A 72089-nucleotide genomic window follows, 5' to 3' on the forward strand; every position below is an offset into this window, starting at 1 on the left:
ATATCTTTGACTTTGAGCACATTTAACATTTCCACATGCTACACGTATTTGATATTACATGTTAAAGAATGCATAAAGTAATGGGGAGTTTGTTTTACCCTCATCTTTGCTTCTCATTTGTCATCATCAAAAAAGGGGAGATTGTTGGTCTAACTAGGCTTTTCAATCTTGTTTTAATGATAACAAATGAAGATGTTTTAATATGTGCTGTTGAGTGGCTCTATTTCAGGAATACATAACTCAACAATCACATTTGTCATGGATGCAAGCCAGAAATCAAAGCCAAATCAAAGTGAAAGCTTCTCCAAGTAGTTAAGCATCAAAAGACTAAATCTCCGAGTAGTTAAGTATCAAAATACTAAAGTTTGAAGATCATGAGAGCATGGATATTAAAAAGAACTTGACGAAAAGCACAAAGTGTCTTAAAGCTTGAAGACGAGAAGAAGACCAAAGCATGAAGACTTAAGTGTTTAAGAATGACAAATGGCTTAGAAGTCTTTATGTAAGTGCTTTAATATTTAAATATCTTTTGAAATATTATTGAAGCTCTTTAGGAGAAATACATGGACTTAGAGACCTATTTTAAAACCCCGAAAAATGTTTTATGAAAGACCAAAACAAGAGAGCAAAATTAAATTTAAAATCCAAAAATGAAAAATCATAAAAAGGACTGGTCAGCCGACTGACTAGAAATACTATGGGTTTAGTCAACTGACTGAGAAAGAAACAATAGCAAAATTAACTGTCCAACCGACTGACTCAATGAACTGAAAACACCCAGCCGACTAATAGTACCCAGCCGACTGACCCATTTTGAACTGTGTCACGCCAGTCGACTGACTATTTCCTGATTTTAATTTTTGCAAGACAGAAGGGTGTCAGCTGCCTATCCAGCCAACTGACCCTATGGAAATACACTACCCAGTCGCCTGGTCAACCAATTGACTCCACAGGTTTTGATTTTTTAAACTCCAACTGGAAAATTTCAAATTTTGGTTTTTCAAATATAAACGTTATAAAAACTTGGTGGACACTCCAAGTCACTTGGGGAACAAGGAAACTAATCCTAAAATGTCTATAAATACTCTTTTAATCTTAAGAATTCAAACACACAAGTAATCTTACAGCATACTTGCATCAAATCTTTCAATCTCTCTCAAAGTTTTATATTGCTCGTACTCTTACTGGAGGGAAATCGTCTAAATTGCTGAAACACCAACCTAAGGTTCTCATATTGAGTTTTCTCAAATCACAAAGGAACCGTTGGTGAATTCTACACTTGAGCTTCAATTCTATTTCTTATTGGTATTTAAATTGTTAAAGCACGTAGAGCTGAAATTGTACTAATCTACTATGTTTTAAGAGTGCTATTGTACACAGAGATTACTTCATATCTTTTGTAGTTCATGTATGATTCGAGGTGTTTAGATCGTTGGCTAAGCAAGGGGATATTACTTAGAGAGGTTCTACTCTAGCCTAATTGAAGGAGTGAGCGAACGAGGGTATATCGTTTGGAGAGGCGGGCGCTCTAGCCTACTAAAGGAGTGTGTAAACGGTGTTGTTCCACTAGCAAAGGAACTAGTTTTAGTGAATCCTTTGGTGGTTTGCCAAAGGCAAGGACGTAGGCTGGGTATAAGTCGAATCTCGTAAAAATCCAGATCTCACTCTCTCTTTCCCTTACTCGTTATTTTCAGCACATATAAATTGCGTGGATGATTTAATTTTTAATCATATATACTATGCATATTTATAAATCAAGTAAACTTAAAGTCTAATTTTAATTTGGGTTGTGGAAACTGAAAAGGAGTACATTGGTTAAACCACGCTTTGCAGAAACCATAAGGGAGTACGTTACGTGGTTAACACCCAAAGATAAATTCACTTAGAGTTTATTTGAATTCTAAATTTTGGGAAGAGTTTTAATGTGTTGAAAATCACTTTGAGAAAGCTAAATCATTATCAAAGGGATTGCATTAACAATATGGCTCCAAACAAACAAAAGCTGAAATCTTGTACCTTATATCTTGGTTTGGATATTGTGTTTGATTGGATAATTGGTTTGGTTGATTGATTGGTTACTTGATTGCTTAAGGAATAGTGTTGTGGATTGTATAAAAAGAACTAAGTTCTTGTGTGATTGATAAATTAAACAAACAAGTCAAGAATTGGTTAAAAGAAATAAAAGAGGTTAAGAAGTCTTAAAAGGAATTAAGAAAAAAAAAATTTTAAAACCACTTCACCCCCCCCCCCCTCTTGGGAGTGTATCTTAGTTTTCAAAAAGGATATGACCGAGATAGACTACAAAATGCTTCAAATAAATTCAAATGCCATAAATGCCTTGTATTGTGCTCTAGACGCTAATGAATTCAATAAAGTCATGGCCTGCAAAACAACCAAAGAAATTTGGGACAAGTTAGAAGTAACATATGAAGGAATGGTAGATGTTAGAGACAATAGGATTGACATGCTAACCAATGAGTATGAAGCGTTCAAAATGAATTCAGATGAAACAGTCACTAGTATGTATACTAGATTTACTCACATAATAAATTCTCTAAGTGCCTTAGGAAAGACCTACACTACCTATGAAATGATTCGGAAAATACTAAGAGGCCTTCCCTCCATATGGGAACTAATGGCCATTGCAATAACAGAAAGTGGGAATCTTAAGACCACCTCACAAGATGAACTTATAGGTTCACTACTCACTTATCAAATCGCATTAAAAGAAAGAAACCCTGAACCTAAGCATAAGAAGTCTATTACTTGAAAAGCAGCTAGTCAAAACTCAAGTAAAGATGAAAGTGAATCAAGTGACCTAGATCAAAATGAATTAGCATTCATCACTAAAAAACTTGGCAAGTTCTATAAAAGAAATAAAAGGTTCTCTAGAAAGTTTAGTAAAAAGAAATCTGAAAAAGGGGAAACAAGTAGGAAAGAAAACAAAAGTAAAAATGACCCTCCTACATGTTATCATTGCAAGAAACCAGGACACATCACGCCGGACTGCCCTTTACTCAAGAAGGATAAAAAGAAGAAGAAGGTGATGTAGGATGGGAATGGTCAACCTATGTCCTACGATTCAACCCTCACACAAGCACATACACTTAAACACTTTAATTTAAGAATTTAATTATTCCAACATAAACACAATAAATCATGTTTTATTTCACATGTTCAAGGATTTTCAAAAGGTGTATGACTTGTCCAGCAATTAAGTCCCAATTGGTTCTTTCACAAAGGAATCAAGTTATATGTTGAAAAGTTGTTATTTCAAAGATTCAAGAATAAAAGTTCTATGTTAGCAAACTAATATTCATACAATTGATTTTAACTAGCAAGTACCAATATTGCAATCTATGGATCAAATGGGCTATTCAAAGATATGATTTTAATCTACAAGCAAGGGTCCACAAGATATAGCAAAAGATTCAAGCACAAGTACTGAAATTACCAAGGAATTGGTTTGGATGACTTGACATTGTTCCACACGTAGTTAGGTCACACCGTAGGTCCTTCGTACAAGCTTTGAATCACAAGATGAACACAACAATGAAGTGTAGATGATGATCGTCGTGTGGGTGTTTGAAGATGCTGACCATGTGGTGTTGATGGGGGTCGTGAGAGTATTAGATGGAGGAAGGGTTGATGGAGTCGTTGGATAGTTTAGTGGTCTCTCACCACTTGATCTCCGGAGAGAACGTTGTAGCCTCACACTACTCACTCACAAGGAGAGGAACAAGCTTTACAAGCTCAAGCAAAGAGATGCTTCTTCAATATTCAACTTCAACTTCATATCTCTTGTTCTTACAATAAGAAGGCTATTTATAGGCATAGCCTGAGAGACAAAACACTCAACAACTCTCAACAACTTTCAACAACAACTCTCAACAGCTTTCAACAACTATTAGCCTAACACAATTAATACTTACTAAAAAAACAAGGAACTCCAACTTATAAGCACACAAGTCAAACTTAGTTGTCTTGCATTATTACAATTCAAATTTGAAATTTAAACATATTCCAAAAGGAAGGCCAAAACCGTGTGGGACCCATTGGAGCCATGTGGAGCTCACATGGGTTTTGAGTTGGACTTTGCTTCAATACTTCACTTGGGTCTTCAAGCACCTAATAATCTTGAAATAACATGTCCATGAAAAATATAAATTAACACGATAGCAAAGTCCTCACATAAAAATAGTCTTCCATCAAAGAAGTAGAAGATCTTCAATTAATCTCATGTGTTCCTGCAAAATAGATATAAACAATAGTGGACATCTGGAGGTCGTCCATGGGTCACCATGTCAGCAAAGGAGTGGACATCGGGAGGTCGTCCATGTGTCATCGTATCAGTAAAAGGAATACATAAGGCATGTTGATCCCCATCAGAAGGAAGCCATGAAAGCTAGATGGGATGATTCAAGCTCAAGCAAAATGGAGAACGAGTCAAGTGAACAAGAGATAGCGAATATGTGTTTCATGGCAAATGATGAAGAGGTAAATTCTTACTACTCATCATCAACGGAATCTAGTAATGAATCTTGTGATGAATCTTGCGATAGCATGCCCTCCTATAAAGAACTACAAGTTGAGTTATTTGCCTTACATAAAAGGTTTATCAAAGTCTCCAAAAGAAACATAATTTTAAAAGAACAAAATGAAAAATTAATGAAACAACTTGAATTTTCTAAATCCATTGAAAAGGAAAAAGAATTTCATATTGAAAAGTTAGAAGAGAAAATAAAAGATATGACTTAAGAAATAGTCAAAATACAAGTAGATAATCAAAATAAGAAGAATTTAGAAATAATTGATCTTAAGAAGTCAATAGAGAATAAAGAAAAAATCATTTATAACTTTACCAAAGGTAAAGAAAATTTTGAAAAAATGATTGGACAACAAAGATTACATGGAAATAGAGAAGGAATCAGATATAATGGAAAAACAAATAAAAGAAGTATGAAGTTATTCATGGGGTATTTTTTTAAAGAAGCAAAGTACTATGCTAGTACTTCCTCAACCAATATACATGAACATACTACTTGCTACATGTGCAAGAATAAAAAACATGCGATGTTTAACTGCCCACTCAAAAGAAAATATGTTAAAGTTCAAGGTGAATGGAAAGTAAACAATGGAACTAGAAATAATTCAAATAAAGTTAAGCAAATTTGGGTTCCAAAAACTAATACCATGAATCCTTCATTGTAGGTGTGCTTTAGGACAACACCATCAAGGGAAAAGTGGTACTTGGACAGTGAGTGTTCAAGACACATAACCGGAGATAGGACCAAGTTCACCACACTAAAACAAAAATATGGTGGATACGTGACCTTCACAATGCCAAAGGTAAAATTATTGGCATTGGTAAAATAGGTAAAGAACCCTCTCTTACAATTGATGATATGTTGTTGTTAGATGGTTTAAAACATAATCTTTTGTGTATTAGTCAATTAAGTGACAAAGGTTTTGAAATAATTTTTAAGAAAGACAAATGCATTATTCAAAATTGTAAGAATGATGAAACCTTATTCACAGCTCATAGGGTAAATAACGCATATTAATTGTATAAATCTTGATAACCTAGTTAATCAAAATGTGACTTGTTTGGCTGCCATGAGTGAAACTAGTTGGCGTTGGCATAGGAAACTAGGACATGCAAGCATGGACCTATTATCTAAACTATCCAAGAAAATTTTAGTAAAAGGATTACCAAATACAAAATTTATAAAAGAAAAGATTTGTGATGCTTGCCAAAAAGGAAAACAAGTCAAAAGAAGTTTCAAAAAGAAGAAGTACATATCAACTAGTAGACCCTTAGAACTCTTACACCTAAACTTATTTGGTCCTACTAGAACCCAAAACTTAGGAGGCAAACAATATGCCTTTGTGATTGTAGATGATTATTCAAGATATACTTGCGTATTGTTCTTAGCAAATAAAGATGAAGCTTGTAACATGTTAATAACTCTATGCAAGAAACTACAAATGAAAAAAGCTATAACGTAACTAACTTTAGAAGTGATCAAGATAGAGAGTTCAAAAACAAAGATGTTGATAAATTTTGTGATGATCATGGTATAAACCATAACTTTTCAGCACCTAGGACTCCAACACAAAATGGAGTTGTTGAAAAAAAAAATAGAACCCTTCAAGAAATGGCAAGAACCATGTTAAATGAAAGTAATTTACCCTAGTACTTTTAGGCTGAAGCCGTAAATACAGCTCGTAATGTTATAAATAGGGTATCTATTAGATCAAGTCTAAATAAAACACCTTATGAACTATGTAAAGGTAGAAGACCCAACATAGCTTACTTCCATGGATTTCGATGTAAATGCTTTGCTCTCAATAATAAGGATGATTTAGGTAAATTTGATGCATAATCAAATGAATGCATTTTCTTAGGATATTCTACAAATAGTAAAGCCTATAGGGTTTATAATAAAAGAACACTTACTATCGTTGAATCTATGCATATAACTTTTGATGAATCAAATAAAGAAATTAAGAATGATGAAAGAAAAGATATCTCACAAAAAGAAGAAAATCTTGAAATAAAAGAGGAAAACAATGATGAAACTTCAAATGAAAACACCATAAGAAACCAAGAACTACCAAACGAGTGGAAATATGTTAAAAGTCATCCAAAAGATCAAATTCTTGGAGAACCATCAAAAGGAGTAACCACTAGAGCATCATTGAAAAATATATGCAACCATTATGCATTTTTATCCCAAGATGAACCCAAAAATATTGAAGAAGCCTTAAATGACGATTCTTGGATTATGGCTATGCAAGAAGAACTAAATCGGTTTGAAAGAAGTCAAGTATGGCAACTAGTACCTAAACCCAAAGAACATTTAATCATAGGAACTAAATGGGTCTTTAGAAATAAGAAGGATGAAAATGGGGTAGTTGTTAGAAATAAAGTTAGGCTAGTAGCACAAGGTTATAATCAAAAAGAAGGTATTGACTACAATCAAACCTTTGCCCTCATAGCAAGAATGGAATCAATTAGAATGCTCCTAGCCTATGCAGCCCATAAGGAATTGAAGCTATATCAAATGGATGTAAAAAGTGCATTCTTAAATGGGTATATAAATGAAGAGGTTTATGTCAAACAGCCACCACGTTTTGAAGATCTAAAACATCTTGATCACACATTTAGATTAACCAAAGCCTCATATGGATTAAAACAAGTTTTTAGAGCTTGGTATAAGAGACTAAGTAAATTCTTACTCAAAAATGACTTTTCAAGAGGAATGGTAGACAGCACTCTATTCATTAAGACCAAAAACAAAGAAATGCTAATTGTTCAAATATATGTGGATGATATCATATTCGATGCTACAAATGAAGAACTATGTAAAAACTTTGCCACATGTATGCAAAAAAGAGTTTGAAATGAGTATGATAGGGGAGTTAAATTATTTCCTAGTGTTACAAATCAAACAAGCCAAAAATGGAACATTCATAAATCAAACTAAATATATTAAATATATGCTTAAAAATTTTGATATGGAACAAAGTAAACCCATAGGAACCCCTATGAGTACCTCAACAAGCCTTGATAGAGATGAAAAGGGAAAACCAGTAAACACAAAACATTATCGAGGAATGATAGGCAGTTTACTATATTTAACTGCAAGTAGACTCGATATCATGTTTAGTGTATGCATGTGTGCTAGATTTCAATCAGCACCTAAGGAATCTCATCAAGTTGCGGTCAAAAGAATTCTAAGATACTTGATAGGAACCCTTGATCTAGGCTTGTGGTATCCAAAGGACACTGATTTTGAAATGATAAGCTATTCAAATGCTGATTATGCTAGATGTAAAAGTGATAGAAAGAGTACTAGTGGCATGTGTCACTTCTTAGGTCGATCCTTAGTATCTTGGTTCTTAAAGAAACAAAACTTTGTGGCCTTATCAACCACCGAGGCTGAATATGTAGCGACCAGGAGTTGTTGTGTGCAAATACTATACATGAAACAACAATTAAAAGACTTCAACCTAGATTATCGAACAATACCAATTAAGTGTGACAACACAAGTGCAATAAACATATCTAAAAATCCCATTTCACACTCAAGAACCAAGCATATTGACATAAGACATCATTTTTTAAGAGATCATGTTCAAAAAGAAGACATAACTCTCGAATTTATTAATAAAAATGATCAATGGGCTGATATCTTCACTAAACCTCTCTCAGAAGATCGATTTATAAACATTAGAAGAGAGCTTGGCCTATTGCACAGCAAAGAAATTAAGTAAAAGGTCAAATTAAGAAAGAAGAAACATTGCAGTCAACCGCCTAACTCAAGACCCAATCGACTGACTGAGCTATGGTTTCTGAAATAGAGAGCAATCAGTCAACTGACGTTGCAGTCAGCTAACTGACTGACGAAAAAACCCTAACTTCGTTTATAAACACACAATTCATTTGATTTGTCAGCCAACTAACCTAGTGTTTCTACTCTTCCTTGCTCTCATCCTCTTCCTTTCCTTAGCTCCTTCTCCTCCAAATATCACCAAACCCTATCTTCCATTTCCGAAATCCATCACTACCACCTTTATTTTTCCATAGAAAAACTTCACAATGTCGAGGATCAAATCTATTGGAAGTAAAAAACCTTCCACTTCTTCTCTAACCATTGAAGACCCATCCATTGAGTAATGGCTTGTAGGCCCACATGCCAAAAGTTTCTATCACAATCATCTAAGTATGAAGGAACCGATCCTAAATAAGGTCCTTGATACTTCCTTTTTTACATCTGATTTCTTTGCATATTATTTCTTTATTTGAAGCCCTAGGATGGAAAAATTTTGTTCTTTATCAAGCTAAGGGACACTTCCCAAACCTTGTCAAAATTTTCTACGCCAATCTTGTTAAAGAGGAACATGGGCTTTCAACCAAAGTAATGGGAAAATCTATCTCTCTCACTCTCGAATCCCTTGCCAGAATTTTTTAAATTACCAATGAAGATTTTGAATGTCCTACTTTTGGAATGTCTTGGATTCTCGAACAGGACTTCTGTTGACCCCATGGGTCATACCCTATTTTGATTATGACAAATACTCAGGTATTTAATGTCTCTTGAGTTTATGTGCAGGTATATCTTGGTAATATCATATGATGGCACTAGGAGACCTAGAGGAAAATGAAGACCCTAGTTGAATATTCATTGTTGTAATTTATATTTGACTTAATTTAGGTATGTAATATTTAAGTAGGAATGGTCTGTAATAATTGGTGCATATCATGCATGTAAAACTTATAAGCTCAATGACCATAGCTGGACCTTAGGGATCACCCTTCGATAGACCGACGGCGGATTTTTCTGGTATCCTAAAGAAGGCCTAGAATGACCCTAGGACACTATATATATATATATATATATATATATGCTCATATGAATAGGGTGATCACATATTTAAAAATAACCAAAATGTATGAAAAATACATATTCGGTCGACCGTACTTGAAAGTACAAAAACCTCTCGGTTGACCGAACCGGGATCGGGTCAACAGTTTGACCACTACCCGATCAGCCGAGCCATGCTCAGTATACTCCACCCGATCAACTGAACTCGTTCTGAGTCAACTATTTGACCACCTGGTCGACTGAGCCCAGATTGCATGCCAATGCCCTGGTCGACCGAGTTCCCACGTGTGAGAACTCCACAGTCTGGTCGACCGAACTACGTAGTTTAAATTCTCTCAATTGACCGAATCGTGCTAAATATAAAAATCGCCCTAGATACTGGTTGTCTGGTCTAACAAACTTCTAGTTCATTTCTTACTCAGACCGAACTCTGCACAACTCGGTCAACCAAACCTGCTTCGGTCGACCAGTGCTCTCAGGTTGTCTCAATATTTTTACCGCGGTTAAATTTTTTAAACAGGGTTAGTTATGCTTAAATTTTTTTAAACAATCCTAATAATACCCTACATGTCATAAACGGTCATAATTTTCCCAACTTCTATATATAGGGGCTTATTTGTGCAAATTAGCTAGAGATTAGCAAGATCATTAACAAAAAATTCTCTCAAATTTAAAAAGCCTATTTTGCCAAATACTATTCCAAATACTCCTCTACTTCATTTGCTTTGATCATCCAAGCCTAGAGAGAGTGTTTAGATTATTAGTGTTTCCTTCTAAATAGCCATATACTCTTATTGATATTTGTATTATTTGATTTTTGTTGAGAGTTTAGCTAGGGTTCCTCCCATGGATTTAACTTGATAAATCTAGTGTTGGGAAAACTCTTAGCTTGAGGATCTTTGCATTGTCATTGCAAGATTCCTTAAGTAATTTTTTTTTTTTTTTTTTTTGTGCAAAATATTTTACAAATCTTGTTTTTCAAACAACTCTTGTGCTTGATACAATTTGAGAAAATATTTTTGAGTTTGTTTGAATAATATTGCTAGCATCTTTGAAACACTAATCTAATATTGAGATTTCATATACTTTGTTTTCAAAGATTAGCTTGCTTGAGCACTCTTGTGCTTGACTGAGTTTAATCATTATAATGAGTGTAGACTGCACATATACACCGCTGAGCTTACAGTTCTTACATGTTTGGTGTGGATTGATTAGTTCTCACGCATATTGTAGTACATATCTACTTAGCGTAAGAAGCATTTCAGTGCATGCAAAATTTTATACAAATTTTTTGTATTCCAGGCGTGGGCCTGAAGAGGGAGACTATACCTTTTGAATAGTCCCAAACTGGCTTAGACCTTGTTAGAAAAGCTAGGTGCGTCATCCTGGTAAGACGTGTTGGTTGAGATCGGTCCCTTGAATTGACTTGGTTATAACCAGCGCTACTCCACCTGTTAAGTGAGCCCTTAGTGGAATTCTTGAGCTTACCAGGTAGAGGCGGGAACGTAGGCACAGTCGGTTGAACCCCGATAACATATCATGTGTTTGTTTATATTTCCACACTTTATATTTACCGCACATGTATGTTATGGTTTGAATGATGCGCATGATTTAAATTTTAGTATATTATATTTATTGGCGCATTTGGGACTGCATAGAAAAACTCTTGGTTGTAATATTCTAATAACATCTAGTTTAACCTAGGAATAAGTTTTAAAAATTCCAATTTACACCCCTCTTGAGAATACACCAATTCTAACAATTGGTATCAAAGCCTCGTGGCATTGACTTAAACATTTTTGCTAAAATATCGAGATGGCTCTCATTGGTGTATCCCCATTCAGAGAGGGGCAATCACCTACTAGTCCATTATTTTGTGGTGTCGATTACACCACCTAGAAAATTAGAATGACCATATTTTTAAAAACTATGGAATGGAGGGTCTGGCTTGTGACTGCTAAAGGAAGATGTGCACAAATAAATGAAATTGATTTTAACAAGATTAATTCTAATGTCATGGATATATTGTACTGTTCTTTAGATTATAATATCTTTGTTGAGTTTGTGGCATGTCATAGTACACAGGAAATCTAAGATGAACTAGAAAAGAAATATGGAGAATTCCAAGAGAAGGAGATCGTAACTCCTCTGAATGCTCCAAGCTCAAATGATCAGAATGAGGTAAATCATGAGCTAGAAATCAACGAGGAGGTATATGATTCTCACTCTAGCTCATTTGATGATTATTGTGATGAATGATGTGATGTATCATATACTGAATCATCTGTTGATAATACTATTAATAATGCATGCAATGATTCTTATGGAAAATATTGCAATATATTGTTTGTTGAATCATCTGCTAAACCTTGTGATAATTTTGTCAATGATTCATGCGATGTTTATTGTGAAAAATCTTGTGATGAATCATCTAATAGATCATGTGATGTTTTGGCTGAAAATTCATGCACTGATTTATATGATAATGCTTGTGTTGAATTGTGTGATGAATCATGTGCTAATTTGATAAATAAAAGCATGTCATTCTACAAAGAACTAGAAAAGGATTTACTTAAAATGTATAAGCTTCTAGTTCGGATGTCTAAGCAGAAAATAGTCATGAAGAAAGAAAATAAAAGTGTGGCAACACAATTAGATGATCTAAAAGATTATCATGCCACATTAGAAAATAAAAAATTGAGAAAATATTCAAAATTTTCTTCTTAGATGAAGAAATAGATGATTATTCTAAATGTGCTCTCAAAATTAAAAAATGAAAAGAATAATCATAATAAACCCTTTAGAGTTAAGAAGAAATGTTTTCAAAAAGGGTTCACTTTGTAAATTCCATCGTCATAAATTTTTCCATGCCACATCTAGTAAAAATTGGGTATGCAAGCACAATCTTTCACAATTATTCAAAACTTGCTTGCACCATAGAATGAAAGGGCACGTCAGTTTTAATTGTCTATTTAGAAGTGCCTGAGGCCTAGACAAAGAAATGATATGGATGATCATGAAAGCAAACCCCGTAGGTCCTAAGGAAAAATGGATTTAAATTAATAATACTTAATTATTAAATATTTCCTTAGATCCTAGGAGTAGGTTTAGGGGGTAGTAATGACTATAGGCTCGGGAAGTGGTGCATACTTAAAATTCTTTGAAAATTTTGGTAGTAATGACTATAGGCTCAGGAAGTGGTGCATACTTAAAATTCTTTGAAAATTTAGCCAATACAAAAAGTCATGAAAAATATCCAATCTAATCACTTAATGAAGAAATATCATGATGATTGGATAAAATATGAAAACAATGGATGTAGCATAATTGAATGAAATCCACTTCCAAATCGACGAAGCATTATTTTCCTAGTAAATAATTCAAATTGCTTAACACACGCTTAAATATGAATATCTAAAGTTAAGCATACTCTGTCCATTGCACAAGTTTGAGTTTTAGGAAATAAATTCTTTTATTTAAACATCTTATCCTAAACTCATCTTGAATGTCTTAAATGCCTAATAAAATGGTTAGTCATCACTCTAGGCTTAAAGCATTATTCATCATAAATGACTAATATATATTGAGTGCTTCTCATAACTTTAACCAAATTAGAGGCGTCCACTAAGGGAATCAAACTCATAAATCAAAATATTCCCCTTGAGCTTAAAATATAAAAATCCTCTAATCTTGGTTCACTACCTCTTCCATTGGAATTCTTTGCCCTTTCAAGACTATTTTCGACAAAGACTCTTCCTATCACTTGATGCGTATCCTTGCTCTTGATTATGATCATATCTAAAGGATACTTTCTATTCTCCAAAGAGCATCGTTCTTCAAAAATCTATATACTCCTAAATGCTCTTTATCTAAATAGCTAGGACTTACCTTCTAGCCTGCTTATACTATACAATGTCCTGCTTCACCTAAATACTCTTCTAAGCTTAATGATAATCTTGTTATCCAAGAGTATTTATCCTCTATAGCTCAAACAAAGCTCTCAAATTTTAAAATTAAATCATTTAGAGCTTCATATCTTTAGTGAAGTTAAATGACTAATATAATAGCTATAGATTTCAACATATACAAAATTGCAAATGTCTAAGAAATCTATGCACGAACATTAAAAATGAAAAGCCATTTGGACTTGGGCCTCTCAAACATTTGAAGATTGTAAGAAAAGAGGCAGTTATAGGCTTTATTCATTGAAGGAATATTGATTGTGACTCCTTGGGTCCTTTGAAGCCTATGCATCTACTGCCAAGATAAAATCACTAAAAATTCTTGGCTAAGGAATTTGAAAGATAAAAAGGGCATGATTTGGTTGTGTGCATAACTCACAGGGAGCATTACTCTTTCATGACTACAAAAATTAAATGCTCTCATTATCTTATAATACCCATTCCCATACGCCTTTATGAATTACAGCATTGCACTGAACTCATATCTATCCTCTACTCTCTACCATTTATATTCTATGATGGATAGATTATATTTTATAAATTGTTATTTGCTACCTAATTGCATGCTTAGTCTAAAATGTCTCCTGCATGGCCGATGCAGTTGATGAGAATTGTATGCTGGTAATGGATATAGGTTCTTGTGTGCCTTGAACTTAATTATAAATTACTTAATTAAACTTATTAGGTACGGGTTTCATGGGAAAATGTTCGATTTACAAACGGCATGCTGTTGAAATTTCGACAAGAATTTTCCCAAAATAAAACCTTGTGCTAAAGATGATTATGATAAAATTGATGTTAAAACATTTTTGAAAGGATGAGTGAAACCAAATAGATAATTAAATTTCATCCTAGCATAATCATCAATCGTTTAGAAACGCTTAGATTCATCCCTATAGGAAGCGCATAAATGATCCATATGCATCACTTTCGTTTACTGAATATCGAGGCTCTTAAGAATACCCTAAACATTATATCCAATGCTTAAAGGCTTATGATTTGATATGGAATGTTCTTGGGTCATGGACAATATAGCATGCCTTAATATACATTCTCTGATGCATCTACGGTCTATAGGGACAACTATACTAATCAAATGACCAATGTAATTGACAAATACTCGGTATAGTTGATTTTAAAGACTTGAATTGATGGCTTATACTACTAGGCATAATGAAATTAATCTTTGGTTGGTATAAGTAGTTAAAGAATCTAAGCATGTACTCAAATTGATAGGGGAAGCATCTAAACATAAATTCCTATTTGATTTTGCTCACAAATATGTTTAGCTTAGATCTATCACAAACTCAATTTGGCATATGATTGAATGAAATGTTTTTATTGAAAATCATAATCTAAAGCATGTTTATATTGCCACAACTGTTTGTGTTTGCCATATAATAGTGCATGCGATTGTTGAATTTTTAAGATCATTATGGTTTTGGTTTTCTAGTTATGTTATGAATGTACTTAAATGTTAAAACCAGAAAAATGTTGCTTGCTCAAAGTTTCTTTTTCAGCAGACACCACCAGTACTTTAAGCAAACATCATAAAGGGGATACATATTTATATATATATATATATATTTACATGTACTTTTGGCAAGATCAAATTTCAAAACTAAACTCTTTATCACTTTCCTTATTATTATTATATACTATATGTTTTAAATTGCATAACTGGTTTGGTACTTCACATGAAAATGTATGCAAACTAGTTAGACTGTTTTTATGCTCAAATATTTCACGGGTCTTATGATATGATTTAAATTTCCAGGGTTTGTGGATAATTTTTATCTAATTATGTTTGTTATGTCCTTTGAGCTTTTTAAATGACTAGTTATAAAGTTTGTGTGCTTAATTGTTATAATTCATACTTTATGAGGTTATCTCAGTCATTCATTTCATATAGTATGGCTATTCATATCTCTTGGATGATTGTGTGGTATACCTTTGCTTATTATATTGATCATACTGGACTATTTGAGTTGAGTCAATTGTTCTAAATTAATATACTACTCAATCAGGTCACTTGTATACAGGTATTTTTAGGAAAAATGTTCTGTTTTCAAGCGGCATGCTGCCAAATTTTTCACAAACCTTTTCCCAAACATATCTTGTATTCAGATGATTATTCGCCTAAATAGTTAAATATTTATCTAGACGCTTTTTGTTGTTGCCAAAAGGGGGAGAAGTAGGTAAGAATTTGTCATCATCAAAAAGGGGGAGATTGTTGACCCCATGGGTCATACCCTGTTTTGATTATGACAAATACTCAGGAATTTAATGTCTTCCGAGTTGATGTGCAGGTTTATCTTGGTAATATCATATGATGGCACTTGGAGACCTAGAGGAAAATGAAGACCCTAGTTGAATATTCTTTGTTGTAATTTATATTTGATTTAATTTGGGTCTGTAATATTTAAGTAGAAATGGTCTGTAATAATTGGTGCATACCATGCATGTAGAACTTATAAGCTCAATGACCATAACTGGACCTTAAGGATCACCCTTCAGTCGATCGACGTCGGATTTTTCGGTATCCTAAAGAAGGCCTAGAATGACCTTAGGACACACACACACACACACACACACACACACATATATATATATATGGTCATATGAATAGGGTGATCACATATTTAAAAAGAATCGAAATGTATGAAAAATACATGTTCGGTCGACCGTACTTAAAAGTACAAAAACCTCCCGATCGACCGAACCGGGACCGGGTCAACAGTTTGACCACTGCCCGATCAGTCGAGCCATGCTCAGTATACTCCACCCGATCGATTGAACTTGTTCTGAGTCAACTATTTGACCACCTGGTAGACTAAACCCAGATTGCATGCCAATGCCCTAGTCGACCGAGTTCCCACGTGTGAGAATTCAACAATCTGGTCAACCGAAGTACGTAGTTCAAATCCTCTTGGTCGACCAAACCGTGCTAAATAGAAAAATCGTCCTGGAGACTAGTTGTCCAGTCGACTGAACTTCTAGTTCATTTCTTACCCGGTCGACTGAACTCTGCACAACTCAGTCAACTGAACCTGCTTCAGTCGACCGGTGCTCTCGAGTTGCCCCAATATTTTCACCGCGGTTAAATTTTTTAAACAGGGTTAATTATGCTTAAATGTTTTTAAACAATCCTAATAATACCCTACATGTCCTAAATGGTCATAATTTGCCCAACTTCTATATATAGGGGCTCATTTCTGCAAATTAGCTAGAGATTAGTAAGATCATTAATGAAAAATTCTCTCAAATTTGAAAAGCCTATTTTGCCAAATACTATCCCAAATACTCCTCTACTTCATTTTCTCTGATCATCCAAGACTAGAGAGAGTGTTTAGATTATTAGTGCTTCATTCTAAATAGCCCTATACTCTCATTGATATTTGTATTATTTGATTTTTGTTGAGAGTTTGGCTAGGGTTCTTCCCACATATTCAACTTGATAAATCTTGTGCTCGGAAAACTCTTTAGCTTGAAGATCTTTGCATTGTCATTGCAAGATTCCTTAAGTAATTATTTTTGTGTGCAAAATATTTTACAAAGCTTGTTTTTCAAACAACTCTTGTGTTTGATACAATTTGAGAAAATATTTTTGAGTTCGTTTGAATAATATTGCTAGCATCTTTGAAACACTAATCTAATATTGAGATTTCATATACTTTGTTTTCAAAGATTAGCTTGCTTGAACACTCTTGTGCTTGACTTATTATAATCATTATATTGAGTGTAGATTGCACATATACACCGTTGAGCTTACAGTTCTTACATGTTTGGTGTGGATTGATTAGTACTTGTGCATATTGTAGTACATATCTGCTTAGTGTAAGAAGCATTTTTATGTACGCAAAAATACATTTTGAAAAATACCATCTTTTTACTTTTCTGTTACACAAGGCTCTAATGAATTAATTTGGAAATGGCTTGATAACTGCACTTTAAGTTCCTTAGGATCGACACTCGACCTCCCCGCTTTCTACTAATCTTGGGATTATTAGGTAGTATAAATATTATTTTTGGTAGTTAAGGACCCCAAACCTTGGCGAGCCTACCAGTTTCTAAAAGGAGATATTACATTCAAGGGGGGTAATGCATGATAGTTTGCTACATGTTATTCTAAAATTCTAACATAAGCTTTGAAATTGTTAATATTTATGTAATGACTTGTTAAGGGCAATCTTAATGTAAGGGCCTTATTAAGGCTTTCTCGTTTTGCTCCTTATTTGTCATAATCAAAAAGGGAGAGATTGTTGGCCTAACAAGGCTTAATTTCATTTTGATGATAACAAATCAAAGTTACTTAATGTGTTTTTAAGTTAAGTTTCAGAATTCAAGTGTTTTATGAAGTCAAGTGATTCTACTTGAGGAGATATGTTGAAGTTTAGACTTAAAGCTACAAGTCATGAAGGACATGAAGAATATTGAAGTATTGATCAAAGCTCAAATGGATATTGAAAGCTTTACAATATGAAGACATAGGAACTTAGATAGTTTTATCTTGTTAAGTCTCATGTAAGTACTTCTATACTCAATATTGAAGTTGAAACTCTTAGGATTCATTCTGGACTTAGAGACCTGATTTAGGATATGGAAAATATTTTCATAAAGTCTAAAATATGTTTTCCAAATTAACAAAACAAGTTTTGGAATCAAAAGCTTGAAACACACTAAGTGGTTAGTGGTCAGGCAACTAATGACTTTGCATCAGGCGACTGATATGCTACTGACTTTGTTAATGAAAAACAGAAGGGGATCAGGAGACTAAACCATAGGGTCAGGCGACTGACCTGTTACTGACTGTTCTTATGCTTTATTTTTAAAGAAGATCAGGCGACAAACCCTATGGCTTAGTTGACTATGTCGATGTTTGGAACTTATAACAGCGTAGATTTTGTTTCTAAATTTGAACGTTTAGGTTTCCAAACTTGAAGCAAACTTGGGGAAAATAGTAACTAATGTTTTTACTCTATATAAAGTTAATCTTTTCACAAATTAGGTTAACCATTACTCACATATAACTCTAAATTCATGTTATACTCTTGAAAATCTTTTTGAACAGTTGCTATGAGTTCTTGTTGATAACCTAGCGAAATTCTAATATGATTTTTTAAAATTCATACTCTACAATCAGATTACTTGTGATATATTCATGAGCTTCACTTTTATATTGATTTATTGAAGTATGTTGTGCTCTAAGGTGTACAAATTGTGCTCTGTTGAAGAGTATTTTTATTGTACATACAAACTCGTATTGCTAGTTTTGTTATTGACGGTTCAGGTTGTTGAATTGTTGTCTAGTGAGAGGGTTGTTCTCGTTAGAAAGGGATCTCCACATTGAATGGAGGGAGGGGTGCTTCACCTAGTTAACGAAGTGGGAAAGGAAATCCTTAGAGCGTGTTGCTTGAGGCAAGGACATAGGCTGCTAGCCGAACATTGTAAAAAATCTTTTGTTCAATCTTCTTCTTCCCTATCTCTTTAATTCTTGCAAGTTATAATTTGTGTGTATGATTTTTATATTCATTGGAAAGTTGTTGAATATTGGGATTTGATAGTGATTGAATCAAGTTATCATAGTGTATGTTGGTTTGTGTTGTTGGATTAAAAAAACCATATAAGAATCAATATTTGAATTCAGGTGTGAAATTGCTGAGGCAAATTTATTATAATTGAATGCTTGATTGAAGCATAGCTATCAAAGTTGCTCAATATATACTACTGAATTTGTGGCTTGAGGAAATTATTGACTATTGATGAAAATCATATTCTGCTATTTGATCAACTAAATTAATTAAAATTTAAGTTTAGTTTGTAATTTCAGCTTTCATATTCATATCTAGGACTATTGATTGATATAGTATAGTCGCTTATTAGCTTATTGTGATTGCGTGATTGTGGCAATTTAAATTAAAAAGGGTTAAAATAAACTGAAATTCTGCTAATAAATTTTTAAATACCCAACTCATCCCCCCCATTCTGCTAATAAATTTTTAAATACCCAACTCATCCCCCCCCCCCCCCCCCCCTTTTTTTTCTTGGAATTACATCTTTAATTTCAGAAATGATACAAGATATCTAAAACAATTTGTCTTGTGCTTGGATTCAAAGGAAAGGAAACTAACTACAATGCCACATGACACTTTAAGGGAAACGGAACATACTAACTCCTCTAAAACCCTTTTAAGAAATAAAAAATACAATCGATGACCCAAACTCCCAACCCAATACGGATATTTGTGTATAAAAATGAAAAAAAAAATCAAATATCGGACGAAAACCACATTTCTATTTAGTATTTATGGTTTAAAATTTTAATTTTCAAAATTTTATGAAAAAAATCGATTTCAATTTCTATTTTAGAAAACAACCTAGCCAACCAAACAAAAGTATATGCTGATAAAGATTAAATATGGGATAACTTGAATTTTTTAATTTTCATTTGAACTTAATAAATAAAATTAGTTGTTTTGATTTTTATTCAATGTTACTATATTTTATTTAATTAAAAATTATTCCAGCTATAAAGTTATTTGGACTTTTTTCTCATTTACAGTCAATTGCAATAGTCAACTTTACCGGAGGTTCAGACTTTTGATTCTACTATTTTATGATACTCCGCATTGATCATATCATATTTTCTCTCATAATAATTAATTAGAATAAGAATATTTTGTATTTGGGTCCATCATTTATGTTCATTGAGGCTAGAAAAACTTACAACCAATAGTCAAAAATAATTGAAATTTAATGTTTACTGACTTGTTTATTCTACTATCCCAGTCTTCTGGTGCTTCAAATATTGCCTTCCCTGCTTTTAGTTTATTCTAGATGATTCTTCCTAACACCATAAAAAAATGTGTTCTTGGCATTCTTCACAAACCTTCCTACAAATGTACAAAAAAATAGCAACAAGGATGAATTCTATGCTGTAGTCATCTTGAATGAATCCCTTGAGGATGTGACATTGATTTGTTTCACATAGCCTGCGCACCTATTTAATTGCCTAATCTACAATTCTTTAATATATTTTTATAATACAATCTTATCCAAAGTAGATATAACTCCAAATTCAAAGTCTCTCCAAACAGTTCAAGCCTATGTTTACTTTCACTCATTTCCCAAACTTCTAGCTTTTTCATATTTGCTTACCAATGATTTTTCCAGGCAAATGCCCATACACATAGGGGAGATATTTATTTGTGAACAATCAAACTGCAAAGCAAGTGATCCCCTTCACCACAACGCAGGTTTTTATTTTCCCCATTTTTTTTCCCGACTACAAGTGGTAGATTCATACAACAACAACAACAAACTCACAAAGACTGAATACAAGATAATTCAATCTAGTACACGACTTTGACTGGCTTGCAACCTTTATCAATCGATTCCTTCACTGCATCAAGCACCAGCTGGGTCTTCCTACTGATGGTTGGCCACTTCTCTTCGGGCTTTGAACCACTTCCTTTAACACTTTTAACCAACCCAGCAAACTCTGTCACCATGCGAGCTTCCTGTGGAATGTCTGTCGCAATTGTGTGTTCACTTGGCACTGAGTTCCATCCGGTCACTAGCTCAGTAAACCCAGACTTTGTAGCAGCTGAAAATGATGCTTGGTTCTCATTAAATGGAATGACAAAATCACGAAGATGCAAAGTCCCCTTTGTTCCAACTGCAGTTACATCCATGGTCAAATGGGATATGAAGGAACAATGAAAAGTTGCCACTTTCCCGTCTTCCCATTGCAAGGACGACCCACAAGATATGATCACCCCTGCTTCATTAAAAACAGCCCCATGCAGAGCGATGACTGTTTTAGGCAGTTCATAGTTTGCAATCCACAGAATTGCCCTGATGCAGTACCACCCCATATCACCAAGACAACCCAGAGCATCAAGGTCTGGTTTAACACGAATATTATTCTTGAGAAAATCAGGACCAGCACCAAACGTTAAGCAGGCATTTATCTGCAAAAGAGGCTCAACCGAAATATATGATAAATAAAACATTAAAAGTGAAAAATATTACGTCTAATGCAAGTGTAAAAGTACGAAAGAAGTGTAAAAGTAAGAAAACAAATTACACAAAATGTTAGGTTTTTGGAAAAAGAAGTGTAAATACAAACTTACATTATGTCTAATGCAAGTGTATTTACAATGTGTTTACAAACTTGCACAAGTAGTGCCATTACATTTACAAAGCAAGTGTGCATTTACAATGTGTCATTACATGTCAAATAAGTGTTCGAGAGATATCAAACAATGTGGGCCCAAAAAGTGTTTGAGAAATATAAACTAAGTGTCTAACCTTAAAAATACACTTAAAAATTACTGACATGTTTTTGAAGTGTCCAAACATGTTCAAGGAGTGTCCAAGGATTTTCAGTGTCTAACATTGAGACAACACAGATATGGCACCCCTATAAAAGTATTGTGCTATATAGCCACTCAAAGAAAGTGACTGGCTCTTGAGGTTACTGATGACAGAAATGAATATGTTTTATTTGGGCTTGCAAACCTCACACAACCCCCCACCCCCCCCCCCCTCCCCCCCCAAAAAAAAAAAATATGTGTGTTTGCAGAGAAAAAATATATATATCTCAGAAATAGCCCCAAAATGGGATATTACTATAATGCTCTATAGCAACAAATTCCTTAGTCCCAGCAGATAGGGTTGGTTATTTGAATATGAATCCTTTCCCAATTTCCCATCATTCTACTCAATATAGATCAGACCAGAAATTACCAAATGCACTGCAACAGACCTACTCTAATAATTTATGTTAATGAACAGTATTAGAGTTTAGAAGGCATTTTTGTGCTACATAAAAATCTCAATGATCAAAAGAACATCAATCAATAAGCAAAGAAAGATTCTAAAGAAATTACAGCAACTCACAAAAATTGGAAAATTAATCCACAAATACCATTAGAGAAGCATGTAACTAAATTCAATTCAAAGGCAAGTCAATTTTTAATAACATAAATAATCAAGTAGGAAGGTAACTTCTTTCCCTTTTCCACACCAAAGAAATCAAATGCACATCCTAATTAGACAATCCTAGCTACCATCAATTACATATACTTAGAACTGCTTTATCACTACCACACTCCATATGTACATTAGAAAGCATGATTATGGAAATTAAATATGTCATGGTTTCGTTTTGCTGGTCTTCAACCGTACACCATTGTTCTCTAAAGCAAAGAGAAATTGAACATACTCAATTGGACTATAACATGTTTTCTTTGTTAGATTACTACTCTACCTAAAAGCTTAAGCAGTTAGGTGGTAGGCCGACAATGCATATCAAGCCTTATCACTCTCCCCCACACGTGCAGCCCAATTACATGTGGTGCAATAAAAACATGACGAACAACACCCATTACAAGGAATAAGATAATTCTCAACAAGAAAACAATAAATGCAAGCAACAAGACTAGAACCCAAGATCTCTTGGCAACCATGGCTCTGATACACCATGTCAGAATATAACTTTACCTTAAACTGTAAGGTTTTGGGCCAACAATATATACCAAACCTTAAGATGCTTCATTGTGTTAAGTTAGCATGGACATAATCAGTACCACCTGGTTGTTTACCACAGTAGGGCTGCAAATTCATCATCTGATCGGCATTGTTTTGTTTGGGGGAGGGAGTAAATGTACTAAGTAAATGTACTAAAAGAAAAAGGAAAAAGAAATCAGAAAATACAATCTCCAACAACACTTTGTTCACTAACAATGAAAACGACCAATGTCTCCCAGTTAGTTATGCAACTATAATTAGTTTGGTATAATTTCAAAAATGTCTAGAAAACCAAAACAGCAGAGCAAGTGACCTGGGAGAAAAATTGTTCAGGAATTATTTTGAATTAAATTTTTTTCTGAAAATTGTTCAGGTATAATTATGTCATTTCATGAAAACTAGACACTGAATTTGTATTGTGCCTCTCTTCTGCATTCAATGTTCTGTAAAATGTTTTAACAGCACCCCCTGTCATGCTTAGCATTAATTCTTTCTCACTCTCTCAAAATCCCCCTCACTTTTGGATTCCCCCTGGCTTAGAGAATCCCTTCAGCCGTCAGAACCCCCTATTGCCACCACTGAAGCATTGGATTCCTGGGAAACTCAAGCTCAATCATACAGCAAACTCTCCTTTCGCAGAAGCCCCTTCTACACCGTACAATTTTATTCAGAATCAAACCTGTTCAAGATTTCTTGCACCGACTCACTTCTATGCTATGCATTTGCACATTCAAATACTATGAAATTTTTAAATAAAACGTTAATAAAAATAACTGAATAATAATCCTACATATTTATTGGGGAAAAAAGAAACGAGGGTTATCAACCACCGAACAATCTTTACCCAAAAACGGCAAACAGATAATAAATAAATAAATTCTCAAAACGAGTAAATAAATAAGCAGCATTAACTCAAAAGATGCTGACCACTTTGAGCTCCCCAAAAAGCAGCGCATCGGAGAGGAAGTCTCGCATCTTGGCCGTGCGCGGGTGGTGCATCCACATGGTACCGTCCATGAACTGAACACCGTTGGATTCGCAAGCCTGCAGAATCTCGTCGAGCTCGGCGACGTTGAGAGCCACAGGCTTCTCGAGGAGCACGTGCTTCCTCTTACGGGCAGCGGCGATGGCCCATGACACGTGGAGGCTGGTGGGGAGGGGAACGTAGACGGCGTCGACGTCGGGGTCGTCAAGGACAGCATCGTAGCTGCCGTAGACCTTGGCCGACGGCGGGAAGCCATTGTCGGCGGCGAATCGCGAGGCCTTGTCGATGGAGCGACTACCGACGGCGTAGAGAGAGGCGTTAGGGGCGAGCGTAATGGCTCTAGACACTTTACGAGCGGTCTTCGCACATCCCAAAATGCCAAATCGGATTCGATCGTCGGCCATTTCTCAGGGGTACGCCGTAAGCGCAAAGCGAGAGAGAGAGAGAGAGAGAGAAGGGGAGAGAGACGACGAAGACCAATCAGTCCAATCAGTCTGAGTGTGGAGCGGAGGGAATGCTGCACGCTGTTGCTTTCGCCGGAAAGTGGAAACGGAATTTGGTTGGAGTTTTTTCCCCCCCATTTGGTTTAATTTATTTAAAAATATTTAAGAAAAGTGTTGTGTTTTGTGGCTCATATAATTGAAGTTTTTTCCCAATTTATATTTTTTTTTCAATATATTAAATAATATCTTTCTTGAGAAAATAATTTACAGAATAATCCTAACGTAATCTCGCTATTTGGAATAACGAGATTTAAAAGCAAATCTTGTCACTTCAAACAACGAGATTTGTTACGAGTTATTTCAAAATTTTTTTTTTTTAAAAAGATATTATTTAATATATATTTTTAAAAAATGATGAATCAAAAAATAAATTCTTCTACGTAATAAATCGGAAATAAATTTTTTTAATAAATTTTTTTTTAAATGATAAATCAGGAAATAAATTCTTCTGCGTAATAAATCAGGAAATAAATTATTTTATATGATAGCGAGATTTGCCACGTGTCATTTTGAGAATCTTATTTGCTCTTTCATAATATATAATGATTATAAGATAATTCAAATATTAAGATAATGATTATAAGATAATTCAAATATTAAGATCAATTATAAAGATACAAAATTAAAATAATATATTATTTTAATATGACACTGAATATAAATACAACCTTATTATTAATTAAAAAAAGTGCGTAGGAAAATCATATTTGAAATTTAATATTTCATTAAATATTACCATTAAAATATATAATATAAATAATATTTTGGTGTAACTTTTTTATGTGTTTTTACTAAAATTAATTGTCATCTATATGTAGTTCAATGATTAGTTTTAACAATAATATTATAATTTAACACATTATCTTATATTATTTGTTCAGTATAATTGATAACTATTGATAAATTCATATGAATAATATAATATTTATAAAAATTGCATGTTGTATGAAAAACTTCAATAATATTATGAACATGTACATATGATATAAATTTATTTGCGGCTGAAAAATAATAATTTACTTATAATATATGTAAACAAAAATGTAACACAGTATATATATTTCTATAATTTTGATAAATATTAATTAAATTAATTTTATGATTCTCGTGGAGAAAAATTATATTGTATAGTATTTATTTATTAAATTTTAAAAATAATTCTAACCATTTTTACCCATGACTGATTGTTGGAGTAATCACTTAGGAAACCCCCATTATTATCTATGCAATCTGGGGTAAAAATAAGACTTAAGTAATAAAATTTAAAGGGCTTCGGGCCACCAAACTTGTGCATTGAAAATGCCTCAGTCGATCGATTGGTTGACAAGTCAAAAAGTTGACTTGGGTAGGGCGACCGAACCTAAATGAACTAAATGTTCCCGAACGATCGAACTCCTAAAGTCATTTTTCACATCTTCCTCGGGTGCCCAAACTTGTATTTCATTTTTATTCCGGGTGACCGAATTGAAAAGTTTGGCAGACTAAACTTTGAGTCAGGCGACTGAACCTCGAATAATTTGGAAATCGCCTTGGTTCAACCAACCGACTGTGTCACAAGGCACCCGAATGCATAAAATGCACATTTCTAGTTGTGAGTGTTTGGGCGTCGAAATAAGACCGCAGGCTTTGTAGTCCAGCTTTTGCCGAAGGATGCACAATACCACCAGATCGGCCGATTTTTATTGAAGGGTGTGAGAATACTAGACCTGCATCGGTTCAATGCTATGGAGGCTTATGCTATGCCAGGTTACCGGGGGCACCAGCTTTTGCCAAAGGGTGTGAAATACCACCAGAAATCATCAATGATTTGTTCGAACATTCAAAGAAGGTTGCTCTTACTATCTTTCCATCAACGATATGACTGAAAATCGTTGACGATTTCACTCGAGGACCAGGGCAGATTTTGAATTTTGAATAAGGGGACATGAGTTTAGTTGAAATTTTGTGTTCAATCTTCTTCCTCCCTATCTCTTTAATTCCTACAAGTTATAATTTGTGTGTATGATTTTATATTCATTGAAACTTACTGAATATTGAGATTTGATAGTGATTGAATCAAGTTATCATACTGTATGCTGGTTTGTGTTGTTGGATTAAAAAAATCATATAAGAATTAGTATCTAAATTCAAGTGTGAAATTGGTGAGGTAAATTTATCGTAATTGAATGCTTAAATAAAGCACAACTATCAAAGTTGCTCAATATATACTACTGAATTTGTGGTTTTAGGAAATTATTGACTATTGTTGAAAATCATATTCTGATATTTGATCAGCTAAATTAATTGAAATTTAAGTTTTGTTTGTAATTTCAGCTTTCATATTCATATCTAGGATTGTTGATTGGTATACTACAGTCGTTGATTAGCTTATTGTGATTGTGTGGTTGTGGTGATTTTAATTAAAAAGGGTTAAAATAAACTGAAATTTTGCTATTAAATTTTTAAATACCTAATTCACCCCTTCTCTTGAAATTACATCTTTAATTTTAGAAATGATACAAGATATCTAAAACAATTTGTTTAGTGCTTGGATTCAAAGGAAAGGAAACTAACTACAACGCCACATGACACTTTAAGGAAAATAGAACATACTAACTCCTCTAAAACCCTTTCAAGATTTAAAAAATACAATCGATGACCCAAACTCCCAACCCACTATGGATATTTGTGTATAAAAATTACGAAAAAGAAAAATCAAATATTTGACGAAAACCACTTTTCTATTTAGTATTTATGGTTTAAAATTTTAATTTTCAAAATTTTCAATTTCTATTTTAGAAAACAACCTGGCCAACAAAACAAAAGTATATGTTGATAAAGATTAAATATGGTATAACTTGATTTTTTTTTAATTTTCATTTAAACTTAATAAATAAAATTAGTTGTTTCAATTTTTATTCAATGTTATTATATTTTATTTAATTAAAAAATTATTCCAGCTATGAAGTTATTTGGACTTTTTTCTCGTTTAACAGTCGGTTGCAATAGTCCACTTTACAGGAGGTTCAGACTTTTGATTCTACTATTTTATGATACTGCATTGATCATATCACATTTTCTCTCATAATAATTAATTAGAATAAGAATATTTTGTATTTGGGTCCATCATTTATGTTCATTGAGGCTTGAAAAACTTACTACCAATAGTCAAAAATAATTTAAAGTTAATGTTTACTGACTTGTTTATTCTACCATCCCAGTCTTCTGGTGCTTCAAATATTGCCTTCCCTGCTTTTAGTTTATTTTAGATGATTCTTCCTAACACCATAAAATAAATGGGTTCTTGGCATTCTTCACAGACCTTCTTCCTACAAATGTACAAAAAATAGCAACAAGGATGAATTCTATGCTGTAGTCATCTTGATTGAATCCCTTGAGGATGTGACATTGATTTGTTTCACATAGCCTATGCACCTATTTAATTGCCTAATCTACAATTCTTTAATATAATTTTATAATACAATCTTATTCAAATTAGATATAACTCCAAATTCAAAGTCTCTCCAAACAGTTCAAGAACCCTCCTATGTTTACTTTCACTCATTTCCCAAACTTCTAGCTTTTTCATATTTGCTTACTAATGATTTTTCCAGGCAAATGCCCATACAGTCATGGGAGATACATTTATTTGTGAACAATCAAACTGCAAAGCAAGTGATCCCCTTCACCACAGCGCAGGTTTTTATTTTCCCCATTTTTTTGGCTGGCTACAAGTGGTAGATTCATACAACAACAACAAAACACTCACAAACCTCGACGGCAGCTGCCTTTGATGTCCAAGCACACGCGACAACCAAGTTGAACTTAACAACATACAGAATATTCCAATTCCAAACAAAGACTGAATACAAGATAATTCAATCTAGTACACGACTTTGACTGGCTTGCAACCTTTATCAATCGATTCCTTCACTGCATCAAGCACCAGCTGGGTCTTCCTACTGATGGTTGGCCACTTCTCTTCGGGCTTTGAACCACTTCCTTTAACACTTTTAACCAACCCAGCAAACTCTGTCACCATGCGTGCTTCCTGTGGAATGTCCATGGCAATTGTGTGTTCACTTGGCACTGAGTTCCATCCGGTCACTAGTTCAGTAAACCCAGATTTTGTAGCAGCTGAAAATGATGCTTGGTTCTCATTAAATGGAACGACAAAATCACGAAGATGCAAAGTCCCCTTTGTTCCAATTGCAGTTACATCCATGGTCAAATTGGATATGAATGAACAATGGAAAGTTGCCACTTTCCCGTCTTCCCATTGTAAGGACGACCCACAGGATATGATCACCCCTGCTTCATTAAAAACAGCCCCATGCAGAGCGATGACTGTTTTAGGCAGTTCATAGTTTGCAATCCACAGAATTGCCCTGATGCAGTACCACCCCATATCACCAAGACAACCCAGAGAATCGAGGTCTGGTTTAACACGAATATCATTCTTGAGAAAATCAGGATCAGCACCAATCGTGAAGCAGGCATTTATCTGCAAAAGAGGCTCAACCGAAATACATGATAAATAAATCATTAAAAGTAAAAAATATTATGTCTAATGCAAGTGTAAAAGTACGAAAGAAGTGTAAAAGTAAGAAAACAAATTACACAAAATGTTAGGTTTTTGGAAAAAGAAGTGTAAATACACACTTGCATTATATGTTTAATGCAAGTGTATTTACAACGTGTTTACAAACTTGCACAAATAGTGTCATTACATTTACAATGCAAGTGTGTATTTACAATGTGTCATTATATGTCAAATAAGTGTTCGAGAAATATCAAACAATGTGTGCCCAAAAGTGTTTGAGAAATATAAACCAAGTGTCTAACCTTAAAAATACACTTAAAAGTTATTGACATGTTTTTGATGTGTCCAATACATGTTCGAGGAGTGTCCAAGGATTTTCAGTGTCTAACATTGAGACAACACAGATATGGCACCCCTATAAAAGTATTGCGCTATATAGCCACTCAAAGAGACTGGCTCTTGAAGTTACTGATGACAGAAATGAAAATGTTTTATTTGGGCTGCAAACCTCGCACAACCCCCCCACCCCCAAAAACAAAAAAAAATGTGAGTTTGCAGAGAAAAAATATATATATCTCAGAAATAGCCCCAAAATGGAATATTACTATAATGCTCTATAGCAACAAATTCCTTAGTCTCACTAGGTAGGGTTGGTTATTTGAATCTAAATCTTTTCCCAATTTCTCATCATTCTACTCAATATAGATCAGACCAGAAATTATCAAATGCACTGCAACAGACCTACTCTAATAATTTATGTCAATGAACAGTATTAGAGTTTAGAAGGCATTTTTGTGCTACATAAAATCTCAATGACCAAAAGAACCTCAATCAATAAGCAAAGAAAGATTCTAAAGAAATTATGCAACTCACAAAAATTGGAAAATTAATCCACAAAACCATTAGAGAAGCATGCAACTAAATTCAATTCAAAGGCAAGTCAATTTTTAATAACATAAATAATCAAGTAGGAAGATAACTTCTTTCGCTTTTCCACACTAAAGAAAACAAATGCACATCCTAATTAAACAATCCTAGCTACTATCAATTACATATACTTAGAACTGCTTTATCACTACCACACTCCATATGTACATTAGAAAGCATGATTATGGAAATTAAATATGCCATGGTTTCGTTTTGCCGGTCTTCAACCGTACACCATTGTTCTCTAAAGCAAAGAGAAATAGAAGATACTCAATTGGACTATAACAGTTTTTCTTTGTTAGATTACTACTCTACCTAAAAGCTTGAGCAGTTAGGTGGTAGGCCAACAATGCATATCAAGCCTTATCACTCTCCCCCACACCTGCAGCCCAATTACACGTTGAGCCATAAACACATGATGAACAACACCCATTACAACAAATAAGATAATTCTTTACAAGAAAACAATAAATGCAAGCAACAAGACTAGAACCCAAGATCTCTTGGCAAGCATGGCTCTCATACCATGTCAAATTATAACTTTACCTTAAACTGTAAGGCTGTGGGCCAACAATATATACCAAACCTTAAGATGCTTCATTGTGTTAAGTTAGCAAGAAGATAATCAGTACCACCTGGCTGTTTACCACAGTAGGGCTGCAAATTCTTCATCTGCTCAGCATTGTTTTGTTTGGGGGAGGGAGTAAATGTACTAAAAGAAAAAGGAAAAAGAAATCAGAAAATACAATCTACAACAACACTTTGTTCACTAACAATGAAAACAACGACCAATGTCTCCCAGTTAGTTATGCAACTATAATTAGTTTTAATTAGTTTGGTATAATTTCAAAAATGTCTAGAAAACCAAAACAGCAGAGCAAGTGACCTGGGTGAAAAACACCAATTCTTCATTTATTCCAAAAATTCTTCAGGAATTATTTTGAATTAAATTTTTTTCTGAAAATTGTTCAGGTATAATTATGTCATTTTACGAAAACTAGACACTGAATTTGATCATGTGCCACTCTCTTCTGCATTCAATGTTCTGTAAAATGTTTTAACAGTACCCCCTGTCATGCTTAGCATTAATTCTTTCTCACTCTCTCAAAATCCCCTTTACTTTTGGATTCCCACTGGCTTAGAGAATCCCTTCAGCCATCAGAACCCCCTATTGCCACCACTGAAGCATTGGATTCCTGAGAAAACTCAAGCTCAATCATACAGCAAACTCTCCTATCGCAGAAGCCCCTTCTACACTGTACAATTTTATTCAGAATCATACCAGTTCAAGATTTCTAGCACCGACTCTACGCTATGCATTTACACACATTCAAATACTACGAAATTTTTAAATAAAACGTCAATCAAAATAACTGAATAATAATCCTAAATTTTTATTGGGGAAAAAAGAAACGAGGGTTATCAACCACCGAACAATCTTTACCCAAAATCGGCAAACAGATAACAAATAAATAAATTCTCAAAACGAGTAAATAAATAAGCAGCATTGACTCAAAAGATGCTGACCACTTTGAGCTCCCCAAAAAGCAGCGCGTCGGAGAGGAAGTCTCGCATCTTGGCCGTGCGCAGGTTATGCATCCACATGGTACCGTCCATGAACTGAACACCGTTGGATTCGCAAGCCTGCAGGATCTCGTCGAGCTCGGCGACGTTAAGAGCCACAGGCTTCTCGAGGAGCACGTGCTTCTTCTTGCGGGCAGCGGCGATGGCCCATGACACGTGGAGGCTCGTGGGGAGGGGAACGTAGACAGCGTCGACGTCGGGGTCGTCAAGGACAGCATCGTAGCTGCCGTAGACCTTGGCCGACGGCGGGAAGCCATTGTCGGCGGCGAATCTCGAGGCCTTGTCGATGGAGCGACTACCGACGGCGTAGAGAGAGGCGTTAGGGGCGAGCGTAATGGCTCTAGACACTTTACGAGCGATCTCCGCACATCCCAAAATGCCAAATCGGATTCGATCCTCGGCCATTTCTCAGGGGTACGCCGTAAGCGCAAAGCGAGAGAGAGAAAGAGAGAGAGAGAGAGGGGGGGGGGGGGGGGAGAGACGACGAAGACCAATCAGTACAATCAGTATTAGTGTGGAGCGGAGAGAATGCTGCTCGCTGTTGCTTTTTCCCCATTTGGTTTAATTTATTTAAAAATATTTAAGAAAAGTGTTGTGTTTTTATGGTCATATAATTGAGTGGATGACATGCACAATGACATGCACGAGGATAAAATATGGTGTGATGAGTGTTCTAGGGTCTTATTGGAAGGTTGCCATCAACGGTTTGTCTGAACATTCAGAGAAGGTTGCTTTCAGTATTTTTTGACAAATATAGTGGGGGAGACTCGGGAAACAGTGATGGTGATATGTTATGCGTTTCATCGGGTTCAAAGTACCTGACAGATGATTCTTGGATCCTAAATACTGGATGATCTTATCACACAACAGCAAATAGAAAATGATTCAACACCCACAAGTCAGTTAATATTGGTTGAGTTTTGATGGGAAATGATATTTCATACAAAATACTTTGTATTTGAAATGTCAGAATCAAAATGTATGATGGTGTTGACTTTTTGAGTCTGATGCCTATTTTAATGCTGACAAAACACAAGTTACTTATGTGTGTATTTAGTGATTGAATAAATTATAATTAAATACACATATAAGGTGACTGACAATGGAAGTCTTGAAGGATGTAAAGACTATACTCTCAGGCGTATTCCATGATGTCAGAAGAGCAAAGAAGAAGACTTAACTTATTTAATTTGTAATGCATTTAAGTTTTTATTATTTTGGTATGTAATAATGTATGCATTTGCATGATATGACTTAATGCTCAGATAGGCCATAAACAAACCTTAGGATAGACTTCGGTCAACTGAAGATCGACTGACGTTGGATTTTTGGGCTTAATTTAAAAGCTCGGTCGACCGAATCCTTGGCAGTATAAATGTCTCGGTTGATCGAACAGGTCAAAAATCAACATGTTGACTTCGCATGGTCGACCATTCTGTTTTGAACACACCGTCCTTGGACCAAACCAACATGTGTCTGACACCCCAACTACTTGGTTGACTGAACTTATAGTTCATTTTGGCCATGGTTGACCGAACCATATGAGTGGTCAATTGAACCTAAGCCACGGTCGATCGAACCTACGAAGGGTTCAAAATCACCCTAAGACGGTCGACAAAATCCATAGTTCAAAATTGACATGGTCGACTGAACATATTAATATGGTTGACCAAACCTTGAATATGGTTGGCTGAACCTCTCTAGTTGGGAATTTTTTAAAGGGCTAAAACGTCATTAACTTTAAATTAAACTTTTCCAAAATACCGAGCGTGTCCCCAACGGTTATAATTTTTGGAACATCTATAAATATCCCCTCATTCCAAAATACCGAGCGTGTCTCCAAAGGTTATAATTTTCGTAAAATCTATAAATATCCCCTCATAACTCTAGATTAGTAACTTTGATTAACTAATTTTTCTCTCAAAATTATTTTCTTAATCAAAGTTCCCCCACTCATATTTTTATCGTAAAATCATTTTTGGGGTAAATGTTTACACTTTCCAAACTCTCTTTGATTCTTTCCTTGAAACATTTTTAAGAGAGTATTTTGTTTGGGCATTCATTTTGATTATGTTTATTGCAAAAACAACTTTTGAGCATAAATCATAATTTCTCCAAATAATTTTTATTACTAATATTTGTTGGAGAAATATTTATTTTATTTTGATCTTTGAAGCATGTATTGTATATTTCCCTTGTAACGCCCCAACTTAGGTCTGTTAGGGAGCATTGCGTCTCTCTTCCTCCACCTGGACCAAACAACAGGGGGCAGACTTTATCGGACTAATGACTAGCCCCATAGACCAACATATGTCTTTTTTAGTGTGTTTTGTCCTCACTCGCACACTTCTTCAGAAAACTTTGAGAAGGTCACCCATCGCAAGATTACTTCAAGCCAAACATGCTTAACCATGAAGTTCTTATGGGAAGGCTCTCGAAAAGAAAGGTGCACCTTATTGATATGGGTAGTAACATCTAATTCTTTTTAAGTCTTTCTTCCACGGGGTATCACATCCCTCAACATCAAAAATCACACATTTTAGTTTTTGCAAAAATATCATTAAGACCGAAAACGCTAGGTTCTCCGATTTGTATTTGAAAAATATTTTTAGGAGAATATTTTATTAAGGGTTTAAATCTTTGAAGCATTTTATCATATATATCTTTCTTCAAAGAATGGAATATATTTTTTTTGAAAAACACCCTTATCTATTGAGCATAACTCATATCATATTAGAGTGTATGTATTGAACTATATTGTTGTACATCATCAGCTTAGTATAGAAACATTGTCTTTGTAAACAAATTTTATTGAATATCTATTGTATTCTCGACGTGTGGTCGGAAGAGGGAGACTAGCCCTATGAATAGTCCTGAATTTGCTCAGACCTGGTTATGAGAGCACTGAATTAGTTCATACTCGGTTAGGAGAACTAGGAGATGCTGTAACGACCCGGAAAATACTGATATTTAAATATTAAAGAGAGAGGAAAAATGGAAATAGGAACAGAAGGAGGCAGTAGACTTCGTCAACGAATGCTCCGTGTTCATCGACGACATTGCATTTTGGAGATAATAATATTAATAATAAATTTCAAGGAATTGCCAAGGCTTCGTTGACGAGTACATAAGGAATTTCATCGACGAATACAGGGCTTCGTCGACGAGCACATAAGGAAATTCGTCGATGAATACAGGGCTTCGTCGATGAGAAAATACCGAGAGGGGGTATAGAGCAGCCTGAATTTCATCGACGAATACAGGGACTCGTCGACAAATTTAATGAAAGACTCGTCGACGAGGTGACGTGTCTTGTCAACGAATCTGGAGTATAAATATCTAAAAACCGGGATTTTTAATTACTCTCCACGCTCCACTCTCTCTCTCTCTCTCTCTCTCTCTCTCTCTCTACGAACCCTCTCCCTTCTCTCTTCGATTCCGGCTCCACCAGTCGCCAGTTTGACGATCCGAAGCTACCACGACGCTCCTGGCGGAGTTCTCTACAAGTCTGACGGAGCGGATCGTTGGGCAAACAAAGTTGAATTTCATCCCAAATTCAGGGTAAGGTCTTTTATCCAAATTTTGGCCTTATGACAGTTATAGGAAATGATGTAGGCAGAAAAATACTAATATTTTGTTCTGGGATATTGTGTTTTCAGGATGTTGAATTAGGAATCGTGCGGGTATAAAGCCAGAATTATATAGGGGCTTTTCAAAGTTAAGGTAAGGGAAATATGCTATGCTGGGAATTTTTATAAAGTTTTCAGAAATTTTATAGACATATATTCATATCAGTTTATTAATTAATTTATACAAAATATGAGTTAAATGCTTGTGTGGCCTGAGTAGATTTTCATGAGATAAAGAATTTATATAGTTTTGTGATGCATCATACTATATTGAGTACATAGTTGATGACAGTATATGCAGTTTATATAGCTTTTCCAGTATGTGGGTTTACACAAAATATACAAATATAGATTTATATTCACAGAGAAATGTACATGCATATACAGTTTTTATATGAATAGTTTCATGAAACAGATATATACATATATATACATTTACATGTATACAGATACTCAGATCAGTATTTATATTACATCTTTATACAGAACAGTACACACAAAGTTTTAGCATGCCATGTTCCTATTACCATAACAGCCAGAGTATATAGATAGAATATACAGACAGAGATACAAAGGTAGCATCAAGATGCTACGGACGCAGTATACAGTTTTACAGTATATATATATATACAGTACATAAAGATAGCATTATGGTAATTTTGGAACATGGTGAAAACAATAAAGGAATATATATATATATATATATATATATATGTATATATGTATATTGTATCAAATCCATGTGGAAAGATTATAGACGAACACTGTACAGATACAATTTACAGAGCACGGTACCATTGTTATATACAGATAGAGTGCGACCATATATCTCAGATAGTATGTGGGTACCATCTAACCGTGCTCGGAGAGGATGTAGCTCCCTAGTACACTAGGTAAAGGGGGCCGGTTAGACGAGGTAGCAGCCAGTCCCGCGCCTAGGAGAGGATGTAGTTTGGTCGGGCTGAGGTAGTGTAGAGTATATTGACTTATTTGGAGGCCCGACCAGATAGAGTCCCGCCTATAGGCCTCACAACCCTATCATGAGGGGTCAAATCATGATGTACAGAGTCCCAGGGAATAAGTACAGTTAAATATATGTATACCGTTTACAGTATATGATGAGTATAGTATGATATTATTAGTATGAAAGTAGAAAATACAGACAATACAATATATTTTATATTGAGAAAGATAGACATGCTTGAAAGATGTATTTTTACAGATTGTTGCATTACAATTCAGTTGCTATATTTTAAAGTACTTTTAACTTAGTTGCCACACACTAGTAATAGCATATTTCCACTTACTGAGCGTCAACTCACCCCATTACTTTAACATTTTTCAGGTGAGCCAGTTAGGCGAGCAGATCAGGCTCGCGGATAGAGTGTAGCTCAGATCACCTTGGTTATAGGGTGAGTTTTTGATAGAGTTGTGTATGTTTTGGGATAGATGATACTGGAGGGGCATTTTTGTATGGTCTGTATATTATGGATTCTGGTATTGTATAGTTTATGTATAATGATTATATGATTTATGTTTCCGCTGCGTAGGAATGTTTATTGTAAAAAAAAAAAAATGATGAGAATTTTGAGGTCATTATAGATGCACCCTCTTGGGAAAGTGTGAAAGGCGTTGGCTCCACCCGATAAGTGAGCTGGGGAATGTCCACCCCGAAAGGACATTGTAAACGGTTTCTGCTCCACTCATAAGTGAGCAAGGTTAGTGGAATCCTTAGGGGGGTATGCCCAAGGCGAGGACGTAGGCTGGTTTGGCCAAACCTTGATAACAAATATGTGTGTCACTCACTCACTCTCTCTCTCTCTCTCTCTCTCTCTCTCATTTACATTTCCGCACTTAAATTTTTATATGTGTATGTTTGTTTATTCACGGTTACGATTATTTGCATGCACACATTTAAATTAAATGAGATTTATTGCACTCGTGTATGCCTGAACTCATAGTTTAATTATTTTATATACACGCGTGTATATTGAATGGGATATGATTTGTGGTGAATTGGCGAAATATTTAAATTAGTCAAAAAATTTTAAAACTCAATTCACCCCCTCCCCCCTCTTGGGATCACACCAATTCCAAAAGATGGTGTTGTGATAACCATATATGATGTAAGGCATGTACTGAGTCTAAGGAAAAATCTTATTTTATTGGACACTTTAGATTGTAACGAGTATAGTTACAAGTCTGAAAGTGGGGAAATGAAAGTGTATGAAGGTGACTCGATAGTGATGAAAGGAGAAAAGGTAGCAGGAAAATATCTATGCACTGCAGGATAATACAGTTGTAGGTGGAGCTGCAACTATAGAATTTGAGTTAGACTTTCTGTGGCATATGTGGTTAAGACATATAGGTGACTATATGTATTTAGATGTTTGGGGACCGGTGAGGATAGCATCATAGGCCAGACATATGTTTTTCGTGGGTTTAGCATGAAATGTTATGGTTTATCTCATGTGGCACAAGCCTAATGTGTTTTCCAAGTTTACTTTGTGGTTGAGGTGGAGAACCAGACTGGGAGAGAAATCCTCATGTCAGACATTGGGACTAAGTACGCTCATTTTGTTCAAAAAGTTTTAGGTGATCGCCAAAGGTATTGCTAGATAGGAGAGTTGTAGGTGAATTATGGGCTAGTTTTGCGGTAGACTACTTGGTTGTGAGTGGATGTCCACTTGTGCACTATTCTAGTGATGGAGGATCTAGGTTTGGTGTTATGTTCAGACAGTACATCTTTCTAGGGTATAAGAAAGGTGGGTGCAGGCTGGGTGGTCCTGTGGCAAACAAAGGGGTGATCGAGGAAATGAATTTTGGTGATAAAGCCATGGGGCAACGTACTCAGGTAAAAGAAGAGAAACAAATGTCAGAAAACTACGGCAGCGGCAAACATGTAATTCAAGTGGAGAAAGACACTCATGGCAGAAATGCGGGAAGTTCTATTGCGAGCCAACGGTATCACGGCATGAATGGGAATGTGATGCAGGTGGAGCAACAGACTCAAATAAAAGATGACATTGGTCATATTCCAGTGAGTTTCAGCTCAACAGACTAGTAGGAGCACGGTGGGCCCATGTGCACTATCAAACTACCACTTAGGTACAAAGTTGGTGTTTACCTTAGAAGGCTTAAAATCTTGTTTTGATGCTAACAAACAAGTGGAACTTAACATTTTTGGTTGAGTGGTGATATTTCAGAACTCACAAGGAATATATATTTGAAAGCAAGGTCAAAGTGCTTACAAGGATCAAATGAAGCTTAAAAGAGTCAAAGCATGGATTTAAAGATGATTTAAATAAAACTTGAAGATTATGAGAGCATGCATATTAAAGTGAACTTGCTAAAAGCCTAAAGAACATTGAAAGCTTGAAGAAAAGATGGACTCAAAGCAAGGACATACATGAAGACTTGAAGAGTTGAAGGAATCTTAAGGAAGTTTTATGTAAGTACTTCAAATAATTTCAATATGGATACATGAAGCTCTTAGGTTAACTTTTTGGACCTAGATACCTTTTAAAATACTTGAAAAATATTTTTATAAGGTCAAGAGATATTTTAAAAAGGTTAAAATTATTTTTGGAATGAAAAGCACCAAAAAGAGGTTCTTTCAAATGCTGTCATTTTTTTCTACATCCACATTGAGGAGCATTTTTAGCTATCCAAAACTCCTTATTTTGACAAGTATTCAACATGAAAGTTGTATAATTTTCACTTACCTTTATTTTGACACCAAGAACACATAATTTTGAGTTGTATAGAAAAAGTTATGATCATAATACTGAAATAAGGTTGAAGTTGTCAGCAGACTGAACACTGTTCACGGAAGAACTTCGGGCGCCTAAATAGCAGACACAAAAACCTCAGGCGACTGACCCTGTGAGTTTAGGTGCCTGAACCTTACTGATTTTTATGGAGTTTTTTGAAACTTCAGGTGATTGACCTCGAGACTTTAGGCGCCTGAACACTGTTAACGGTCATATTTTTTAAAAGTTTTTAAATTCAAACTTATATTTCTTGTGCTCCAAAATTTCTATAAACTTGGGAAACACTCTAAGCCACTTGGGGAACACGAAATAGAGTTGATTTATTATCTATAAATAACCCCCCAAGGCTAAGAATTAATTACATCAAGAAAATACAGCAAACAAGCTTTCTTGCTCTCAAATCTCCCAATTCTCTCAAAGCTCTCTTGTGCAATCAATTTCTGAGTTTCACTATTGAGATTTGCTATGAATTTATCAAGAAAATTCTGAGTCTACTCTTAATTCTTTCAACCTATAAAGAAGACTTACGGTGATATCTTCTTGAGCTTCATATTTCCATATTGTGAATTTGATTGAAGTATATAGATTTAGCTTGTACTAATTAGCTATTTGTGTGAGCATTCTTTGTACACATCTATTTGATTTGTATATTTTAGATTGATGATTCCAAGGATTTTTTGGATCGTTGGCTAAGTAAGGGGATATTGCTTAGAGAGGCGGGCTCTAGCCCAATTGAAGGAGTGACCGAATGAGGGTACATCGTTTGGAGAGGCAGGCTCTAGCCTACAGAAGGAGTGTGTAAATGGTGTTGTTCCGCTCGGCAAAGGAACTAGTTTTAGTGAATCCTTTGGTGGTTTACCAAAAGTAAGGACGTAGGCTGGGTATAAGATAAACCTCGTAAAAATCCCGATCTCACTCTCTCTTTCCCTTACTCTTTATTTTCAGCATATTTAAATTGCATGGATGGTTTAATTGGTAATCATATATACTACGTATATTTTGAAATCAAGTAAACTTAAAGTCTAATTTTGATTTGGGTTGCAGAAACCGAAAGGGAGTACGTTGGTTAAACCATACTTCGCGGAAACCATACGGGAGTACGTTACTTGGTTAACACCCAAAGATAAATTAACTAAGAGTTTATTTGAATTCTAAATTTTGGGAAGAGTGTGAATGTTTTGTTGAAAATCATATTGAAGAAGCAAATCTATATCAGCAAGCATAAATTATCATTCACTACAGGGCTTGGTTCAAATTTGTATTCATAGGGCTTATATAAACAAACTACCATTTTAAGTTCTTACATTACCTAAAGTGCTGTATATTTTAATCTTGGTTTGGTTGTTTGCTTTCAAATTGTGGTTGATTGGTTTGGTTACTTGGTTGTTTAAATAGTTGTGTTGTTGATTGTATAAAAGAAACTAAGTTCTTGTGTGATTGACAAATTAAACAAACAAGTCAAGAATTGGTTAAAAGAAATAAAAGAAGTTTAAGGATTCTTAAAAGGAATTAAAAGAAACTTTTTAAAATCCAATTCACCCCCCTCTTGGGACTACACCTTGCTTTTCAATTGGTATTAGAGACAGGTTGTAGCAAATCTTAATTAGTAGCTATAAAAAGATCCTAATGGTTCACGTAGGCGTAGCTCCCTTTGGAGAGGGATAATATTCAACTAGGCCTCCTATCTTTTGTGGACATAACTACACTTTTTGGAAAAAACGAATGCAAATATATCTTCAAACTATGAATTGGAAAGCTTGGAAGGTTGTCATTGATGGTGACCTAATTCCCCTTAAACTAGTAGATGGAAAACAAGTTCCCAAGGAGAAAAATGATATGACAGACTTAGATCATAAGATGTTGCAAGTTAATTCTAGTGCTATGAATGCTTTATATTGTGCTTTAGATGCTAATGAATTTAATAGAGTAATGGCTTGCAAATCAGTTAAGGAAATATGGGACAAGCTAGAAGTCACTTACGTAGGCACTATAGATGTTAGGGATAATAGGATTGATATGCTTACAAGTGAATATGAAGCTTTTAAGATGAACCCAGATGAATCTATAACTAGCATGTACACTAAGTTCACTCACATAATAAATTCCTTAAATGCCTTAGGAAAAACCTATACTACTTATGAGATGATAAGGAAAATTTTTAGAGGGTTGCTACCTATATGGGAACCAAAAACCACTGCCATAACGGAAGGTAGAAATTTGAAAAACACTTCCTTAGATGAACTTATAGGTTCTCTAATCACATACGAAATGGCAATGAATGAAAGGAGTGGAAAAACCAAAGCCGAAGAATTAAATGCCTTTAAAACCTCAAAAGAAAACTCTAGTAGTGAAGATGAAATGGATGAAGATGAACTAGCCTTCATATATAAGAAACTTGCAAAAATCCTTAGAAGGAAAAATAAATTCACAAGAAGAAACCAAGACTCCGAATCAGAAGAAGAAGAAATTAGCAAAAAGAAATCCAAAAATAAAACTCCTACATGCTATAATTGCAACAAAGTTGGACATATAAAATTGGAATGTCCATTACTAAAGAAAGAGACTAAGAAGAAAAACAAAATGGCTATGAAAGCCACTACTTGGGATAGTACAAGTAGTTCGAAATATGAATCAAGTGACCAAGAGGTTGCTTATACTTGTTTTATGGCATGAGACGATGAGGAAGGCTCTTCATCCAAATCCTTAAATAATTCTTGCTGTGATTCATCAAATGAATCCAATGATGAGTGTATGCCATCTTATGATGAATTATAAAATGATTTATTCAAAGTACATAAGATGCTTATCAAAGTAAATAAACAAAACACATCATTGAAAAACAAGAACGATGGAGTAATGAAAGAGCTAGAATCAATTAAAATTGCTGAAAATGATAAAGATTCAAAACTCAAGAAAATAGAAAACAAGTATAAAGCTACAATAAAAGAATTAGAAGCTAAAACTCTTGTTGAAAAATAAAAAACTTGAAAATCAAGAAATTAAAAAGCAAGAATGAAAGGATGATAGAAGACCTTTGATCCCCATCCTCCATGGAATATGAGAAAGATGTGTATATTTCTGAATTAGAGGATAAAATCAGAAAATTATCTCAAGAATTAGAGAAATCACAGAAGAAGGTTGATGACAAGAAAGATATGGAAAGAAATGATCTCATAAATAAAATTGAAGATAAAGAAAAAATCATTTACAACTTTATAAAAGGAAAATAAAATTTTGACAAAATGATTGGCTTACAAAGAATGTCTCTAAATAAAGAAGGCATTGGTTTTAATGGAATTGAAAATAAAAGGAAAAAGAATCTTTACATGGGATATTTTTCAAAAGCATCCAAAGATTATGCTAGCACATCTTCTAATGCCTACACTAACACCATATGTTATCAATGTAAGAAAAAGGGACATGTAAAGTTTGAATGTCCATTTAAAAGAAAGGGAGTGAAGACTAAACAAATATGGAGGGTAAAAGAAACATCCCTTGTGAAACCAATTGGACCCAAGAAAGTATAGGTATCAAGATGAAAGACTAGTTCGTAAACGAAAAATTTAATGGATTAAGTCATTCCCCTTTAAAAATTGAGAAAGTAACTTAATTCATGATCAACAAATGAACTAGTTGAAATAGAAAAACTTAAAGATGAGTTTAGGAGCTTATTATAACAAATTCAAAATGGCATTATTGGCCAAAATCATAGGATGATTTTCATAAGGCTTAACTTACGAAAATATTAAGAAAATATCAAATTGAGCTTATTACATAAGTTCCTTGATTAAGAAAAGATATTTGAGAATGAAAGCTTATATGCTACATGCTTACATGCCTATATGACATGCTATATGCTACATGTGTATGACTTGACTTGACTTGACTTATATTGAAAATTTATGGCTCACTATGTTGAAAATTTGAGCAAGAGATTATTGAGCATAAGCATGAATTTTGATATAAGATTAATTCTTGACCATGCATACTATTGATGAATCACATGGATAAACTTATTGCTCTTTATATTGATATCTATGAGCTATGAAAGATATAATAGTTATATTGGTATCCATGAGCTATGCATGATGTGATAATTACTTTGGTATCTATAAAGTACTTTGGTATCCATGAATATTTTAATTGATATCAAAATTTAAAAGCTCACTTGGTATCACAATCTAAAAGCTCAATTTGTTTTTTAGCATGACAAGTATGATTATATCTATGAGCATGATATGACATTGATGATATTGGCATGATATTGATATTTGATACATGATGTGAATCAATGTTTTGAAACATGAGATGATAAAAGTATAATTGGTAACAAAACTAAATGTATTGAATTAAGGGGAGTATTATAACTTATTGCTTATATTATGATCATTTCCCTATTAATCAATTGGTATCATAAATTAATAAAATTTTAAATTGATATCATGAATTAAAATTGGTATCATAAAATCAACAATTGGTATCTTAAATAATGTCAAAAGGGGAAAAAGCTGTTAGTAAAGATGTTACAACTCATATACATGACTAATAAAACACACTACATATGCTATATTGAAAAATAATAAATTGAGTGTGTACATATGTTTGATATGCATGTTTGATGATATGCTCAAAATGTGATCTTATTTAAACTTAATAATTTTTTTTCTTTTTTTGATTGATGTCAAAAGGGGGAAAAGTTTTAAGCAAAAATTGAGCATGGTATTGCAAAAATTGAGCATGAACATAATATATATTCAAAAGGAGGAGAAGTACTTGATATTGATTAATAAACTTGAACTTGAATGAAGTGATGAGCATGATTGTAAAAGAGTTTTGAAATTAATATTGATCTTGCAAATATTGTTAAGATGATGCTTATTGAGAGGGGGAACCTTTTTAAGGCTTACTCAAATTTTTGTCCATTGTTTGTCTTCATCAAAAAAGGGAGATTGTTGGCCTTATAAGGTTTAAAATCTTATTTTGATGCTAAAAAACAAGTGGAACTTAACATTTTTGGTTTAGTGATGATATTTTAGAACTCACAAGGATCACATATTTGAAAGCAAGGTCAAAGTGCTCACAATGATCAAATGAAACTTAAAAGAGTCAAAGCATGGATTTAAAGATGATTTAAATAAAACTTGAAGATTATGAGAGCATGCATATTAAAGTGAACTTGCTAAAAGCCTAAAGAACATTGAAAGCTTGAAGAAAAGATGGACTCAAAGCAAGCACAAACATGAAGACTTCAAGAGTTGAGGGAATCTTAAGGAAGTTTTATGTAAGTACTTCAAATAATTTCAATATGGATACATGAAACTCTTAGGTTAACTTATTAGACCTAGATACCATTTAAAATACTTGGAAAATATTTTTATAAGGTCAAGAGATATTTCAAAAAGGTTAAAATTATTTTTGGAATGAAAAGCACCAAAAAGAGGTTTTTCCAAATGCTGTCATTTTTTTCTACATCCATATTGAGGAGCATTTTTATCTATAAAAAAATCCTTATTTTGACAAGTGTTCAACATGAAAGTTGTGGTATTTTCACTTACCTTCTATTTGACACCAAAAACACATAATATGGAGTTGTATAGAAAAAATTATGGCCATAATACTGAAACATGGTCGAAGTTGTCAGCAGACTTAACACTGTTCACGAAAGAACTTCAGGTGCCTAAATAGCAAATAGAAAAACCTCAGGCGACTGACCTTGTGAGTTTAGGCACCTAAAACCTTACTAACTTCAAATTATACGAAACTTCAGGTGACGGACCTCGAGACTTTAGGCGCCTGAACACTGTTAACAGTCATATTTTTTAAAAGTTCTTAAATTCAAACTCATATTTCTTATGCTCCAAACTTTCTATAAACTTGGGAAACACTACAAGCCACTTGGGGAACATGAAATAGACTTGATTTATCATATATAAATAACCCCCTAAGGCTAAGGATTAATTACACCAAGAAAATATAGCAAACAAGCTTTCTTGCTCTCAAATCTCCCAATTCTCTCAAAGCTCTCTTGTGCAATCAATTTTTGAGTTTCACTACTGAGATTTGCTACAAATTTATCAAGAAAATTCTGATTCTACTTGTAGCAACTTAGAGAAATTATAATATTTAAATAATAAGAGAGGGAGAAGAGGAAATTAAAAGGGGGGCACAACGCGTTCGTCGATGATGCGACACATTGGGCTCGTTGATGAGGTTGCTCTTCATCGATGAGAAAATACCGAGAGGGGGTTTTGGGTGATTCTGAATTTCGTCGATGAGACAAGAGTTCGTCGATGAGTTGTCTTCATGACCTCGTCGATGAGGTGACGTGGCTCATCGACGAAGGCTAGTATATAAATAGGTTTAACTTCATTTTATGGCTGAAAAACTTGCGGGAATGTCTCTCTCTCTCTCCTCATTTCATTTTCCCTTACTTCTCTCTAAGATTTCGGGCCAATCTTCTGCTGGTTTGATGATCTGAAGCCACCACGACACTCCTGGGGAAGTTCTCTGCCTATCTACTGGAGTAGATCGTTGGTGGGACATGTTCGAAATTCATCCCAAATTTAGGGTAAGACTTTTACTTGATATTTGGCTTTCCCTATAGTTGTAGAAAACGTAGTACGCGTAGAAATACTAAAGTTTAGTTATGGGAAATATCATTTTCAGGGGGTTGAACGGGGAACCTTACGGGTGTAGGACTGTTTTCTTAGGAGCTTTTCATGAATCAGGTAAGGGGAAAAACTAAGCTAGTTGATTATGAAAATTATAAGTATGATTTTATAGCATTTAATTTCAAGAAAATATATGTATCTATATATATTTAGGCATTATGTTGGAAAATATTAATAAAAATGACGATATGTTCGAAATATATGAAATATCCATTTTGTGTGGCATGAGTAGAATTTGTTATGAATAACTGTTTTTTGGGAATATGATAATGATATGGATTTTTATAATGAAAAACCGGCGTACGGGCCGAGAATTTTATATGATTTGCTGGCATACGGGCTGAGCTATGGATATGTTTTGCCGATGTACGGGCCAAGCTATGGATATGTTTGCCGACGTATGGGCCGAGCTATGGATATGATTTGCCGGCGTACGGGCTGAGCTATGATAAAATATGAAATGCCGGCATACGGGTCGATGATTTTCATGATGTATATATATATATGCAAAATGATGTGATGATATTGATTTGGCAATTAATAATATGAAATATCCATTATATGCTATATGTTATCAGAACCTAGTTGGCTTGATTTAACCTAGCACTTGCACGGTACAGCTGCTATGTGTTCGTGATCATCACGATATTGTGTTAACACTGCTATACGAAGTAGCATGAGGATGGATAGTCAATGTGGTTTTAAGAAGTGTGAGTGCCCCTGGTGTACGAACCAGGTTTGGCAGACCCATCGGACTTACAGATTGTACTTTTGACTTGGCAGTGGTCGGCCAACCATTCTCAGGTTTCGCCTTCGGGCCACACAACCCAGTCATGTGGGGGTAATACATGAAAATAGCCAACTAACCTACTAGAGTTGTTTTTATTATTATTATATGAGATGAATTATGTTTATGAAAATGCAGTATGTTTTGTCATGCCATGATAGTATATGTTTTCCCATATATGATACAAACAGTTTACTATTTATGTTTATGTATGGTTTATGTACAACACAGAAAAACTCATGTTGCCACACACTAGTATTAGTTTATTTCCTTTACTAAGAGGTGTCTCACCCCTAATTATATGAACATTTCAAGAGCCCCTAATAGAAGAGCGGATAAAGCTCCGCTGAGATAGAAACAACTGACCTGCCCTTTTTGAAAGGTAAGTATTTTGTTAGGGCCAGCTGGATTTGGTGAGAAGTGGCTATAAGGCACTTTTCAGGATGTGTATATAAATGTAATGGATGTAGTAACTCTGGTACTAAGGTGGGTGGTATTATGTTTATAGTGATTATGATTTTATGTTTCCTGCTGCTTAGGCTTCCGTATTATATCTCTGATGTATCTCTAGTACCCATGGGTTTAGGTTGATCATGATCTGCATAATGTGTTATGTTGGATTTATTATATTGGTTTTGTATTATTAAAAAATAAAAATAAAAATATATGGAAATTAAGCAGGTCGTTACAATACTCTTAATTCTTTCAACCTAGAAAGAAGGCTTATGGTGATATCTTCTTGAGCTTCATATTTCCATATTGTGAATTTGATTGAAGTATATAGATTTAACTTGTACTAATCAGCTCTTTGTGTGAGCATTCTTCGTACACATCTATTTGATTTGTATCTTATAGATTGACGATTCCAAAGATTCTTTGGATCGTTGGCTAAGCAAGGGGATATTGCTTAGAGAGGCAGGCTCTAGCCTAATTGAAGGAGTGACCAAAAAGTGCTTTCTTAAATGGATATATAAATGAAGAAGTATATGTAAAACAACCTCCAGGTTTTGAAAATTCAAAAAATCCAGATCATGTATTTAAGTTAACAAAATCTTTGTATGGATTGAAACAAGCTCCTAGAGCTTGGTATGAAAGGCTAAGCAAGTTCCTAATTTAAAACAATTTTTCAAGAGGAAAGATAGATAGTACTTTATTTATAAAAACCAAAAACAAAGACATGCTTACAGTACAAATTTATGTTGATGATATTATTTTTGGAGCAACTCATGAGGATTTGTGTAATGAATTTGCTAAGTCTATGCAAAAAGAGTTTGAGATGAGCATGATGGGAGAGTTAAATTACTTTCTAGGATTACAAATCAGACAAGCAAAAAATGGAACTTTCATAAATCAAACTAAATATATTAAAGACATGTTAAAGAAGTTTGATATGGAAGAAAGTAAACCTATAGGAACTCCCATGAGCACTTCAACTAGTCTTGACAAAGACGAAAAAGGGAAACAAGTAGATACCAAGCATTACCGAGGCATGATAGGAAGCTTACTTTACTTAACAGCAAGTAGATTGAATATTAGGTTTAGCGTATGTATGTGTGCTAGGTTCCAATCAGCTCCTAAGGAATCACACCAATCAGTAGTTAAAAGAATCCTTAGATATCTACTAGGGACACTTGAACTAGGTTTATGGTATCCAAAGGGAACTAAATTTGAAATGATAAGCTATTCCGATGCAGAATTTGCTGGATGCAAGATAGATAGAAAAAGCACAAGTGGAACGTGTCATTTTCTAGGACACTCTTTAGTCTCCTGGTCTTCAAAGAAACAAAACTCTGTAGCATTATCCACAGCAGAAGCAGAATATATAGCAACAGGGAGTTGCTGTGCCCAAACATTGTATATGAAACAACAACTAAAAGATTTCAAAATTCAATATCAAACTATTCCAATAAAATGTGACAACACAAGTGCCATAAATATTTCAAAAAATCAAGTATCTCACTCAAGAACAAAACATATTGACATAAGACATCACTTCTTGAGAGATCATGTGCAAAATGAAGACATAATGCTAGAATTTATAAATACAAATGACCAATTAGCAGATATATTCACAAAACCACTCTCTGAAGAGCGATTCATATTCATTAGAAGAGAATTGGGAATGATGCATATTCGAGAAGCAAACTAAAAATTCTCTGCTTGGCAAGAGACTGCCACCTAGGTGCCAGGCGACTGCCAGGCTACTGACTTTCAAGTTTTTTTAATGACAGGCGCCTGCCTTATCCTAGCAGGCGACTGCCTTGCGGCGGGTAGGGTTTAAAACCCTGCTTTATGTCTTTTTAACTTCCATCAGGCGCCTATCACTTCTCCTCTCTCTTCAAAAATTCTCTTTCCTACTCTTTTCCACACAAATTCTTCTTCCAAATCAGCCTGAAACTGTGCATCAAACCTACCCTCCACATCAAATCGCGAATAAAACCTAGGGTTTATCAGCCTTCCTCTTCAAAACAATCATGCCACGGATAAAATCAGTTGGTAACAAGGGTTCTTCCTTTTCCACAAGGATCAACAATGATGAAGTAGAGAAGTGGTTAGTAACTCCACATGCTAAGCAACTCTATAGGAATCAAATCGCTTCAACCGAACCCATTCTAGGTAAAATCCTTGATGTTACATTCTTCAATTTTGATTTTCCTGAAATCATGGAACTTTTTAAGGAAATTGGGTGGGAACGGTTTATTACGTATCAAGCAAAAGGATACTATCCAAACGTGGTTCGAATTTTCTATACAAATATGGAAAGATTTGAAAATGGGATCAAAACAAATCTTCTAGGGCAAAATATTTATCTTACTCCCATATCTTTGGGAAAAATTCTTCGAGTCAAGCCATGAGATTTTGAGGTTCACATTGTTGAGAAACAATGGATAATGTCCCAAGGATTTACTCTAGAGGACTTTTTACCCCTAGTCATAACTGATACACCTATCTTCTTTGGGCATCCACCTCTTTACAAACAGCTCAATGTCCAAGCTTTAATCCTACACAAACTTATTACATATAATATCCTACCACGTTCCGGTTCTCATGATCATATTTCCTTCTTAGATTGTTTTGTTTTATGGTGTATTCTTAAAGGGAAAAAGTTGGATCTTCCAAGTTTACTTATCAAATGGATAATTATGAAAGTTGATGCCCCTCGTGTCATTCTACCATATGCTGGAATGTTAAATGTGGTCTTTACTCATTTCAATGTTCTTACACCATCATTTAATTTCACTAGCAAAACCCATTAGGATGTCTTTTCTGATACTATTCTTAAGCGTATCGGATATAAGCACTCTCCTCAAGGGTGGTTTCACAAGGGACATCGTCACATCTCATCTGCACCACCTCCTCAGCCTTCCATGCCGGCTCCTTCAATACAACTTAACCCAGAAACTCCTTCTTGGTTCATTCCATTTTTTAATCACTATATGACCTTCAGTGATGGAATGCAATCTGGACTTGGTACACTTAGGGAGAAGGTTTCTACTATGGAAACTCATTGTTCCAGCCTTGTTCAGCGTGTTGACAAGATTGAGAAACATTTGGCTAGCTCTTCTAAAGGCAAATCTCAGATGGATATCAGCTCTGCTCCATTGAGTGATGATGAATCAGCTGAAAAATCTGGTGAACAAGAAGAAGAGGAAGATGAAAGTGGGTCTATGGAAGCCTCCGGCATGTGTTTCATCTATGTGCTATTTAATACTTTTGTCTATGTATTAGTGCCTCATCGGATAGTATATTCTTTATGTTTGTAAGATCTACAAGTACTATGTATTTAACACTTCACTATGTTTTTTTTTTTTTTTGTATCACTCTCTTCTCCTTTTTTATTGATGTCCAAAGGGGAGATGTTTGAGAGAAGAAAGTGCAAAAATTAAATATGCTAATATGCTATGGTTTGTAAAACTATGAATATGTATGGACTATCTTGCATGGATTCATTACTTTGTAAGACTATGAATATCTATGGGTATGATCATTTTGCAAGTGGCATGGTTTGTATAAATATTTTTAGTATATCATGCTTGTTGAAAGGGGGAGCCATAAGTATTATTTCTTATTATTTTTGCTCTTGATTTATCATCATCAAAAAGGGGGATATTGTTGGCCTAACAAGGCTTACAATTCTTATTTTGATGATAACAAATCATGTTATGTTTAATATGGTTTATTTCAAGTGAAAGTTTTTCAGGAAAAAGGAAAAGCTTAAAGGTAGTGACAAAGCTCAAAAGAATGATAAAGTTTATGGATCCAAAAAGATCAAGAGAGAAAGATGATTAAAAGCTCAAAGATGATAAAAGAACAAGGATTTACTTGAAGATCAAAAGAATATGCTTTTAAGGATGTTTGTATGTAAGTACTTCAAGTAAATTTCAAATATAAACTGAATTGAAGCTCTCATAAAATCAAAAGAAACTTAGAAATATATTTTTATAAAAACCCTAAAGTATGTTTTTCAAATCAAAGAAAAGAAGGGTTTTAAAAAGAAAAAGTTTTTTTAAAACAGAAGGGCCAGGCGACTGCCTTTATGTGGCAGGCGACTGCCCAAATTAAATGAAGAATTTTGAAAGAGGCAATAGGGTGTCAGATGACTGCCTAAACATAGTCAGGCGCCTGGGTGGTCATGTCAGGCGACTGCCAGTGTTCTGTATTTTAAAATTCTTTTATGACAGGCAACTGCTAGGTCGTGACAGGCGACTGCCACCCGAACGTTTGTTTAAAAATTTCTAATGGGAATATTTTTTTTAAATAGATTTCTTAGACACTACTCGTTTAAAAACTTGGGGATTACTCCGGGTAAACTTGGGGAGCAAGGAATTATTTTTAAACTTCTATAAATTGCCCCAAACTTCAAAGATTTAAACACCAAGAAATTTTCCAGCAATCAAAGTTCTTAAAAAGCTCACAAACTCTCTTGTGTTTATCTTACTTCAACTATTGAGTTACTGCTGATACAAATTCCAAAGTAGAGCCTTCAAAGTCTGAATCTTTCAATACTTGGAAGATATTTGGTGATCTAAATTCAGTATTGGGCTTCAATCCTTTTATATTTGAATTACTTTGAAGTATACTTGTGCTGAATGTTGTACTAACCTACTCTGTTGTAAGAGTGTCTTTTGTACACAAACTTTTCTATATCTTGATTCTTGTTTATAGAAGATTCAAGGTTGTAGAATTGTTGGATCGAATGAGGGAATATCGTTTGGAGAGGCAGACTCTAGCCTAAAGGAAGGAGTGATTGTAATCGGTATTGTTCCACCCGTCAACGAAATTGAACTAGTGAATCCTTTGGTGGTTTTCCAAAGGCGAGGACGTAGGCTGGGTATAAGCTGAACCTCGTAAAACCTTGTGTTTCTCTCTTCTTCCTTACTCTTTATTTTTCTGCAATACTTACAACCTGCGTGTATACTTTAAATTGTTAAATTCTGAGTGTATGGTTGTTAAATAGACCAGAGGATAATACGTTTTGGCTTGATCAGCATTGATTGCGAAAACCGAAAGGGACTACGTTGGTTGATCATTCTAAAATTATTAGTCTGAAATTTTGTTTAAAAACTAAACACAAAGAAGAAGTGTGAGTTTGGAATAACACAGGGCTTACATAAATTCAGCGTGCTTTGCAATTTATTACAGGGCTATTGATACAAAGAACAAGATTTTGATTATCTTGTTGATTGGTTGTAGTTGAGTTGAATTGTTTTTGTATTTACTTGTTGTGATTGTTGATATAAAACAAAGAATTAAACTTGAAATAATTTTAAAAATCTAATTCACCCCCCTCTTGGGAAGCTATCCTAATTTCAGTGGGAGACCATGTATTTTTAAAAATAGCTTCGTTAAAAGGGGTTATGAGGTTTGGGAAGAAGGGTAAGTTGAGCCCTAGGTTTATTGGCTCATTTGAGATACTCGAGAAAATTGGGCTAGTTGCCTATTGGCTAACTTTACCACCATCCTTATTCAGGATTCACAACATATTTCATGTTTCTATATTAAGAAAATACATTCCAGATCCTTCCCATATTATTAGCTATGCAGAATTGGAACTCAGTGATGTTTTAGCATACAAGGAGGCTCCAGTACAGATCCTGGATGGGAAAGAATAGGAATTACGCAGTAAGACGATATCATTAGTAAAAGTCCTGTGGAAGAATCAGGCGATAGAAGAAGCCTCGTGGGAGCTTGAAGATGAGATCAGATGAAAATATCCCCACTCGTTTAGTGAATACAATAGTGATGTATAATTAAGGAAATAGTAATTTTATTTTGTTTAGCATAGTGGAATTGTAATGTAGTGTATAGGATATGTAGTATTTTGGTTTTGGGGGAATTTTCTTTTGTACTTGTAATCTCCTAGAACTACCCATGTAACCATGGTATTCCTCTGCCATAAGTGAGGACAGGTAATAAAATAAGTAGACCGTTTATCTTGAGAGATGAGGGATTAGATGAATAAGTGAATTTCGAGGACGAAATTTTATAAGGAGAGGAGAATGTAATAACCTGAGAAATTAATTCATGGCCTTGTCGACGAACATAGGTGATTCGTCAATGAGGGAACAAGAGGGTCTCGTCGACGAGGATATGTTTCATCGACGAGAAGATACTGAGAGGATGTTTTGGGCGACTCTGAATTTCATCGACGAAAGGGAAAGTTTGTCGAATAATTTCCTCTTGGCCTCGTCGACGAGGTGACGTGGCTCATCGAAAAATCCCGCAGTATAAATAGTGTTAAACTCAGTTTTTACACAGGAAAATCGACTGAAACCCTCTCTCTTCTCTGTCTACTGTCTCTCCCTTCTCTCTCTTCGATTTTGGCCCTGTTAATTACCAGATCGACGATCTGAGGCCACCACGATGCTCCTAGGGAAGTTTTCTCCAAGTCTGCTGGAGTAGATCGTTGGTGGGACGAAGTTGGATTTCATCCCAAATTCAGAGTAATGCCTTTTTGTCAATATTTGGTTTCACAACAGTTGTAGGAAATGTAGTAGAAGTAGAAATAATGATATTTTGTTCTGGGAAATGTTGCTTTCAAGTTGTTGAGTGGGGAGCCATGTGGGTATAAGGCCCGTTATGGTAGGGGATTTTTTGCAGGAATCAGGTACGGGAAATATGCTATACTAGGCAACTCTAGTATGTTTTCAATATGAATTATACGTTTTACCAGATTATTATTCTCAGCAAAAGTTTATATGGTTTATCAATTATGTTTAATATGTTTTAAATTACTGTGTGGCTTGAGAATATATATATATAGTATAGAGACATGTTTTACAGTAATTTTTAGGATTATGTTTTACAGAATATACAAATAGGGAACATGCTTTATAGTAGTTTTTCAGAATACCATGTTTATATAGTTTTACAGTACTATGACATACAGATTTACAGTTAATATAGTTACAGTTTACTACAACGTCATGGTTAATACAGTTATTACAGAATCATGGTAAAACAGATAATTGTACATAGAGATGTATTATAGAGTATCAGACCCTAATGGATCATTACAAATACAGTTTACAATGCACAGTACCGTAGCTATATAAAGATTAGAGTGCAACCACATATTCAGATAATACGTGGTAGATAAGTCGATCGTGCCTATGTTGTGGACATGCTCCCCATTAGATATGGGAGGAGGGCTGATCTGATTGACGGAGTATAATGGTTTATCTTGGTTGGCCAGCTAGTGATAGATCCATGAGGGGTTAAATCATGACATACAATTATCCATCCAGGGAAGTTTTCAGTTATTATTATGTATGTACAATTTTACAGAAATAGGGAATATACCTATGTACAATGGAAGTAATATGAATGGAAACCTAGTAATACGAGTATGTAAGCAACATGGACAAAGGGGGTGATTCATATTATCTTGTATCGTATTTACAAATTTCAGTTATGCATGATTATATAAAAACAGATTTTCATAGTATTGTAACTCATTTGGCACACCCAAGCAATAACATATTTCGTCTTACTGAGCGTTGTCTTATCCCAATAAGTTTACATTTTTCAGGTGATCCAGCTAGGCGAGCAAATCAGGCTCGTAGATAGAAGGGGGCTACAGTGTTACCCTACCAGTAGGGTGAGTGCTTTTGGGAAAGAGGGTATTTTTGTGTAACCTTAGTTCAGTTACGTATGTATACATTTGGGAGCATTTAGCACTGTGGTATTGTATTGTATATATATGGTTATGGTTATATAATTTCAGCTTCTCGCTACTTAGGTTGATGGTTTTATATTAATTCAAAAATAACGGAGTAGTGGAATTTTATAGTATTTAGAAAAATTTAGCAGGTCATTACAAGAACTCTATTGAAATTTTTTGACATAAATTGGTGTTATCTCAAGGTGACTTTATGGACGAAACTGCAGGGAGACTTTCTTTTCCATCTCAAGGGAGTTCTATGGAGAATCAATATGGAATGTCTACTACTTGATACCCAAGGGTGGACTATGATGTCATAGATATGTCAAAGGTCCCTTATGATGATGTAATAGGGTGTTTCGGTAGACAACATAGTGGACCGTCAGTTGTGAGATTTGTCAAAGACTATAAAAGGGGCTTTGGTGATGGAAGGCTTGTAGCAGCTCTTGTGTTTACTGTTATGGGGATGCCTTATTGGAAGCCTAGCGTGAAGTCTTTAGGTGTTGCATCTACAGTTGTATTGGGGCTAATGACAGAAGCCGAAGGTGCCATCTACAAGTTCAAGTAGGGTTGCTTGGACTTGGCATTTGTTTCCAATTGCTAGATACAAGGTGGTCCCAACATAACGTCCCAAGTTCAAAATAGAGCATCCGGTTCATGTTTTTGGTTTCTCCCAAGGGGCTTATATTTTTCAAGGTGGAGATTGTTGTGTTTTGTGGCTCATTTAATTGAGCAGATGGCATGCACAAGGAGAAAACATGGCGTAATTAGTGTGCTAGGGTCTTATTGGGAGGAAACCATCGACTATTTTTTTCTTGCCATTGATGGTTTGTTTGAACATTTAAAGAAGGTTGCTCTTGCTATCTTTCCATAGATGGTATGACCGAAAATAGACGACGGTTTGCGTTTTTCCATCGATGGTTTGACTAAAACCGTCGACAGTTTCATTCGAGGACCAGCACAAATTTTGAATTTTGAATAAGAGGACGTTAGTTTAGTTGGGGTGTAGAGACCCAGTCAATTATATTAATTAAATAATAGAAGGAGGAGAGAAAAGGAAATTATAAAGGGGGTCACAGTAGGTCCTTGTCGACGAACGCTTAGTGTTCGTTGACGAAGTGGCTTATTGGGATCGTCGACAAGGACACGTGTCTCATCGACAAAAAGTTACTGAGAGGCTATTTTCATCTTTTGAATTTCATTGATAAGAAATAAGCATTCGTCAATGAACTTACTTTGTGGCCTTTTCGATGAAGTGACGTGGCTCGTCGACGAGTGCAAGTGTATAAATAGCTTAAACTCGATTTTCAGTGCAGAATTTTCACGCAAAATTTCTCTCTCTTTCTCTCTCTCCTGTTCGTTCCCTCTCCCTTCTCTCTAAGATTTTGTGTCCATTCTTTGCCGGATCTACGATCCAAAGCCCCCACAACACTCCTGGGGAAGTTCTCTTCAAGTCTACTGGAGTGGATCATTGGTGGGGCTAACTTGGACTTCATCCCAAATTTAGGATAAGGCTTTTTATTTAGTATTTGACTTTCCTACAGTTGTAGAAAATGTAATAGTCTAAGAAATACTGAAGTTTTTTTTAGGGAGATGTTGTTTTCAAGGTGTTGAACGGGGAACCCTGCGGGTGCAAGACTACACATTGTAAGGGCTTTTTAGAAATCATGTAAGGGAATAAACTAAGTCAAGATTTTAAGAAAATGTATTTATTATTTTACAACATTTAATTTTAGATAAATATGTATATTATAGAATTATGTTGGAAATAATATTGTTGATCAGAAATATGATTAATACCTCTTTTATGTGGCATGAGTAAAATTTACCATGGAAAATTATGATGATGGAATATTATGTTTACAAAATAAGTATGTTTTTACTGCTTCTAGGAAAATGTTAAAATGATACAGGTATTTTGCAAACTGACGTTTTTATATGATATGTCAGCGTACGAACCGAGGTTTTTATATGATATGTCAGCGTACGGGCAGAGGTTTTTATATGATATGTCGACGTATGGGCCGAGATTTTTATATGATATGTCGGCGTACAGGCCGAGATTTTTATATGATACGTTGGCGTACGGGCTGAGGTTTTTATATGATATACCGGCATACGAGCCGTGATCTATAAAATACAAAATGCCTGCGTAAGGGCCATAAATTTTATATGATATGTTATGTAAAGATGTATGAAAATATTAACATGAAAAATATGATTATGAAATAGCCATGTATCATTATTTGGAAAAATGTTATATGTTATCAGAACCTGGTTGGCATGGTTTAGGCTTTCACAAAGCACGGTACCGTAACTATATGATCACGATCATGATTATGTTAGTGCTACCGCTTGCCATATAGGGCAGTGGGAGATTAGCAGTCAATATTGTTTATTGTAGCGTAGGCGTCCCTCTGGTGTCCGGTCTAGGAGGGGCAAACCCACCATACTTACAGACTTTTGTTTGTTCTAGCGTGGTCGGCCAGCCATTGTTAGGTCCCGCCTTCAGGCCGCACAACCTAGTCATGTGAGGATAAGACATGACATCAGCTAACTAACCAGCCAGGATGTTTTCTATATATAGTTAAATGAGATGATTTATATGTATACAAATTCAGTATGTTATATCATATTATGATAAAGTATGTTTTTCCAGATATGATATAGATAGTTTTATTAAATGTAATCTTAGTGCTGTTGTTATATTATAACACGAAAATACTCATGTTGCCACACACTGATATTAGTTTATTTTCCTTTCTGAGAGGTGTCTCACCCCAAATTATATAAACATTTCAAGAGCCCGAGATAGAAGAGCGAATAGAGCTCCACAACATTAGGATTCAGCTGCTCTATCCTGTTTGAAGGGTAAGTCTTTTGCTAGGGTCAGACGGATTTTTTGGTGACAACCCTAGGACTTGTTTTTGGATATTTTGGGTTGTGTGTAATCATATGAGAGATGTAGTAAACTTTGATATTGTGTTAGATGGTAATTTAATTTATATATGATATTACGTTTTCTGCTGCTTTGGTATCAGTATTGTATTTTAGGTACACCCCTTGTACCCATCGGTTCAGGCGGATTATGATTTACCAGGTTGGTTACGATTTTCCAGGGATATTATATAGAATATTATTATGGAAAAGAGGAAAAAAACATTTGTAAATAAGCATGTCGTTACAGTTTTTTATCAAAGCTTAGGTTGCTAGGTTGTGTAGACTTTAGAGTGCAGTGGAAACGATACCAGAGTATAGGGAAAGGATTTAAGGTTTTGTTCTACATTCTAGAGGTAGGACTTCTGTGGTGATTTCTGTGTTTTTCCTAGGGTGATGATTTCAGGAAAACCATAGTAAACTATTGTCGGGTTGTGTTCCTAGAATGTAGGACTGGATCTAGAAATAAGATAAGGATGTCAAGATAGGGGACAATGTTAGGCACGTAAATTATAAGGATAGGGTCTCTAAATGATGTTTACTATTTTTCAGGATGGATCCTGGAGGAGGTAGTGCCCATGCAAGCGGTAATGATGGAGTAGGACCTTCGAGTGTAGGTGGGGCTGATTCTGATGCGGTATTATGCAATGTGGCTCAGCAGGTTATGGCTGAGATTGCTAGGAGCTCTAGAGAGCAAGGAGGCCCGTCTACAGGCCATGGGTGCACAATAAAGAAGTTTACCAAGATGAATCCTTCGATATTTTCAGGAGGAGTTGATCCTGCAGCCGCCGAGAATTGGATGAAGGAGATCGAGAAAGTTCTGGAGGTATACAGTGTACAGAGGAACAGAGGATCCTCTTTGCCACCTATAAACTAACAGAAGGGGCTGAGAGGTGGTGGACTACTGTGAGACTTCTGGAGCAATAGAGGACGACGCCGATAGCTATGACAATGGGATCGATTTAGAGAATTGTTCTTTGACAAATTCTTTCCTGCTACTGTTAGGGAAGCTAAAGTGGAAGAGTTCCTGAATCTGAAGCAGGGACAACAGTCGGTCTAACAGTATGCAACGCAGTTTATAGAGCTATCTCTCTTCACCCCATATATTGTTCTTGATGAATTAAAGAAGGCGAGACAATTTAGAGGATTGAGGTGAGGCATATACAAGCAAGTGGTAGTGTTGAAGATACAGGACTTGGCTGAGTTTGTCGACAGAGCAACCTTGGCCGAGGCTAGTAAACGTATGGATGCAAAGGAGTAGGGACAGAAGAAGAGATCTACGTCTTCAAGCTTCTAGCAGACACCTAGGCAACGTCAGTGGAGAAGAGGAAACTATGGCAGAGGACAGAGGCAAGAGACTGAAGGTCGTGAGGTTTAGGCAGTGCAGACTTTTCCTGTCTGTCAGACTTGTGGGAGGAGACACTAGGGAGAGTGTCAAGTGGGGAGAGTTGTTTTCTATCACTACGATAGACATGGACATCTAGAGCAAGACTGCCATACACCACCAGATTTCGCTCCTACTCCCAAACCATATCAGGGAGGCTATCAGGTGCCCCGTGGTGGCCAGCAGAGGAATGTAGCTCCAGCGAGGGTTTATGCTTTGACGTCTAAGGATGCTAAGACAGTCAGCAATATGGTGATAGGCATGATTAACATGTTTTCATTTAAAGTTATTGTATTTTTTAATTTAGGAGTCACACATTCGTTCGTGTCTATGGAGTGTATTAGATTATGTGGGCCAGAAACACAGTTGTTAGACATCGAATTGTTAGTCACTACACCGACAGGGTCTGTAGTAAGGTGTAGCAGAGTGCTCCGAGGCTGTCCAATCAATTATGCCAGTATAGACTGTCGTTTGAAAGAAGTAATATTCAGACCTCCGGGAAGACCAGAATTTAGGTTTGTAGGGTCACGAGTGCAATCCCCGCCTTAGTTAGTTTCAGCTATTTAGGCGAGGAGACTGCTTTTGAGTGGTTGTCAGGGATTCGTGGCCTTTGTGAAGGAAATGTCAAGGAATGAATTGAAAATCATTAATACGCCAGTAGTAAAGGAGTTTATAGATGTTTTTCCAGATAAGTTACTAGGCTTGCCACCTAATCATGAGGTGGATTTTCCTATTGATCTGCTTCTAAGTACAACGCCAATCTCTAAAGCACCTTACCGAATGACATAATTGGCATAATTAAAGAATAAGTTACAAGATTTGTTGGATAAGGGTTTTATACGACCTAGTGTATCTCCATGGGGAGCCCTAGTATTATTTGTGAAGAAGAAAACGGGTCCATGAGGTTGTGTATAGATTTTAGGGAAATTAAAAAAGTGACAATCAAGAATAAGTATCTTCTACCCTGTATAGATGATTTATTTGACCAGTTCCAGGGTACACGGGTGTATTCTAAGATTGATCTTAGATCAGGTTATCATCAAGTAAAGGTAAGGGCAGAAGACGTCTCGAAGATAGCTTTCAAAACCAGATATGGGCATTATGAATTCCTCGTTATGCCGTTTAGTCTGACGAATGCTCCTGCAATATTCATGGATTTGATGAATAGAATCTTCCATCAATATTTAGACCAGTTTGTTGTTGTTTTTATTGATGTTGTACTGGTCTATTCGAGGAGCTATGAGGAGCATGAGACGCATTTGAGGCAGGTCTTATAGATGCTCAGAGAAAAGAAGTTGTATGCCAATTTCAGAAAATGTGAATTCTGGCTCGAGAAGGTTGTGTTTTTGGGATATGTCATCTCAAGGGATGGAATTTCTGTGGATCCTAGTAAAATTGATGCAGTGGTGAATTGGGCTAGACCAAGGAACGTCCAGGAGATTAGGAGTTTTTTGGGGCTGGCTGGTTATTACCGAAGTTTTGTTGAGGGATTTTCAGCGTTGTCAAGGCCTTTGACATGACTGACTAGGAAGAACGTCAGGTTTGAATGGGAGGACATCTATGAGCAGAGCTTCTAGGAATTGAAGCAAAGGCTTGTCATGACACTAGTGTTGATCATCCCATCAAAGGGTGAGGGTTATGTTATCTACGGTGATGCGTCCTTGAAGGGACTTGGGTGTGTATTGATGCAGCATAATAGGGTGGTAGCATATGCTTCTAGGTAGTTGAAAGAGTATGAAAAGAACTAACCTACCCATGGTCTTGAATTGGCTGCAGTAGTACATGCATTAAAGATTTGGAGGCATTACTTGTATGACGAGCAATGTGAAATCTTCTCTGACCATAAGAGTTTAAAGTACTTTTCACTCAAAAGGAACTGAACATGAGGTAGAGAAGGTGGTTGGAGCTTATCAAATATTTTGATTGTACTATCAGTTACCACCCATGAAAAGCAAACGTGGTAGCATGATGCACTGAGCAGGAAGTTTATGGGACCAGTGCTGGCAGTTATGGAGATTCGGTATCCGATCATGATGGATCTAGAGAGACTCAACATATAGTTGGTTGAGGGTTATCCTCAGGTATGTATTGCTAGTTTAGTGGTGTAGCCTACTCTGCAGGAAAGGATTAAAGATGCTCAGAAGGAGGATCCAGAGTTAGCAGAGGTAATGTTTAGAGTACGCAATGGTCAGAGGGAGGAATTTTTTTATACAGATGACAGAGCTTTGCGGTTTCATACTAGATTATGTGTTCCTACTGATGTTGATATCAGAAAGACCATCTTAGAGGAGGCTCACAGATCTTTATACACAGTTCATCCCGGCAGCACGAAAATGTATAGGGATCTGCAAAAGTCATATTGGTGGAGTGGTATAAAGAAGGAGATTGCTGAGTATGTAGCATAATGTTTCATGTGCCAGTAGGTAAAAGCTGAGTACCAGAGGCCAGCGGGCCATTTGTAGCCACATTTTATCCTAGAGTGAAAATGGGATCACATATCTATGGATTTTGTTTCAGGGCTACTGTCCACATTACATGGCCAGAATGCAATTTGGGTGATTGTAGATCTTTTGACTAAGACCGCCCATTTCCTTCCCATCAAGATCATCTACTCCATTAACAGACTAATAGAGATTTATATTTAGTAGATAGTCTGTTCTCACGGTGTGCATGTGTCCATAGTATCAGATTGGGATCCATGTTTCACGTCACTGGAGGAGCTTATAGGAAGCTCTAGGGTCTCATTTGTCTTTTAGCATGACATTCCATCCTAAGTCAGATGGGCAGACTGAGAGGACAATTCAGATATTAGAAGATATGCTTCGAGCATGCGTGCTGGACTTTGGGATAGTTGGACCCAATTTATGCCGTTGGTGGAGTTTGTGTACAATAACAGTTATCAGGCCAACATTGGTATGACACCGTTTGAGGCACTCTATGGTAGAAGATGTCGTTCTCCTTTATATTGGGATGAGATGGGTGAATGGCGAGTTTTGGGGCTAGAGTTAGTACAGTAAGCATATGATAAGGTTCAACTCATCAGAGATAGAATCAGTACAGCTCAGAGCCGACAGAAGAATTATGCCGATAACGCCCAAAGAAATTGGAGTTTGATATCGATGCTCATGTTTTTTTGAAAATAACTCTGTTAAAAGGGGTTATGAAATTTAGAAGGAAAGGTAAACGTAGCCCTTAGGTTCATTGGCCCATTCGAGATTATAGAGAAAGTGGGGTCGGTTGCCTACAGGTTAGCTTTACCACCTGTGTTGTCCAGGATACACGACGTATTTCATGTCTCCATATTGAGGAAATACGTCCTAGAACCTTCTCACGTAATCAGTTATGGTGAATTAGAGTTCAATGATTCACTAGTTTATGAGGAGGTACCAGTACAAATTCTGGAAAGGAAAGAACAAGAATTATGTAATAAGAAAATTCCTCTAATGAAAGTTCTGTGGAGAAATCATGCAATAGAAGAAGCATCTTGGGAGCTGGAGGAACAGATAAGGCAGAAATATACACATTTAATCAGTGAAGTATAGCTGTAATCAGAAAAAGTGTAATAGTATGTAATGTTTCTTTTGGAAGTTAGTCAGTGTATGTATTAGTTTAGTTAGTAAGTAGTATTTTGGTCTTGGGAGAATTTTATTTTATATATATGTAATCTCACAGAACTCTGAATGTAACAACGGTATTCCTCTGCCATAAGTAAGGATAAGTAATAAAATAAGTAGACTATTTTCTTTAGGGGATGACGAATCGTATGGATAGTAAATTTCGAGGACGAAATTTTTATAAAGAGGGGAGAATGTAGAGACCCGGTGAATTATATTAATTAAATAATAGAAGGAAGAGAGAAAAGGAAATTATAAAGGGGGTCACAGCTTCACGTTCATCGACGAAGTGGCTTATTGGGATCATTGATGGGGACACATGTCTCGTCGACGAGAAGTTATCGAGAGACTATTTTCAGCTCTGAATTTCATCGACGAGGAATAAGCATTCGTAGACAAACTTCCTTTGTGGCCTCGTCGACAAAGTAACATGGCTCGTTGACGAGTGCAAGTGTATAAATAGCTTAAACTCGATTTTCAGTGCAAAATTTTTACATGGAATTTCTCTCTCTCCTGTTCGTTCCCTCTCCCTTCTCTCTAAGATTCTAGGTCCATTCTTTGCCGGATCGACGATCTGAAGTGACCACGACACTCCTGAGGAAGTTCTCTTCAAGTCTGCTGGAGTGGATCAATGGTGGGGCTAACTTGGATTTCATCCCAAAATTCATGGTAAGACTTTTTATTTAGTATTTGACTTTTCTATAGTTGTAGAAAATGTAGTAGTCGAAGAAAAACTGAAGTTTTGTTCAGGGAGATGTTGTTTTCAGGATGTTGAATGAGGAACCCTGGGTGTAAAACTAGACATTGTATGGGTTTTTCAAAAATCAGGTAAGGGGATAAACTAAGTCAAGATTTTAAGAAAATTTATTTATTATTTTATAGCATTTAATTTTAGATAAATATGTATATTGTATAATTATGTTGGAAATAATGTTGTTGATCATAAATATGATTAATACCTCTTTTGTGTTGCATGAGTAAAATTTACCATGGAAAATTATGATGATGGAATATTATGTTTACAAAATAAGTATGTTTTTACTGCTTCCAGGAAAATATTAAAATGATACAGGGATTTTTCAAACTGAGGTTTTTATATGATATGTCAGCGTACGGGCCGAGGTTTTTATATGATATGTCGGCGTACGGGCCGAGGTTTTTATATAATATGTCGGCGTATAGGCCGAGGTTTTTATATGATATGTTGGTGTACGAGCCAAGGTTTTTATATGATATACCGGTGTACGGGCCATGATATATAAAATACAAAATTCCGGCATAAAGGCCGTAAATTTTATATGATATGTTATGCAAAGATGTATGGAAATATTAACATGACAGATATGATTATGAAATAGTCATGTATCATTTTTTGGAAATATGTTATATGTTATCAAAACCTGGTTGGCTTGGTTTAGGCTTTCACGAAGCACGGTACCATAGCTACATGATCACAATCATGATTATGTTAGTGCTATCGCTTGCCATATGGGGCAGTGGGAGATTAGCAGTCGATGTGGTTTATTGTAGCACAAGCGTACCTTTGGTGTCCGGACCAGGAGGGGTAGACCCCTCGTACTTGTAGACTTTTGTTTGATCTAGCGTGGTCGGCCAGCCAGTGCTAGGTCCCGCCTTCGAGTCACACAACCCAGTCATGTGAGGGTAAGATATGACACCAGCCAACTAACCACCCAAGATGTTTTCTATATACAGTTATATGAGATGATTTATATGTATATAAATTTAGTATGTTATATCATATTATGATAAAGTATGTTTTTTCAGATATAATACAAATGGTTTTATTGAATGTAATCTTAGTGCTATTATATTATAATACGAAAATACTCATGTTACCACATACTTATATTAGTTTATTTCCCTTACTAAGAGGTGTCTTATCCCAAATTATATAAACATTTTAGGAGCCCCAGATAGAAGAGTGGATAGAGCTCCACAGCGTTAGGATTTAGCTGCTCTACCCTCTTTGAAGGGTAAGTCTTTTGCTAGGGTCAGACTGATTTTTGGGTGACGACCCTAGGACTTGTTTTTGGATATTTTGGGTTGTGTGTAATCATATGAGAAATGTAGTAAACTTTGATATTGTGTTATATGATAATTTAATATGTATATGATATTATGTTTCCTGCTGTTTAGGTATCAGCATTGTATTTCAAGTATACCCATGGTACCCTTGGGTTCAGGTGGATTATGATTTAGCAAGTTGGTTACAATTTTCCAGGGATATTATATAGAATATTATTATGGAAAAGAGGAAAAAAATATTTGTAAAATAAGCAGGTCGTTACATGGGGTTTGGAGGGAAAACCTCTAGGAACTCTATATATATGTTATATCTGATCTATGTAGAGTGTTGGTTGATATTTGTGGAGAGAATTGAGAGGGTTCTTGTATTACTCCTGTAATTTACACAAGAATAGTGAATTCTTATCGTTTGCTCCCGTGAATGTAGGCATTGTTGAACCACATAATTCCTAGTGTCATTATTATTGTTATTGATGTCATTTACTTGCTATGGTTGTGGAATTGTTCTGTATTCACCATTTAAGTGATGCATTGTTTGTTTGATCCTTATACAAATATTTTTTTTTCTGTGCATATTTGGGGGTTTTACACAATAAAAAGTTTGGGAAACTTTATTTCCTCATTTGATACGTCCTAAAAAATGTTGAACCATCTAATGCTTTTTAAATAAAAGATGCTGAAAAAATACGTTGGATGGTCCAACATCTTTTAATTTGAGAGAGCTCATCATCCACTGACGCATGGTAGCCAAAAAATATTAGATCATCTAGCATTTTAAATTTTTTTTTTTTTTTTAAATTGCTACATCAAGTAGCATTTTTTTTCTCTTCTCTTCCTCCCTTCCCTTCCCCTGTTTCAGCAATGAAATTTACCCTTGGAATACCTCCCTTTATAGCCCCACAACAATCGACCCTCTTTCCAATTTGTGCTACAAACCCACCTCTGTCCTGGACGTCCGTTGGAGCCCCAACCCTACTACAAATGTTCCGCCTTCTATTGTTGAAATACTGCCCTCACTGCCCAACGCATTGGCTTACTCCGACGACTTTTGGGTAGAACTGGAAAAATGGATAAAAATCCGTTAATCTGAATTGTATCTGACCCATTTTAACCGACTCATAATCATCTGTTTGTTAAATGAGTCTAATATGAGTTTTCATTTTCATATCCGCTCCCTTAGCGGGTCGGGTTGGGTTTATCCGGCGGATATCTGCCAACCTGCTTACATTATTAAATATTAACCCATAAAAGCCCACTGCCCCCTAAGCCAGCCGACCCAGCCCACTGCGGCACTGCCCAAAGCTCAAAGGCCCAAGTGCCCACATGGCCCACATGCATGCCCCTCTCGAGTCTTGACCCCTCCCACTCCTAGAGTCCTAGACTCCCAACCCCCAGGTCAGCCCCATTTGACCATTCCCATCCGAAAAGAGCCCTAGCCACAGAGACTTGACAATTGAGATTTTGAGCCTCAAGTCCTCAGCCAACAGAGACTCAGAGAATGAGAAGTAGGGAACCAGTCGGTAGCCGCACGGAAGAGAAGAGAGTGAGAGACCTTCTTCGACCCTTCGAAGCCCTCGGCCCTCCGAGTCTCTGACCTTTCGCGACTCGAGAGTCTCTTCGATCCTTTGAACCAGCAGGAGCTTCGTTCCTTTGAACCAGCAAGACTTTTATTTAGAACCGGTGGGTGTTCCATTGTTCTTTATCTCCTCTATCCGAGGGGGCTTCAGAACTCAGAAGGTACTCCCAACTCCGAGCTCCACTTTTTATGCCTTTCACCATTGTATTTGTGTTTGTGTCTTCACATGCCGAGGTGTTTGTATTTAAGCTAGTAGAGGTGATATTTAAAGAAATGAGGAGTTGGAGACCAAAGTCCAAATTCAAATGGGTTGAGGATGGTGATTGCAAGTTTGCAACTCTTCTTTCTTTCGTAGCCTAGATAATAGGACAAGAAGTAAGAATTTGATTATCTAGTTAGATGTGGGGGATGGGATAGTGTCTTGTTGACCTTATTGATCACGCCCGGTTTTGATTATGACAAATACTCATTGTATCTAATGAGTGGTTGAGTTTTGTGCAGGAATCAAGAATGATAAGATCAAGATGTGCACAAAGCAAGAAAGGCTTGAAGACAATTTCATAACTCTTAATTGTAATAATTTTCAGTGAAGTTGTCTGCAATAGTAATTAGGGTTTTCGGTTTGTAATAAGCTCTCCCACATCACATGTATGATTTAATTTGTAAGGTCAAACCGAACCATAGAAAGACCTTAAGGTTCGGTCGACCGACACTGGACTTTTTTGGTGATTTCAAATTGGACCCCAAGTGACCTTAGGACACTCACCTTTGCACTTGTATGTAATAGGCACTTGAATAGGGTTTATATGTTGCAAGAAAGGATCGAAATGCACACTTGGTGCACTTTCGATCGATCGGCAAAAACAGTTCATTCTTGGCCTAGTCGACCGAACCAACTCTGGGTCAATTGTTTGACCAAGGCCCGGTTGACTGAGACATTACAGTTCATTTGGTCCTGGTCGACCGAACCACTTGGGAGTCAACATTTTGACCTCCCGGTCGACCGACCAGATTTGTACTCCAACTACCTGGTCGACCGAGGGGTCTTGGGAGGATTCCCAATGGTCTGGTCGATCGAGCCATGCAGTTCAAAAAGGGGCCGGTCGACCGAACCTCGGAGTTTTGGAAAATCGCCCTTGCCCGGTCAACCGACCACTCAGTTCAAAATAGCCTCGGTCGACCGAACCTCGAAAATTTGGCAAATCGCCCTCTCCAGTCGACCGAGCTACTTGAGTCCTGGTCGACCGAGCTACTTGAGTCCTGGTCGACCGAACCACTTTTGGTCGACTGGACCTCTCAGGTTGGTCCTATTTTTACCGTGGTTAATATTTTTCTAAATAGGGTTAAAATGCCTTAAACGTCATTAAAACTTTTCTAATAATACCCAATAGGTCCCCAACGGTCATATTTTCTCCCTTGCCTATATATACAAGTTCATTTGAGAAAATTAGTGTGGGATTAGTCACTTTGATTAGGGAAAATTCTTTGAAAAACCAAAACCCTATAATACTCATTTCCAAGCTCCACACACTCAATCTTACCTTCTCATATTGCCTACATCATTTGTAAGTTGGTTTTGAGTGTTTTGTAGTGATTGGTTTTGCTCTCCTATCTTTGGATTGTTTGACTTATTTTTTGAGAGCTAAACCTTAAGTATTCTTAGGGGACTTTATTAATAAGTCTCTCCTAAGAAAACTTATATAGAACTTCTGAGTATTGCATATTCATTGCAATGTCTTAAGAAGTTTGTATTTGTATTTTGGCTGTAAAAACATTCTCAAATATCTACTGTGTTTTTATCTTGAAAATATTTGATGAGATATTTGCTTATGTGATAAAGTCTTTGTTGCAATACTCGTTAACTCATATATCCTTTGCTGAATACAAAGATTGAATATCTTTTTGCAAACCAAACTTATACATTGCTAGAGCTTCATATACATATATATATATTGAGAAAACTTGTTGATTGAAATATATGAAGTTTGGATAATATCTTTGTTTGAACACTTAGATTGAATATCCTGTGATACAAAGATCATTTAGGTTTGCACTCTCACGCACTCATTACAACGATAGTAAATCTATTTGAGAGTTGACATCTTAGACCACATTGAGCTTACATATTATATCATATTGTGGTGTATGTGATACTGTGCGTAACTAGGTACATATTTGCTTTACATGAAAGCACAATCATTGTACCATTTGAATATATTTCAATACTGTTGTATTTCCAGGCACGGGCCTGAAGAGGGAGACTAGCCCTGGAATAGTCCCGGATTGGCTTAGACCCGGTTAGGAAAGCTAGGTGCGTCGTCCTGTTAAGGCGTGTAGGTTGAGGTCAGCCCCGCTAATTGACCTGGTTAAGGTTGAGGTCAGCCCTGTGTTAATTTGACTTGGTTGTAAACGGTGCCGCTCCACCCTTAAGTGAGTTATTAGTGGAATCCTCCTGCTTACGAGCTTAAGGCGGGGACGTAGGCATGGTTGGCTGAACCCCGATAACATATCGTGTGTTCATTTATATTTCCGCACTTTATATTTACCGCACATGTATGTTATGGGTGAATGATGCGTATGACTTAAATTTCACATTATATTTATCTACACATTTGGAAATTGAATAGACAGACCCTAGGTTGTGTATATACTGTTGTAGGATAGATTAACCTAGGAGAAGAAGTTTTAAATTCCAATTCACCCCCCCTCTTGGGAAAACACCAATTCTAACATGTCTAATAATCAATGTCATATTACTTCTATTATCACCAATTTTTTCCAGAGCTTATATTTAGAGGAGGATCACTGTAGGTTGATAATAAAGGGATTATAGATTGGAACTCTATATCAGTATATCTGCTGATCAAATGTGTTGGTTAGAGTGACCTTTTCATAAGGAGGAAGTTAGGGGGGTGGTTTTGGGATGGAAAGGGATAAGGCTCCAAGCCCGAATGGTTTTAACATTGCTTTATTTTAAAAGTGTTGGGACTTGGGAGGACCTATTGAAAGTTTTTAGCAAGTTCTTTGATAGTGGAGTCCTTAGTAAAAGCATTAATTCCTCCTTTAAAGCCTTGGTAGTTGGTACCGAAGAAATTTAATTCTATTAAAGTGGGGGATTTTAGACCTATTGGTCCTATTAGTCTTGTCTCTAGTGTGTATAAGATTATTACTAAAGTCATAGCTAATAGGTTGAGTGCAGTGCTTGATGATACTAAAGTCCTTTGTTTGAAATCTTTTTTCAAAAAATTAACAAGGCAGTAAATATTTGAAATTTGGCAAAACAAACTAATGTTCAAGTTAGTGGAGGCTAGTGAAAGTATGAATTTTTAGCTCTAAGCCAATACTTCTAGCAACTACATTATTTGTCATGTTAAATACTTTGACATTTATGCATTGCTATTGCTATAGGCCTTTGTCATTTTAAATACTTTGACATCTCTACATTGTTATTGTTGTAGGCCTGCATAGTAACATTGTTTCTGTTTCAAGATGAATTTAATCCTTCATTGGGCAATGAAAACATTTAATCCCATTTCATAATTTTTTTGCAGTGCATTACAAAGATTTGGGAAAAAAATGTCTTAGTTAATAGCGAATTCAATTGATCAAAATGATGAAATGAGTGAAGAAGAAGTTCAGTTTCCAGATTCATCAAACACAGAACCTACAAAAGAAACAACTCCATAGGTAAAAAGAGCTAGGAAAAAAACATCTAGCATTTGGACAGATTTTAAGTTGATTGAAAGTGGAGATAAACAATATGCCCAATGTAAGTATTGTCCTAGGAAATATCTCTACCATAGTAAGAACTCTGGGACATCAGACTTACATTGTCATAAAAAAAAATGCATGGGAAAGAAAAATAATGATCTGAAACAAATGCTAATGAGTCAAGGTGATGGAAAGTTGTCTTTGCATACACGAAAACTTGATCAAGTTGTACAACGTAGGAAGTTGGCAATGGCAATTGTGAGACACAATTTGTCCTTTTCTTTTGTTGAGTATGAAGGAATTCATGAATGGGCTTTAGAATTAAATCTAGAGACAAAATTTGTAACAAGAAATACTGCAAAGTTGATGTTATGAGGGTTTTTTTCAAGGAAAAAGAGCACATTCGTGAACTTTTATTGAATAATTCTAGTAGAATTTCTCTTACTTCGGACTTATGGACTTTGTTAAATACTGATGGCTATTTATGTTTAACTGCACATTTTGTGGATAAAAATTGGAAGCTTCAAAAGAAAGTATTGAGTTTTTCAAACATGCCTCCTCCACACACTGGTCTAGCACTTAGTAACAAAGTCAAGGACTTATTGGTGAATTGGGGTATAGACAAGAAGCTATTTTCCATAACATTGGACAATGCTACATCCAATGACTGTTTTGTAGAGTTTTTGAAGTCTAATCTGAACTTGAAAAATGCTTTGGTAAGGGAAGGAAAATTTTTTCATGTTCGTTGTTGCACTCACATATTGAATCTCATTGTCCAAGATGGCCTAAAATTATCTCATTTGACTGTGGACAAAATTCGAGATTGTGTCAAATATGTGAAGCATTCACAACATCCAAAGTTTAGATTTCATGAATGTAATGAAAAGGTGAGAGTGCCACGTGTGAGAGGATTTCGCCAAGATTGTCCTACTAGGTGGAATTCTACTTATATGATGCTTGAAAGTGCTTTGTATTATAGAGATGCTATTTGCCAATTCAAGTTAAATGAGGAGAATTTCAAGTTTTGCCCAAATGATGATGAATGGAAGGAAATTGAGAAAATTGCTAGTTTCTTGAAGGTTTTTTATGACTTGACAAATCTTTTTTCTGGGACATCTTATCCAACTGCAAATTTGTACTTTCAAGGAGTATGGAAGGTACGAGAAACTTTACTTAATGCAGCATTGGGTGATGATGTCTTTTTAAGGAATGTGGCTAGTCAAATGCAAGGGAAATTTGACAAATACTGGTTAGATTATAGAAAAATTTCGGCAATAGCTGTTATATTGGATCCTCGTTTCAAGATACAATTTGTATCTTTTTGTTTAAAAGAAGTGCAACCAATGTCTTGGAAAGTTGAGTAAACGACATCGAGCGTGAGATGCATTCTCTTTTCGATGAGTATGTGAAGCACCACTACCCTTCGACTTCTAAGAAAATGCCTTCCTTTGAAGCAACTACTAGTCATGATCGTGATCATATAGCACCTATTGCAACATCAGTTGATGTGACACTAAAAGTAAGAAGTTTTTTAAGTACAAATTTTATTTTACTTTTATTATACATCTATAAAATTTTTATATTTCTATTGTTATATACTTGTTTTTAGGGTTTTAAAGCTTTTGTGAAGGAAGATAAAGAAGCTCCAATGTCAGAATTAGAAATGTTTTTTAGAGAGCGGATGGTAGATTGTGATAAAGAATTAGATATTTTGGACTTTTGGAGGAGTCATGAATATTGGTATCCGATTCTTTCTCGAATGGCAAGAGATATCTTATCAATTCCAATATCAAATGTTGCATCAGAATCAACATTTAGTATTGGAGGAAAAGTGATAAATATGTCACGTAGTTCTCTTATGCCTGATAATACAGAAACTATTATTTTAACTCGTGATTGGTTGTATAGTCGAGGAGGTATGCTTATTTAATTATATTTCTATGTTATTATAATTACTATGTGTTATGCAATATTTATTTATTTATTTATTTATCTTTTGAATTTTGAATGCAGTTAAAGATTTTGTAGATAAGGAAGAACTTGCTGAAGATATTGCTCAAGCTGAAGGAGCAAGTCGTACCTCATCTAGTGTATCATCTTGCTCTGTTTGACTTTATTTGAATATTAATACACTAGCGCAGGTTGCGTTACTACTCTAGCACAGGCTGCGCAGCTAGTACTTCTATTTATTTTGAAAATTCTGTAGTCAATAAATTATTGTTTATTTGTTGTTTTAACTTGTAGTGTTGAATAAATTATTTGTAATTTTTTTTTCCAGTTTGATAACTTGTAACTTTTGAGATGCTAATTAATAAGTGCAATTTATGTTATTCGATTCATAACTTAAATTATATTTTGAATTCTTTCATGATAGGCACACGAGGAGAA

The 72089-nt window shown here is 35.4% G+C and overlaps 2 protein-coding genes across 2 annotated transcripts; both read right to left on the reverse strand.

Annotated features, from left to right (window-relative positions):
* Window positions 1–20477: 20477 nt before the first annotated feature.
* LOC131162279 (uncharacterized oxidoreductase At4g09670-like) lies at window positions 20478–24457 on the reverse strand. The gene is made up of 2 exons (XM_058118587.1): window positions 23816–24457; window positions 20478–21327 (listed from the first exon to the last, which is right to left on the reverse strand). The coding sequence occupies exons 1-2, from the start codon at window positions 24275–24277 to the stop codon at window positions 20707–20709; spliced, it is 1083 nt and encodes a 360-aa protein (XP_057974570.1). The 5' UTR covers window positions 24278–24457; the 3' UTR covers window positions 20478–20706.
* Window positions 24458–27919: 3462 nt separating this feature from the next.
* On the reverse strand, window positions 27920–31981 carry LOC131162280 (uncharacterized oxidoreductase At4g09670-like). Its single transcript, XM_058118588.1, has 2 exons — window positions 31353–31981; window positions 27920–28859 (listed from the first exon to the last, which is right to left on the reverse strand). The coding sequence occupies exons 1-2, from the start codon at window positions 31812–31814 to the stop codon at window positions 28239–28241; spliced, it is 1083 nt and encodes a 360-aa protein (XP_057974571.1). The 5' UTR covers window positions 31815–31981; the 3' UTR covers window positions 27920–28238.
* Window positions 31982–72089: the final 40108 nt, after the last annotated feature.

Source organism: Malania oleifera, chromosome 8 (genome assembly GCF_029873635.1).
Source record: "Malania oleifera isolate guangnan ecotype guangnan chromosome 8, ASM2987363v1, whole genome shotgun sequence".
Classification (NCBI taxonomy): domain Eukaryota; kingdom Viridiplantae; phylum Streptophyta; class Magnoliopsida; order Santalales; family Ximeniaceae; genus Malania; species Malania oleifera.

Coding starts and splice junctions, on each gene's coding strand:
- LOC131162280 (XM_058118588.1), bottom strand. CDS start 31,814: ATGGCCGAGGATCGAATCCGATTTGGCATTTTGGGATGTGCGGAGATC. Junction 28,860..31,352: donor TTTTTGGGGAGCTCAAAGTG/GTCAGCATCTTT, acceptor CCTCTTTTGCAG/ATAAATGCCTGCTTCACGAT.
- LOC131162279 (XM_058118587.1), bottom strand. CDS start 24,277: ATGGCCGACGATCGAATCCGATTTGGCATTTTGGGATGTGCGAAGACC. Junction 21,328..23,815: donor TTTTTGGGGAGCTCAAAGTG/GTCAGCATCTTT, acceptor CCTCTTTTGCAG/ATAAATGCCTGCTTAACGTT.